Consider the following 72,089-nt stretch of genomic DNA (forward strand, 5'->3'; position numbering starts at 1 on the left):
TATTCAATGTGTCAATTGGATTTCAGAATTTGCAATGTGAGAACAGTAAGTCTAAGAACAAGGTCTTCTCTCTCTTGCTTGCTGACACAGTGATCATCAACAAAGACAAGGCAGATGTTGTGACTTCAATGAGCTCCAAAGCTTTAAAAGATGTGGCTTATTCTTTCAATGAGGATGAGGAAGAAGAAAAGCCCAAATCAAAGGCTGTTCACAGTGGTGCAGAACCCTTGATGTCTAAGACAACGCTAAGGTCAGACAATCATGAGATTTCAAAAGAGGAACTTCGTAGACAGCATCAGGCAGAACTTGCTCGTCAGAAAAATGAAGAAACTGCTAGGCGACTTGCTGGTGGTGGTAATGAGGCAGGAGACAACCGTTCTTCTTCCAGGTCTTCTGCAGAACTGGTTGCCTACAAGAACATAAACGACCTTCCTCCTTCCAGAGAGATGATGATTCAGATTGATCAAAAGAGTGAAGCAGTTCTCTTGCCAATTAATGGAAGTATGGTTCCTTTTCATGTGGCTTTCATTCGAACTGTTTCCAGCCAGCAGGACACCAATCGCAATTGCTATGTTAGAATTATTTTCAATGTTCCTGGGACCCCTTTCAGTCCTCATGATTCAAACTCAGTGAAGTTTCAAGGATCTATATATTTGAAGGAAGCTTCATTCCGCTCCAAGGATTCAAGGCATATAAGTGAGGTTGTGCAATCCATCAAAACACTCAGGCGACAAGTTGTAGCAAGGGAGTCTGAGAGAGCTGAGAGAGCAACTTTGGTCACCCAGGAGAAACTGCAGCTTGCCAGCAACAGATTTAAGCCTATAAGATTGCCTGACCTTTGGATTCGCCCTGCTTTTGGTGGGCGTGGAAGGAAGATACCGGGCACTCTTGAGGCTCATGTGAATGGATTTCGATATTCTACCACCAGATCTGATGAGCGTGTTGATGTGATGTTTGCTAATATTAAACATGCTTTCTTCCAGCCAGCAGAAAATGAAATGATTACCCTCCTGCACTTTCATCTGCACAACCATATTATGGTAGGAAATAAGAAGACCAAGGATGTTCAGTTTTATGTTGAGGTAATGGACATGGTCCAGAATGTTGGAGGTGGGAAAAGATCAGCTTATGATCCTGATGAGCTTGAAGAAGAGCAAAGAGAGAGGGAGAGAAAGAACAAGATTAATGTAGAATTTCAAAGCTTTGTGAATCGGGTAAATGATCTCTGGGGACAACCACAATTCAGTGGCCTTGACTTGGAGTTTGATCAACCTCTTAGAGAACTTGGCTTCCCTGGGGTACCTCATAAATCTTCAGTATTTATTGTCCCTACCTCAGCCTGCCTTGTTGAGCTGATAGAGACTCCTTTCCTTGTTGTCACCCTAGGTGAGATTGAGATTGTGAATCTGGAGAGGGTTGGTCTTGGGCAGAAGAACTTTGATATGACAATTGTATTTAAGGACTTCAAGCGGGATGTCCTCAGGATCGACTCTATCCCTTCTACATCACTTGATGGCATCAAGGAGTGGCTTGACACAACAGACATCAAATATTATGAAAGCAGGCTGAATCTGAACTGGCGTCAGATCCTAAAGACAATCACAGATGACCCTAAAAGTTTCATTGAAGGTGGTGGCTGGGAGTTTCTGAATTTGGAAGCTACTGATTCAGAATCTGATAACTCAGAGGAATCAGATAAAGGTTATGAACCATCTGACATGGAACCTGAATCAGATTCTGAAGAGGAGGCTTCTGACAGTGAATCACTTGTTGAGTCTGAGGAGGATGAGGAGGAAGAGGACTCAGATGAGGATTCAGAGGAAGAGAAGGGAAAAACATGGGAAGAGCTGGAGAGGGAAGCAAGCAATGCGGATAAGGAGAAAGGGAATGAGTCTGACAGTGAAGAAGACAGGAAAAGAAGGAAGGCTAAAGCATTTGGTAAGTCTCGAGGCAGTCTAAGTGGTAGTATGCCGAAGCGGCCCAAGTTAAGATAGATTATGGTTTTTGTTCTTGGTCATTTTGATGTTTAAGTATTGATATTACTGTGTCGTAGCTGCTGGTGCATCTTATGATTGTAACTTAGGTTCTCTATCACTTAATATAGTTTCAGCGACTCCAGGAATCCTTGATCCGTGGATCTAATGCATGTCCTTTAAATGTTTATGTGGTTATTATCACTATTAAGAACTGCTGCTATTTTTATTTCTATCATGTTAATCGATCTCTCTTTTGGTTGTGTTTTTTTGTTTATATTTTATTTTCCCGTTTCCTGTTGGCTGTGTTATCTCTACTAACAGAACAGTAGAATGATGGAGATTGAAGGGTGTAAATGTTAGAGCTCCTTGCTATTTTACATAAGTTTTAAAGATTTTAAAAAATGTTTATCATGGGTTCTATTTATAGATAGTTTAGTAGGTTTTTATCGGTTTGTGTCAAACTTCACTCTAGAATGAGGGTGCACTATTAGAATGGTTGTAACAATTCAAAAAATTGAATTGAACCGAACTGTTAATAATTTATTACTAACCAAAGTGAGTATTTTCATATCGGTTCAACGAATCTATTAGACAATAACACCATCTGATTAACTAGATTTAACTTATGCTTAATTTATGGTATCAGAACCATGTTATCCTAACTAATTCTTATAGTTGAGATAAAGTAGTTACAAGGCTAATTAACTCGAATAACTTGTATGAGCATAAAATATATCTAGTTAGTCTAGGTGGTATTGTTGTGATGTAATTGAATCAACTTGAATAACTTGTATGAGCATAAAATATATCTAGTTAGTCTAGGTGGCATTGTTGTGATGTAATTGAATCGATTCATTATTTTCAAACAGAACCAAGATAGAAAAAGATCTGTGAAAATATAATCTGTTTTGAAAACTAAGAGAGTTGAATATTTGTTTAAGGATGCAACAGAAAATTGAAAAAAAAAGATAGAAATGTAAAGGAAAAGTGGAAATAGAGAGAAGATTGAATGCAAGCGCCAAAGCAAGCACGCATGAAGGATAGAGATTTTAAGTGGTTTGGTTTGAGTTGGATTTTAAGCTACTACCTAGTAGTGATTTTCAAATGCCTGATAGAACTCTAATCAATTCGAAACTTGATGCATCATAAAGATGATTTTATAAACTTTGTGAATCTAAAGATTCTCGGTGTTCAGTTTCACTTCAGTTAATGACAGATCCAATAACTGTTTCTACGGGACAAAGCTACGACAATGTTCAATTCAGAAATAGCTTAAAAAAACAACAGGACATCGGTGGCGGTGCTGCTACCCATGACATATTGATGATGCAACTACTTCGACATTTGAGACAACAAGGGTAGCGATGGAGTTTTAGTTCTTTTTTTTAAAGGCCAGTAACTAAACATTAGAAGCAGGCTTCCTGACTGTTCTAGATGCGAAATACTGCCGTTGTGCGGAACTAAAGAAATATTTAACCAGCAACAAATATCATACCAGACCCCCGCAAAAACTTGGCATTCAAAAAATAAATGAGACGCCGACTCTTCATTTCCACCCCTCCACACATTGGATTGGATGGATCCCTTTCCAATAACTCCTCTCTAGAAAAGATTATCTCTAGTAGCTATCCTATTTGGAAATAACCTACGAACTAAGCACATGAATTTTGAAGGAATCACTCTGTGCCACGCCTTAGACCAAACCAAATTAGATGAATAACTAATTTAAGACAAAATCACTTTCTCTAATAGAATATGAACTCGAAGAATACCATTCTCCGTTATTGAGATGACCAGTGGTGTTCCACCAACTAGAGCTGCATGTATCTCCGATTCTAAAAGAATCACGAATCACCTCCCATCCCACCATATCTATTCACCAAAGTGCTATACTATAAGCCACTCCTCTCACAACTTATTTCCCACTTCTATTTTCTCAGAAGTGCAAGGTTAAACACCTTTAAATTTCTAATTCCTAATCCTTTTGAGGAGGTCTACACACCTTCTTTCAATGAACCTAATATATTTTTCTCTCGTTCTCATCCATCCCTAAAGAAATTGTTTAAAAAGAGATTCGAGTTTTGATATTATTCTCGTTGGAGCCCTGAAATAGGAGAGGAAGTAAAATGAAAGTGATTGCAAGATTGATTCTATTATCACCACTCAACCACCAATTGACAAATGCTTATTCATCCATCTTGTCAACCCTGATCTCACTGTCTCATTTATTGGATACTAAGTTTTGATTCTGTTTGGATTCACGTCAATTGGTAGTCCAAGGTACTCGAATGGACTGTTTCCCAACTTTTCCAACTTACAGTGTAAAATATTTTCCGCTTCCTCAAGCCACCTTTGAGATATGTTGACCCCACTTACAAGTCTGGTTAAAGTTAACCTTTAAATCAAACTTTAATTCAAATAATAATAAGTTTTCTTTGATTCTCTTAATATTTGACCACCCATTTTTTACCAGTGAAGAGGGTGTCGTTAGTATACTGAAGATGGATGAATCAGTCTTTATCATTGTCAAATTTAAATCCATTAAACTTTTCCAAGTCCACCGTTTTTTTCATCAGCATATTAAATCCTTCTGCTACTATAAGAAACAAGAACCGTGACAACGAGTCTCCTTGTCTTAATCCACACCTCCGAAAGTGTTAAAAAATGTCATCTTTTATTCCAACCACTCTATTCAACATCCTTTCATTCACTATCAAACTTATGATTTCATTATCCCTACTCATTTTATTGATATATCCATAAAAGTATTTTGAGTTGGCATCCCTATCCTTTAACCATTTAACTCTGAATCTTTGCCATTGATATTGTGCAATTTAACTTTGAGAGTTTGTGGAATTTTCCTAAGGATTCTCATCTCAGGTAAGGCTTGACTCTTCACATTTAATCTTCAATCTATTTAGTTAGTTTCTAATTGGCTTTAGTGTTTTTTATATTTAACTAACTTTAGAATTATTAAGGCTCATATCTGATAGGTCATGAGAAGAACATTTATATTGAATGAAGAACAACTCCATTTATATTGGACGAAGAGCAACTACATATGTGAGAAAAACTTCACATATTCACCTAAAAACTTATATTGTATTTGAATGAGTCATTTTAACGAGAGAATATAATGTTTTAAGAAAATTTAAAATTATTTGATCAAAATTTATTGTTTGAATATAAAAATAGATAGAATTATTAAAATGATGAAAATCTATCAAGTATTTTGTCAAAGTTAAATTTAATTATTTTGAAATGACGTTTAAAATCAAAGAATTTGAAATTTGTCTTCTATTCCATATAATGTGAATGACAAATTGGATTTCAAATTTTGTAAGTTGGTTTCAAATTTTGTAAGTTGGTCTCTATGTTTTCCAAATTTTACAATTTTACTCTTAACTTTTTCCAAAAATTACAAATTAGTCTTAATAATTTTTAAATATTCCAAATTGATTCTTTTATTTTGTTTAAATTGCAATTTAGTCTATTTTTCTATTTCAAAATTGACCCATAAATTTTAAATTTATAAAAATAACAAAAAAAATTTAACAATAAATTATTTTAATACTCTATCCAAACAAAAGAATTTTAAAATGAATGAATTTCAATTAAATCATTTAAATTGCTTAGAATTTTAAATCTTTTATACATTTTCGATTACCTCGTCCAAACAAACTCTTAGGTTTTGTTTGGGAGTTTGAATAGGAAGGGAGATGAGAACTTTGAAAAAAAAGAAAGGATTGAGTGAAAAGAGTAGAAGGATTTAGGTGGGAGAGTTTTGGGGAATTTATTTATATTCAAAAACCAAAATTCCCATAATTTGGAGAACTAAAAAATTGTATTGGAAGAGGATTTTAGAGAGTTTAGACAAATTGTTCAAATATAATTTATGTTATAATATTTTAAAAATTAAAAATATGTTAATGAAAATAATTCTTATTCTGTTGGTTTGGTGCAATGATTCTAAGGTATTGTTTGTTTTGTTTATGTGAGGTTCATATTCGACGCTGATATCGATAGACCAAGAAATCGAAAGGATAACACACACAATTCGCCGAGCTAAAAGAGAAGCACTGCAAGCCACAGAAGAACTAAAAGAAGAAAAATAAGATATATAAGCTCCCGTACGACAAACTTTGGGAGATTATTACAGGAGAACTGATACTCGATAGATTTTACTAGGATTTCAATCGACCAACCCTGTAAATTTTGATATTAAGAATTATGTACTTTCAGGTTTGAAGGATAACCCATTCAAAGGGTAAGAAATCATAGATCTTTGAGAGTATTTCGTTAAATTTTATGAGACATGCTCAACGTGCAAGCCAAATGCTGATATCATTGACATTTATTTGGTTTTTCCTTGATAGGCCGCGCAAAAGATTGGTTGCAATGCATCCCAAATGACACTATTCAAACCTGGAAAGAACTGGAGGAAAAGTTTTTAGAGAGGTATTATTCAAATGCTCAATTTATGCAGAGAAAAGCTTCAATTTCCAACTTTGATCAAGAAGAGTTTGAGTCATTATCTGATGCATGGGAAAAGTTCAAGTTGTTACTTCGTAAGTGTGTGAATCATAATATGAGTGCTATGGAATAGATGACACACTTTATCAGTGTGTTAAGAACTCAAACGAGGATTCTCCTGGATGTCTCACATGGAGGTACATTGAGAGCAAAGACAAATGAATAGTTAAAGACGCTGATGGAAAATATGTGCCAGAATGAGTATCACTCAAGTTAACGAGTAGTAAAATAAAATGGTATACATGCAGTTGATTCGAACACATCACTATCAGCTCAAATATAAGCACTTTCTAAATAGTTAGATGCAACCAAACTGTCCTAAGCCAATGTTAGCCCAGTTCAGACACTTCGTTGTAATTTTTATAGAGAGAGGCATGCAAATGGTAATTGTACAGTAGAGGTTGAGAGTGCGGAAGTTCAATATGATAAGTTTTAGAAGAATAATCCATATTTCAACACCTACAATCCTAGTTGGAAAGATCATCCAAATTTTAAGTGGAGCAACAATCAAACTTTGAATGCTAATCAAGGAGCTCAACAATTTCCTTAAGCACCTCAATGCAAACCATCACCTTTAGAGGAAACCTTGACCAACTTCATGAAATCAACTCAGTCAAGTTTTTAACAAGTTAGAAGGCCCGTGAAGATATTGAAGGTGAGAAAAACAAGAAAGGGGGGGGGGGGGGTTGAATTGTTTTGGAAAATAAGCGCTTTTTCAGAATCAGAACACACAGGATTTTATACTGGTTCGCTTATAACACAAAGCTACTCCAGTCCACCCGACCAAGGTGATTTCGCCTTTAAAAAGGACTTAATCCACTAATCTTGAAAGATTATTACAACCAACGTCTAAGAGAAAGATCTCTTAGTCCTCCCAAGTATACAGCCTGCGCAGAGTCACTTGAGGAATAAAAATCAATTTAGGTAAAAACAGAATTTGTAATCTAGAGTGTTTCTAGGATAAAGCAGATATTACAGAAATTTGAGCAAGTAAGAAGTTTCACGTTATGAGCAAAAGCTCGTGAAAGATTAAGAGAGAGAGTAAAGTGATTCTGTGCGTTCAGGTGTGTCTCTCAATGAGGTTTGCCGTCCTTTATATAGAGGTGAAAGGACCGTTGTAGTGATGGCAGATATTTTGTCTTGATGAGAGTTTAATGCCATAACTTCTGTTGTTTCTTGCCAAAACAAGTTTGTCTCCCTGAATAACTTCTTTCCAAATATAATTTCTTTCTATTTGAGGTTGTAGTTACCGTTACTCTTTCTGGATAAGGAAATTCTTCGTCAAAGTCTGAATTACTCTATTAATCTGAGATCTGAGAAATGACATTAGAGCTTCTAATAGTCCTGGTCTTTTAGATCATCAGTGTTGACTTCAGAGGAAGTTGAGAGCTTCTGGAATTCTGATATGCTGTTGCTCAGAGTCAGAACTTCTGGAGCGCTCTTCTTCTTCAGATGCTTCTGATATTCTGATATGTTGTTTTGCTCAGAGTCAGAGCTTCTAGGGAGCGTTTCCACTTCAGATGCTTCTGATCTTCTGGTACTTTGTATCTGATTTTATTCTGTATCTGATAAAGCGACCAGATTCCTTTGTTCTTGTTCAGAGTCCTGCACACTTAGAAACTTTTCGTTAGAGTGCCATTTTTGGTTTCATCCTTTGTTATCATCAAAATCCTGGAATCTGTTGTAGAACTATTTTTGTTCTTACAATCTCCCCCTTTTTGATGATGACAAAACAGACTTAATTGACAGATGAAACATTCAGATATAAGAGTTTATCAGATCAGATAGAAGTGAGCTCCCCCTGAGATGAGCTAGGGAGTTCAGAAGTTCTTACCAGAGCTTCCAAGCAATGAAGTTTTCTAGATACCTTTCTGCATCTTTCTAAGTCAAAGAGTGTTAGATGGATTTTAATTGAATAGTATGTTTGCAGAGTGCTTGAGGAATTAGACAATTTTTCATCAGAGCTGTTTGATTTCTCCCCCTTTTTGTCAGAATCAAAAAGACTTTAAAAAACTAATATGCAGGAAGAATATATATATATATATATATATATATATATATATATATATATATATATATATATATATATATATATATATATATATATATATATATATATATATATATATATATATATATATATATATATCCAGATACGAGCAAAAACATCAGAGACAAAACAAGAAAAGCAACAAGCAAGAAAAACATCCTAAGTGCCTAAGGGTTGGGAGGAGGAGGCATTCTCTGAAGCAGTTGAGTCAGCAGATTCTGGATGTTGGCGTTGACTGTGTCCTGTTGATCCAATCTGGCTCGGACTTCCTTCTGCTCTTTCTGAAGCTCCTCAAGGGTCTTGAGAACCAGAGGGGCAAAAGTAGAGGACTCCCCCTGAGTCAGAGCATTCTGTTCTTCAGCGGCTTTAGCTTCAGCTTCAGCAGCAGCTTTTGCTTCAGCTTCAGCAGCAGCAACATCATCAGCTAGAGCTTTGACTTCAGCTTCCCTTACCCTTTAAAGTTCTTCTTGTCTTGCTCTTTCTTCTACTTCCCTTCTGGCTTCTTCCTCAGCTTCTCTGGCTAAGAGCTCCTGTAGTCTTGCCTCAGCGTCTCTGATAAAGTCGTTTCTGACTTGCTCAGAGAGGTTCTTCAGCTTAAAGGCCTCAGAAGTCATCCAGCCAATGACTCTGTTCTAGTGTGTCCTAACAGAGGAAAGATCATCACTGAGGCCAGAGTTTGTGGATATGGACTTAACCTTTTCCACTGATGCTTCTGCAAACAACATAATTGCCTCTTCTAGGGTTGGCAGGGAGTGGTCAGGTTCAGATGGTAGAGGTGAGGAAGTAGGAGGGCTTAGGTTGAGAGTTTAAGGTTCAGCGGAAGTGTTTGGAGGGGTAAGGTCAGAGGTGTTGGGGTCAGAGGGTTGGATGTCAGAGGGAATGATGGTTGGTTATTCTATGGGTGGTGAGGTTACTTCAGGTTCAGGTGGAGGTGGTTGTGGTTGTTGGGAGGCAAGGTTTTGTGTCTGAAGTTGGGCTAGAGTGGGAGAAGCGGGGTCAGAGAATTCTGTGTCAGATGAGATGATACAGTAAGGGGGTGATTCTGGGGCTGAGGATGAGGAGGTGGTTTCATTCAATTGTTCAACTTCAGATATGGGCAATGAGGTAGTGGTGAGATTGAATTTTGGGAGTGGTTGAGATGTTCTAGTCGTTGAAGGAGGGGTTTCAGATGGGGTGTATAGAGGGGTTGGTGGAGGAAGAGAAGAGGCAAGTTGCTGTACAGAAGGAGCAAGAGAGGCAGACTTACCAAAAGACTCATGCAGAGGTGCTGGAGGTCTTGTTTCAGAGGATTCTCCTAGTTTCGCTTTCTTCGCCTGTGATGATTTCTCAGAGGGACCTCTTTTATGCCTCACGAAGTTGGGAGCTTTATCTGGCAGTTCGCTCAACCTGAATTCTGAGATGTCTACTCCTTCATCCTTCAGACGTTGGAGATAGTGGAGAATTGCCTCTTTGGGTTCTTCCTTGGAGAAGAGATACAGACCATGGGGAATTTTCCTATGATCTTTTAAGGCTTCCCAAGAGGTGTCCAGAGTAGGTCTAACGTTGACCTTCTCCAGAATTCCCATGCTCTTCAGATTTCTGGAGTTCAGAGGCCTTCCAGTGTCGATTGCCATGTCTTCCATAAGCCTGAGCTTTACCAGATGGTCCACGAGACCATTCTCTATCAGTACATCTGAGAGGAGTCTTCCCAAGGGAATGTAAGTTCTGGGCTTCATGTGATTTCTGGTTTCTCGTACAGAATCTCTGAGGTATTTGAAGAGGAGAGCTGGGAGGCATAGCTTCAGACCTTTATGAATACAGTACATAATACATTTCTGATATGTATTGATGTAATCTGATGAATTTGACGCTGGGCGATGATGGATTGTTCCCAGAATGATTTTGAGCCAGACCCGGAGGTCCTGATGCAGTTCCTTGTTCTTTGAGGGGTTACCTTCTGCGTTTAGTTTGAAGATTGTTGGGTTGATTTCTTGAGATATGTATTTCGCCCTGGGATTGATGTTGTAAATCCTTCTTCCTCCATCTTTCTGCATGTTCAGCAAGGCAGCGATGGACTTTTCAGTTATCACAATCTTTACTCCCAGAACGTATGAGACGATGAAATGATCGTCAGCATCAGCAAATCTCCAGAATTCCTTAATGAGATTTGGGTAAACTGGACCGCAGAGGCGTTGAAAGTAGTTTCCCCAACCTTGTTTGCGAAGTTCTTCAGTGAGGTCTACGCCATTTCTTCTCATGTTATCAAAATCCACCAGGGATTCACACAGCACGTCCAGTTTTTCAAAAGGTGTTGCAAGGTTAATATGGGGTTCACAGTCAAGAATGTGAGGCTCCTTGTAAACTGGTGTTGTAACTACACCTGTAACCGTTGGAGTAGGGTTGCTGGTGCTTTGAGCTGGGTTGCTGGAATCCATTTGCTGAGAGTAGTTGAACACAGATTGTTGTTGAGTATTCATGGTGTTGATGAAGAACTGAGATGAAGATGAACTGTTTGCAGAAATGCCTTGAGAGAACTGGGTTTAAAGAGTGAGTGAGAGTGAAATGTGTGCAAAGTGAGAAAATAGTGTTTAAATACCCAAACAAAAACGCATGCAAAACGACACACTAATCAGAGTTTTAACACGAAAACCAAGTTAACACGTTTAGAGGGAGAAATGATTATGGCTCATAAATGATGTCTAATCCCAACAGTTTGCACACTGCTCGAGGAGATCTCAAGAGTTTGTTCTTTGATTACTACTGGACAACTGTCTAGAAGTTCCAAAGTTAGACGCAAGTTACTCCACGTGTTTTAATTTATCTGATCTTCAGGAATACCAAACGATTGGTTCCTGGAGATTTCCAACTCAGATAACTTCTAACTGGGTAGAAGTATCAGAGTCAGAGGCAGAATCCATTTGTTCATGTCAGAGTCTCATTTGACAACTACAGAGGCACATTTTATTCAGGGCAGTTTTGAATGTTCAGATTTTCTAAGATAAAGCGGAATCTATCTTCAGCTAAGGGTTTAGTAAAGATATCTGCCCATTGATGATCTGTATCAATGAACTTCAACGTTACTATTCCTTTATGAACATACTCTCTAATAAAATGATGTTTTATTTCAATGTGCTTGGCTCTGGAGTGTAAAATGGGATTCTTACTTAGACAAATAGCAACAGTGTTGTCACAAAAGATAGGAATGTTACTCTCGAAGATTTGCAGATCTTCTAACTGATTCTTCATCCAGAGCATCTGAGTCGTGCACAGTGATGCTGAGATGTATTCTGCTTCTGCAGTGGACAGAGCGATAGTTGATTGCCTTTTGCTTGCCCAGGATATCAGATTGTTTCCCAGGAGCTGACAATTTCCAGATGTGTTTTTTCGTTCCAATCTATCTCCTGCGTAATCTGCATCACAGTAACCAGAAAGTCTATACTCTGATGTTTTCTCATACATCAGGCCCAGGTTAGGAGTTCCTTTCAGATATTTGAGAATTCTCTTAACTGCAATTAAGTGAGTTTCTCTAGGATCTGATTGGAATCTGGCACAGAGACAGACACTAAAGAGAATATCAGGTCGAGTAGTAGTCAGATAGAGAAGGGAGCCTATCATACCACGATAGAGCTTCTGACAAACCTTTTTACTGACTTCTTCCTTTTCAAGAATGCATGTTGGATGCATGAGAGTCTTTGCAGAGTTGCATTCAACCATGTCAAATTTCTTCAGAACATCTTTTATGTATTTGCTTTGATGAACGTACGTGACTTCTGAAGTTTGGTTAATTTGAATTCCCAGAAAGAACTTTAGTTCTTGCATTAAGCTCATTTCAAATTCTGCCTGCATTAACTCAGAGAATTCTTGACAAACAGAGGCGTTAGCTGAACCAAAAATAATATCATGAACGTATATCTGGCATATCATGAGATCATTGTTAAGGTTTTTACAGAAGAGTGTGGAGTCAACTTTTCCTATGATGAAATTATGTTCCAGAAGAAAGTTACTTAATCGTTCATACCAAGCTCTGGGATCTTGTTTAAGTCCATATAAAGTTTTTTTAAGTTTAAAAACATGTTCTGGATAATTTGGATTTTCAAAACCTGGAGGTTGGTTGACATACACTTCTTGTGATATATAACCATTAAGGAATGCGCTCTTGACATCCATTTGATACAGTTTGATAGAATGATTTATAGCGAAGGATACAAGAAGACGAATAGATTCTAACCTGGCGACTGGAGTGTCGCATTACGCGAAAAACCGGCGGGAAAAAGACACAGAGCCGCCATCGTGCGTTATTTATCCCAAAGGCGGGAAAGGAAACGCTCGAAGTAAACCTGGAAAGGAAATGGTCTCACGACCAGAGATGCAAGGATCGGGAGTCGGTTATGCGAAGGGAAGATATTAGCACCCCTACGCATCCGTCGTACTCGACGGGATCCACGCTCAGAAAGAATAGAAAGAAGGTTGCTAAAGAAACTGCTCAAAACTACACAAATTGGAACGAAACACAGATGAAAGACGGAAGAAGATAACTCGGCAGGATGTCGCATCCTGGGCCTACGTAGTTTGTCAGACACAAACATCAGAGTCAACGTAGTTCGGGGAAGCGGGAACGTGCTCGCTAGGATATCGCATCCTATGCATACGTATCTTCTCTAACCAGAGAAAGAATCAGAGCACTCGTAGCTCGGCTAACGCACGCCAAACAAAACGCTAAACGGAGACGCTAAGACGTCAAAGCAAACTGGAAATGGAATGCCAATCGCTGGTCTTACATCCAACTCCGAACAAACAAACGCAAACAGGAAACGGAATGCCAATCGCTGGTCTTACATCCAACTCCACAAAAGAAACAACAAACAAACGAACGGGAAATCGAATGCCAATCGCTGGACTTACATCAGACTCCAAACAAATAACCACACACAGGAAACCGAATGCCAATCGCTGGACTTACATCAGACTTCGCACAAACAAACACCAACACGGGAAACCGAATGCCAATCGCTGGACTTACATCAGACTCCAAACAAGCACAAACAAAACAAAAAGGTTGCCCAGAGAGATCAGCTCAATCTCCTGCCTACGTACCTCATCTGGTATGAGGATCAGGGCGACGTAGTTCCCCTTAACAGGGAAAAACTTCTATCCTAACCAGAGACTAGGGAGATAACAAGCTACTAGGGAGACTACGACTCGAGCCTAGAAGTTGTCATGTATACGATCCCTATGTTGAGGTCTCTAATCAGCACCTAACTCGCACAAGAAGCAAGCTAGCCTAAACAGCAAATAAGCAAACACAAGCACAAGAGAGCAAGCACACACACTATATGCAAACAAGTGGCTCACACAAGGCTGGACTTTAGTCAAGGGGTCATGTCAACCTCGACAAACAAGCCGACTGGAAGGGGTGTTTTGAGCTCTTAACCCTAACATTGAGAGTTAGGGTGAAGCAGATGAAATGGGAAATAAGGATCAGACCTCATAGCTCTTAACCCTGGCCTGGGTGAGCTTCAATCAATGAAAGGGTGGGAGTCCAGAATGAGGGACTCTACTCCACATGACTGACTCAATATACAATGATCTTGGGTGTTTATTCAAAATGCATCAGCACGTAGTGCGAGCAAGATGAATAACTCAACTGAATAGCAGGGGATGGATTGCACATCCCTTCTATCTGCCAATGCCTCTTCACTTAGGAGGTCTTTGAATGTACAAGGCACAAAGATAAACAACCACAAACATTGCCTCTTAAGGAGGGATTCAGACAGGTGCCTGCCAAAATAACATGACAGGTATTCCAGACTACATGAAGTCAGAGGTCATTACCTGGGTGGTATGCCAACCACAAGCAAAGCAAAGTTCAAATAATGAACTTAAAGCAGCTAATGTACCTGTGTGAACAACCAAACAATCAGTATAGTATTCAGACAAAACAATCAGAAAGTCCAACAGTGAGACAACCAATCATCAGACAACATCAATGCAAGGCATAAGATGCAAGCAAACTAAATTAATTCATCATCCACAAGACCTACAAAACAGCAAGGTTAGTCAACCAAAATAACTTGTATCTCAAGTGATGAGATCATATCAACCAATGTGGCTAATTGCTTGAAACCTGAAACACAAAGTCCAAAAGATGAGAACCAACCACTAGCTCAAAGGCTAGGGTCAAAGGTGGGGCAAAAAGTCAAAGCAGAAACTAAAACCCAACATGAATCACATTTAATCAAGTAAGAACAAGTCCTAAAAAGGACCAAATCAAAATCATCAAGCAAAGTCATTTCATGTGCAAGAGAAGGCAAAGGCAAATTCAAAGCTCACAATTGACCATTGAGAATCAAAATTCCACATTAAAACAGAAAAGACTCAAACAATTCTGGAAATGTTTATGAGCATACAACACATCAAACACAATCATCATACCAAAAATCAGCATCATCAAAGTTCAATTGATATGGAAATGAAAATGCATAAGCAAACCATCCAATTGTGTGACACAAATTGTCACACCTAAAGTACATGTGTCCTAAACAGTGAAGACAATAGCAAAAAATGCCAAATAAAATCACATAAATCCATCAACATGTTAACAATCATCATGCAAAATTTCATGGCATTTGGATCATGTATGAGCATTTTATGATAGAAAGAATGAAGCAAGGTCACAAAAGCATACATGTTCAATCAATCAACCACAATTCAAAATCCAGAGATGGTAAAATCATAAAATCAAAACCATAAAATTCTAGACATTTCAAGGATCATTTAGCAAAAAACCAGGAATTAATTGGATCATTTTTCAATTTGATATGCATTTTCAAAGTTGGATAAAAAAATTATGAAATAAAATGTGACATGTACATGAAAATGGGGGGAAAGATGAAATGAGGAATTAATTTGAAAAAAGTTGGAACCGGCCAAGATCGAACCGTGTATGGCCAAAACGTAGCGCTCAAGGCGCCATCAAAACGCACCGCATCATTAATTGATGTGGCGTCTTCGTCAGCGAGTCAAGGCCATGTGTCACGGTCAAAGAAACGCTGGCCAATGGAATAGCCAAATGGACGCACACGCAAGCATCCGAATGGGACAAAACCCTAGGCAACCTCATCAATTACAGACGGAGGCGCTAGCGGCGGGGCAAGGCAAAAACAACCGTCTTCTTCGCGAAGACGGTGACGGAACAGTGCACAACATCAATTTTTTTTCCAGAATTGGCCAAACTTCATATCAAATTAAAGCTCATGCAACGTACATCAAGAATCCAGTATTAATTCATGCTAAATCATCACAACAAATGCAAATCGAGCAAAATAAGTTTGATGCACAAAACTTCACTCAAGCATATCTCAGTGAATAAGCCACCAAATCACATGAAATTTATATCAGCATGCTCAACATTCAATGTTCTACAAGATTATCCACATAAACTCAGCAATTAAAAGGATCGAAAAACCTACCTCTTGAAGAGCAGTTCCTGAAAACGCACGATTCAAGGCTTCAAATGATCCAATTCAACTCCTGAGATGATAACTTGAAGCTTTGTGCAGTAATTAAGGCTTGACACGACCTAGATCCAGCTCAGATTTGAACTTCCATGTATGTGTTCTTGAGCTTGCACCACACGAATCTGGTCCAAATTCGATGATCCAAGGCTTGATCTATACCAAATCAGCACCAGAGAACAAGAATATGGAAGAAAATTGAAGGCTTATGCGGAAGAAATTTGAATTTTGGTTGAGAGAAAAAATTGGAGGGAAATTCAATCTAGATCTAGAAATGGTGTATATATAAAATCCCAAATTCTGTTATAATTATGTATATATACTCTGTGTTAATCCACTCTTAATCAAAATTAATCATGTTTAGTTGAGATTAAGTGAAAAATTAGGTGTATTGGCAAATTTGGAAAATTGGTGGTGCATGGAACAATCTCACGTGAACAGTGCTATATGGCTGATCAATTTCACTTAAAAACTTCCAATTAACACAATGGCAATGGTGATTTGTTCCCATGATGCACCAATTTCAAAATTAGCATTTTCCCTCCAAAATAAGCATGAATATACAAATGACCATATGATGAAATTTTGTGCAATGTGATGAATGATTTGGAAAGTTTATGTCATGAGAAGAATTATGCAAAAAGGAGCACTCAATTTGGAGTTATGAATCAAAAGTTATGGCCTTTTGAAGTTCCATGCACACTTGGAAATGATTGGATCATATCTCCTCAACCATTCATCAGATGCTCATGATCTTGGACTTTTTGGAAATGGGAGAGAAAGATCTTCAACTTTCATGTTGGACAAAATTTCATCTGAAGCTTCTTTGATGTTGGAAAGTTGAGTTGAAGTTGGTCCAAAAACTTGCCATTTTTGGAAACTTGAAATTACAGGTCACTTTCCATTTTGGGAAACTTTTGATCTGGCTTCAAAACCTTCAAGGCAGATGTTTGATATGATGAATAAACCTCTTCGGGACATGAATGAGGTGTCTCAAACCATTTCTCCACCTCTTAGCCCTCAGTTGACTTGCAGTTGACTTTTATGGGCCCCAGATGACCTGAAACTGCACTGTGGACTTTGAGCCTCTAACACTTGGTACAATTTGCTTCACAATGAACCTTGGCTCATATAAGCTCTCTAGAACCACCATAGGGCCTTTATCTCAAGGAAAACTTGGTCTCCTGCACAAATGAATTCTCCTGATGCCAGTCTGGATTGATAAGATGCAAGGTACTATGCAATGTTAATGCAACATTAATGTGATGTCAAATGACCTAAAAAAAATGAAATGAATGTACAAATGGGGGGTGCAAATTTGAGGTGCTACATGGAGCAAAGGTTTCATTGTAGTCAATACCTTCTTGTTGACTGTAACCTTGAGCTACCAGTCGAGCTTTGTTTCTGACGACTTCTCCTTTCTCATTCAGCTTGTTTCTGAATACCCATCTGGTTCCGATAACGTGAGTGCCTCTGGGCTTGGGAACAAGATCCCATACATCGTTCTTTGTGAATTGATCTAACTCTTCTTGCATGGCTAGAACCCAATCGTTATCTTGAAGTGCCTCATCACAGGACGTAGGCTCGATCAGAGACACTAGTCCCAGAGGATTCTCTTCAGAGGTCTTTAAGGTAGATCTGGTTCTGACAGGTTCGTCCTTGTTACCCAGAATCAATTCTTCAGATATGTTGAGGCGACTTTTAGCTTTCTTTGGGATTAATGGAAGATTAATTTCCTCAGGATTTTGAATGGCAGTTGCTTCTGGAGCTTTGTCAGATCCTGCAAGAGTGATTTCTAAATCTGCAAAATTCTCAACTAGCTTTGACTTTTCAGGGTCAAGCTTATCGTCAAATCTGACATGAATTGATTCTTCCACAATTTTGGTTTCTGTATTGTATACTCTGTAGCCTTTAGAGTGTTTTGAGTATCCTAACATAATACCTTTCTGTGCTTTGGAATCAAACTTGTTCAGATGTTCTTTAGTGTTTAAAATAAAACAGGAGCATCCAAAAGGATGAAAATATGAAATGTTTGGTTTTCTTCCTTTACACAGTTCATAGGGAGTCTTTTCCAGAATGGGTCTTATGGAGATTCTATTCTGAATATAACACGCTGTATTTACAGCTTCGGCCCAAAAGTGCTTAGCCACATTTGTTTCATTGATCATAGTTCTTGCCATCTCTTGGAGTGTCCTATTCTTCCTCTCTACAACTCCATTTTGTTGTGGAGTTCTAGGGCAGGAGAAATCATGGGATATTCCATTAGAGTCAAATAATTCCTCAAAAAACCCCACCATGATCACTTCTGACTCTTACAATTTTAGAGTCAAATTCTTTTTGCACTTTGGAACAGAAGCTAGTGAATACAGAGTGAGACTCGCTCTTGTGCTTTAGGAATTTTACCCATGTCCAGCGACTGAAATTATCAACAATGACTAGTCCATATTTCTTTCCATTGACTGATGCTGTTTTCACAGGACCAAATAAGTCAATGTGAAGAAGTTCCAGAGGCTTAGAGGTTGTAACACTAGTTTTCTTTTTGAAAGATGTTTTTGAAAATTTTCCTTTCTGACATGCTTCACACAGAGCATCTGAAGAGAACTTCAGTTTAGGCAGGCCTCTGACTAACTCGAGTTTATTTAGCTGAGATAATTTCCTCATGCTAATGTGGCCCAAGCGTCTATGCCATACCCATTGCTCTTCGTGAACGGACATCAGACACTTCACATTTTATTCTTTTAAATCAGACAGATTAATTTTATAAATATTGTTTTTCCTCTTGCTTGTGAATAGGACAGAACCATTGTTTTGATTTATGGCTTTACATGTTTTTTGATTAAAGATTACATCATAACCGTTATCACTTAATTGACTTATGGATAACAGGTTATGCATTAATCCTTCTACGTAAAGAACATCAAATATAGAGGGAAGAGTACCATTACCAATAGTTCCGGAGCCTCTGATCCTTCCTTTTTGATCTCCTCCGAAATCTACGAATCCAACGTCTTTAAGTTCCAGGCTTTGGAACATAGACTTTCTTCCCGTCATGTGTCGCGAGCATCCAGAGTCCAGGTACCATGACTGGTGTTTGAACTTTGCTGCCCAAGATATCTACAACATAAACAATCTTATCTTTTGGTACCCAGAGTCTCTTGGGTCCTTTATGATTAGTTTTCCCAGAGTTTCTGATTACCTTGGGTTTTCTAGCATTATCAAACTTTTGTTCTTGTGTGTGTGTATAGTGATATGAAAATGGGGATTTAGGTTGGTCACTAGTAGAGGTTTTATCTTCCTTAGGATCATACCCAATTCCTCTTCTATTGTTCTGACTGACTCCATAAATCATGGATGCCATTACACTTCTTCCTATCCCATTTTTCAGAAACTTTTGAAAGGCTTTTTCGTATTTATAAATTATCGTGTTTGAAGTTTGTGGAGCTTGAGATAACGCTTCTTCTAGTTTTAAATAATTTTTCTTTGCTGCATCTCTTAGTGATGTTAAAACTTTGTTTTCATCTTTTAGTTCTAGAATTGTCATCTCAAGTTTGCCACATTCTTCAAATTTTTCTTCAAGACAACCTTTTATTGCTTTAAATTTTTGTTTTAGTTTCTGATATGAGCTAAGAGTTTCAGACAAGCATGATTCTAGGTCAGATCGAGAGAGTTCAGAAAATACCTCTTCTGATTCAGATTCTTCATCTGAGGTGTTCCTGGATGTGGTAGCCATGAACGCCACATTGGCCTGTTCATCAGAGTCAGATTATGATGAGTCATATTCGCTCTCATCCCAGGTGGCCATTAATCCCTTCTTGGTTCTGAGGGAGTTTTTCTTGAAGCTCTCTTTTCTGGAGCTGTCTTTCTTTAACTTTGGGCATTCGTTCATGTAGTGACCTGTTTCTTTACATTCATAACAAGTAACATATTTGTTAGTTTTACCTTTTGAGGTTGATTCTGATCGATCCCCTCTGGGTCTTGGTCTCCTGAAGTTATTGCTCCTCTTTTTCCAGAGTTGTTTAACTCTTCTAGTTAGGAGGGACAATTCTTCATCATCAGAATCTTCCTGTTCAGAGTCATCAGCATCTTCTGTTTCGGCCTGGAATGCTTTGTTTCTGTCAGATTTGCGTCTTTCAGATCTGGACTTTAATGCTACAAACTTGTTCTTCTTCTGAGGCTCATCTTCCTCTAGTTCTATCTCATGACTTCTGAGTGAACTGACATGCTCTTCAAGGCTGATGTTGTTCAGATCCTTTGAAAGCTTTAAGGCAGTGACCATGGGTCTCCACTTCTTTGGAAAGCTTCTGACTATCTTTTTGACATGGTCTGCAGTTGTGTATCCTTTGTCTAGAACTTTGAGACCTGCAATAAGAGTTTGGAATCTAGAGAACATTACCTCTATGGCTTCGTCATCCTCCATTTTGAAGGCTTCATATTTCTGGATTAGAGCCAGAGCCTTTGTTTCTTTGACCTGAGAGTTTCCTTCATGAGTCATCCTCAGAGAGTCGAGTATGTCTTTAGCTGTTTCTCTGTTGGTAATTTTTTCATACTCGTTGTAGGATATGGCATTGAGAAGTATCATTTTGGCTTTGTGATGATTCTTGAATTCTCGCTTCTGATCGTCTGACATCTTACTTCTGGGAACTTCAACTCCAGCATCTGTTACAGGAGGTTTGTATCCATTTGTGACAATGTCCCAGAGGTCAGCGTCATAGCCTAGAAAGAAACTTTCAATTCTATCTTTCCAGTAATCGAATTTCTCTCCATCAAAGACAAGAGGCTTAGCATTGTAACTGTCTCTCTCATTTGTGTGGGCCATAGTTTTTCTCGTTCTGGATCTCTCTACACTATTAAGTGTTTGATTAAAAAATCAATAACAGAGCCGAATCTCTGATACCAATTGAAGGTGAGAAAAACAAGAAAGGGGGGGGGGGGTTGAATTGTTTTGGAAAATAAGCGCTTTTTCAGAATCAGAACACACAGGATTTTATACTGGTTCGCTTATAACACAAAGCTACTCCAGTCCATCCGGCCAAGGTGATTTCGCCTTTAAAAAGGACTTAATCCACTAATCTTGAAAGATTATTACAACCAACGTCTAAGAGAAAGATCTCTTAGTCCTCCCAAGTATACAGACTGCGCAGAGTCACTTGAGGAATAAAAATCAATTTAGGTAAAAACAGAATTTGTAATCTAGAGTGCTTCTAGGATAAAGCAGATATTATAGAAATTTGAGCAAGTAAGAAGTTTCACGTTATGAGCAAAAGCTCGTGAAAGATTAAGAGAGAGAGTAGAGTGATTCTGTGTGTTCAGGCGTGTCTCTCAATGAGGTTTGCCGTCCTTTATATAGAGGTGAAAGGACCGTTGTAGTGATGGCAGATATTTTGTCTTGATGAGAGTTTAATGCCATAACTTCTGTTGTTTCTTGCCAAAACAAGTTTGTCTCCCTGAATAACTTCTTTCCAAATATAATTTCTTTCTATTTGAGGTTGTAGTTACCGTTACTCTTTCTGGATAAGGAAATTCTTCGTCAGAGTCTGAATTACTCTATTAATCTGAGATCTGAGAAATGACATTAGAGCTTCTGATAGTCCTGGTCTTTTAGATCATCAGTGTTGACTTCAGAGGAAGTTGAGAGCTTCTGGAATTCTGATATGCTGTTGCTCAGAGTCAGAACTTCTGAAGCGCTCTTCTTCTTCAGATGCTTCTGATATTCTGATATGTTGTTTTGCTCAGAGTCAGAGCTTCTAGGGAGCGTTTCCACTTCAGATGCTTCTGATCTTCTGGTACTTTGTATCTGATTTTATTCTGTATCTGATAAAGCGATCAGATTCCTTTGTTCTTGTTCAGAGTCCTGCACACTTAGAAACTTTTCGTTAGAGTGCCATTTTTGGTTTCATCCTTTGTTATCATCAAAATCCTGGAATCTGTTGTAGAACTATTTTTGTTCTTACAGATATGTTTAAGACTTAAAGGGAAATTTCACAAATCAGATAACCATGAACAAGAATACTGAAGCTTCAATAAAAAGCTTAGAGATGCGAATTGGTCAGTTGTCTCAACAAATGGCAGCCCAAGCTAGTTCAAGTGGAGGATTTCATAGTAGTACAATGGATAATCCGAAGAATGAAACATGTATTTCCAATGAGTTGAGAAACCGAGTGGTACCTTATGAATCAAAGGTGAGTGAAGAAAAGAAAGAATCAAGCGAAGTTGGAAAAAGGAATGGAAAAGAAATGATAGTTGAAGAGGAGGTTGAGAAAAATTCCGAGGGAGAAAAAAGTGTGAATGATAGTAATGATGAAGTTAGAGGGTAAACCCTGACCAATTCATTGATAAAAAATCACCCTTCAGAAGAACTAAGAAACATTGCTTGAATAAACCAAATCCCGAGCTACCTGATTATATTAAACCACCCTATCTGATTGTGAAGGAGAAACCCAATAAGAAGATGGAAGTGAACACGTTTAAATTTTTTATTGAGATGTTGAACAAAATACATGTCAATATTCCATTATGTAAAGCTCTCAAATAAATACATGTATATGCTAAATTCATGAATAACTCTTATCAGGAAAGCGTAAGTTGAAGCATGATGAAAACATCGCTTTGGAGGAAGAGTGCAGTGCAATCATTAGAGAAATCTACTACCTAAAATCACTTATCCAAGATCACTTATCCAGGTAGATTTACTACCCCTTGTTCAATTGGTTCACTAACTATTAGCTATGCTTTATGTGATTTAAGAGCGAGCATCAATCTGATGCTACTATCTATGATGAAGAAGTTAAATTGTGGGGAACCAAAGCCAGCTCAAATGACCTTGACACTAGATGATTGCTTTATTAATTACCCATATGGGGTTCTTGAAGAAGTCCTTGTTAGGGTTGATGGGTTATTATTCTTAGCTGATTTTTTGATCTTAGATATGCTTGAATATTCTAAAACACCGCTCATTTTCAAAAGACTATTCCTAGCAACCGATAAGGCTCTTAGAGATGTTGAATTGGGCGAGTTAACCTTGAGGTTTAATAAGATAAAAGTTATCTTCAACGTGTTTGAAGCAATAAAGAAACAAAAAGACAACCATTAATGTTACCAAGTAAACCTAATGAAAATATATCTAAAAGGCATTAGGGAAAGAAGCTGGTATGGAAATTTTTTTTGGTCGGATAAATATTTTTACTGTATAAATCCCGCTCTAGAAGGTTACTTGGTAAGTGGAATTCTAGGGAGTCTGGTGCCTTTATTGTTAACAAAATTGAAGGGTCTCAAGTTAATAACTTTTTTAGTATGAAAGTCTAAATACGCCTTGTATTCTTTTCCGTTAATGTGGTAGTATCCAAACAAATCTCGATCTCCTTGGTGAAAAGCGACCTTGGCAAGAATTGGCTGAAGCCAAATTGCCTAGCCACCAAATTTGGATGTATCTAACAAGCTTAAGGCCAGCCTTCCCGATTGAAATTCTGATTGACAAAATAATGGGCTTGAAGAAATTTACCCCGACGTCGAGAGCTTCAGCTTAGTGACCAGATGACGAAGTCGGAAAGTCTCTTTTGAACCAATCTGGTCCATATCTTTGATTGGCGAATTGTGCCATAATAGAAATGAATTCAATGAAATTCATAAATATGAAGAAATATTTCTTGAAAGCGTCTTTAGTCGATAAATTGGCATCTTTTGGAGTTAACAAATCAAGTATAATACCTTCGACTTGCCTTTCTAAGTCAAGTGAAACAACAACATATAAAAAGGTCCAAAGGTGGCATTAAGCCAAAGTTGAAGGAGCCAAACGGGGCCAAAAACTAGGAAGTTTTCCTAGATACGGTTCGCATTATGAGGTTAAGGGAGGAAACTTATAAATATTCATAAAGACAACTCATAATTAGTTTTGTAAGACAAACATTTTTTGACTCATGAAGTTGGGTTGCTAGAGATATAAACCTTTGGCTATTTGAAGAGAACTAGAACAAATGATGTAGTGGGATAACCAAAGGGTGAGGAAAGCGATATGCTCATAGTCGAAAAATGATTTTGTTTGTTCATGGTGATCTTTGAATTAGTCGTTGAAACCATCATGATCGAAGGTGAAATTGTGCTTGGTTTTGTTCTTGATAGTAGGGTTGAAAGTATCTTCTGTTGGTAGAAGACCTATGATGGCAACAACATCGAAATAGGTAGGGTTTATCATTCCACATGGAAGCTGGAATGTGTTGGTTAAAGATTCCCCAAAACAAAGAGCAGTTATGAGCATGTTGGCATTATAACTTGGCTCAGTTCTAGATAGATGAATCAAGTCGAAGATGCCTTGATTTTTCTAGGTATTTTCTTTTTTCTTTTCTACTCTGTTTAGCCAATCGATGTAGGGTTTGTTGGTATAAGGAGACTAACAGAAAAAATGATTGGGTTGTTCTATGAACACTAACTCAAAACTCTTGTCTTCCAATACACGATGTTTGCATGAGGGTATACCAGGAAAAAACTTCTCCAGTTGATCCAGTTTCACAGATGATCTAGGCAAAAGACAAAAGCATGTGTATTACCTGCAATAGAAATGGAATCAATACTTGAGAAATCCAGATGACTGACTTTTTCGTCTTTATCAGTGGTTCTGGAACATAGGTGTGACTGCCAGAGAAGTTATGACTCTCAATCTAAGCAGCGGAAGGGACTTGGAAGTTCTTTTCAATGTTGAAGTTGGAAGAAGAAGTCATCTTTGGAGTTTGAGTTATAGAAAAAGGGAGAAGGAGCGTTGCATAAAGTGAATTGTTTTTAGGGTTATGGAAAAGGTAACGTTGTAAAGTGGAAATGAGTTATATATGTATTGTAATAAAACCTTTTCAGTTTTACCTCTTAAACTAAACACTAATGTTTTGATTATTGTTTTAAGTAATTAGTAATTAATGATTTTTTATTTATTTAATGAGGTTATTTTTGTGGCCCATGACGACCTTGGGAACGAGAGCCATGATAGAGGTTACATGCTCGTTGTAGACGTGATGGTTGAGTGGAGTAAGTTATGATGGTAGTGATGTATGCATGATGGTTTGAATAGTATTATGAGTTTGATTAAAAATGCCATCTTTCTCTCTTATTCTAAATATGATCGAAAAATAACATTTTTGGGGGTCATTTGTTAGCCTGAGAATTTTAGCTTGACATTATGATAGGAATGTGTGATATAAGATACTCCCTTCGGTCTCATATATAAGCAACTTTACAAAAAGCTCACCGTTTAAGAAAAGTGTATAAATGCATTTAAGTCTTACACTCTTTCTAATTTTATCCCTACTTCTTGCTTTGGAAATCGTTAAAAATATAGAAATGTGAAAAAAGTAGGGGGTATATTTGGAATAATGACGTTGAATGTAATAATTATAAGTAATTTTTGCTTATATTTAAGACTTTTGAATTTTTTTTGTTGCTTATATTTGAGACCCGAGGGAGCATATAAGTGTGCTAAGTGTAGATGACTGAGTCACATTTTCGACATCAAGTCACAAACTCGATACATTAACCTTTGCGAGAGATGTGGTGAGTTTGACTCTCCTATGAAATAAGGTGTTTAGGACTTAGTATATTTTTTCCCCACATATTGGATAACTTAAAGACATTTTCGACAGTAGTGGTGGGTTAAAGCGGTTGAAGTTCCGATGACACATGGAAATAAATCAGAAGACGAAAGCCCATGAAGTAGTATACATGTCAGGTTTTTAGGAGTTAGTCGTTACTCGCAGTTGATAATGTACTTAGTATATGAGCAAATTTCGACTCTATAGACAGGGTCACATTTCATTTTTTTCTCTTCAGAACTTACACATCTTATTCACTAAGATAACGAGTTTGTTAGAAATGTATGAACTTACACTCCATTTTCGATTCATGTATTTAAATTGCTTTATTGTTGTTTATTTATTTACTCGTTTTTGTTAATCTAAGTACTTTTATTGTGTTTCTTCTGTTATTCACATTAGAAATCCTTTCAGTACAATTACATTTTCTCAAACGTTTTGCATAAAGTGTCAAATATGATTTTTGAATTTGATTCTGCAAGTTAACTAAAACTCGTGATTGTTTACCAAAAACACCAGTAAACACCCGCATAGCTATATATCCTCTTGGCATGTTTTTTTTAGCCAATCTAGTGTTTAAAATGGTGTATACACTAACAAAGTCATAAAATGGGCATGTTTTTATATCTGTTACCAATGTGTCTAAGCTCAAATTTGGGTTGAGTTTCTTGATTTTAGATGTCTCAATAATAAAAGCATCCATAAATTAAATGAACGAATCTTCTTGGATTTTCATAAATCCAAGGAGGCAAGTTTAACTCTTTTTTGTTATGTGACTAGTGGTGATCCTAGAGACAAACATCCCAATCAATGGCTTCCACGACTTGATGAACTTATTTTGGAGGTAAGAGAACAACAAGAGAGCAACACTTTTTAGAATACATGGAAAAACAACACACTTCAAAGTGTGATATGTTTGTTGAAGTTTTATTTTGGATTTGAAAAAGGTTAGGTTCTCCTTCGAGTCCATCTTACCATGATACGCTTCCAAGACTGGAAAACATAACCTCTTGCTATGAAACCATTTTCCCTCTTCTGCATTGATGCATTTAGGGAGGATGCTTCACTTCTTCACTCCGAGATGGTGACATTGTCATAGTCATCATCTTGTGCATGTAATTCATTCTAACATTTTTGATTCCTCTCAATCAATTCCACCTATTTTTTAAGCTTCTTGATCTGGTATTCCTTTACATATAATGTCCACAACTATTAACTGTATTAAATGAATTGTGTCAACGAGACTCAAATTGGTTTAACTTATCTTCCTTTCCTTGTACCATTAGTAAATGACAATTAACAACCATCATCACATTTTTTTAATATCCATAAAATCAATTTATAATATAAAAAAAGGAAGGGAAGAAAAAGTTAATCAATCTTTACCAAAAAAATATTTAATGACACGATCATTCAACATTATGTGATATATTCTTTTTAAATTTGTTACTTATACAATATTTTTTATTTGAGAATGCGTCTAAGTAAGTACTTTTCCTAATCTCAAAGTCAACAAGAGAAAACCAAAATTACTTGTAGCGCAAGGAAGAGAAAAATTCAAACAGCAACAAATCTTTTGTTTTTTCCATTCACCATTCATTCCTTCACTGCCTTCAATACTTCAATAGTCTCTTTAGTGAGGTTTCTTGGAAAGCAAGATTCTTCTAATTTCTTTCAAACTTCCATTGGATCCACGACCCAATTTCTTACAAACCTTCCTTTTTCATTGGGTGGACCCACACAGAAAAATACACAAGTGCGCATTGAAAGCAGTAACTTGCGCGAGAAGAAAATAACGGTTGCGCCCCGACCCGACGAAGATCAGAAGAAGAAAAAGAGATTCAACAAACTTGCTCTAATTTTTGCTGATATTTCAGTAAGTTTTTCTTAATATTATCATTTTTAGGGTTTGTTTGCTTTTTTTTGTTTGGTTTTCAGTTTAGATGATAATTGGTTTTTGTTCTTTCACTTTTTCATTTAGTACTTATATAGTAGAAAAGATTCTGAAAATTAGGTTCAGATGGTTTGGAAATGCAGAAAAAAAAATCCGAAGATTTTATGGCAAAAATAGTAGATCAGATGAAGATGAAGTATAGTCGCAAGGTTGACCTAGAAAAACTATAAAAATAAAAATCTTGAAATTGATAAGTTGGATGGATGAAAAGACAGTTTTTGATAGAATATTACTACGTATGTGTTCGAAGTCAATTAACCAAATTCATGTATCTGTTCACAGCTCTTGAAAAAGTGGTGAAAACAACATTTGGAATCAAGAACATGGAGCAAGAGAATTCTCAAACTATTTCCGGTACTACTTCTCATGATAGCATAGTGGATCTTTCTTGCCACTATCAGTTTGAAAATGGGTCATCTCAGTTTCTGTTTTTAGATTTTGATCACAGTGAAAAAAATGGAACTTTCCTTAACCATTCCTTAAGCTTCTCTGTTGAGAGCTTTGTTCAAACACTTGCTTCATGCAATGGCTTAATCCTCTTATCTGGTTATGTCACTGATCAATCCTGTTACTATGTGGTAAATCCTCTTACAAAAGATTCGATCACGATCCCTCAACCTTGTATTCAAGAACATGTTATTAGAGTTGGTTTAGCTTCCAATGATTATAACCAATTTAAGATTGTTCTTCTTGAAGCAAAATCTTCCCAATTGATGGATGGAAATGGACTAGAGTTTCATATATTCTCTTCTGACACAAGCGAATGGAGTAAGGTAAACCATTTCGTCGATTTAACTTTCCCTCCTTTGCCAGAATTCGAGTTTAAGGAACTATCTACGCAACCTCTTTATTCAAATGGTTCTATCCATTGGGAGATTGATGGAAACTTATTGGTGTATCACGTCGAAGAAGACAACTGTGAACTAATTGAACTGCCGAATTTTTCCAAAGACTGGGCATGGCAATCGACGATGATGTATCGCCGATGTTTTTGCGAATCGAGCGGCTGTGTTTACTATTGTTACACTGATTTTGATGGTTTTCACGTTTGGGAACTTCTTAAGGAGGATTACGATCTCGGGCCATTCTCTGATTCCGAAACATTTAGGTGGAAATTAGTCCATACTGTCATGCATGAGAGTTTTGCCTCAACGCATCACGAATTTCGCGACACATTGTTCGAATGGGAGCCGCTTACACCGATTGCTTATTCCAAACAAGCACAGACTATATATTTGCAGATTCCAGGCGCTGTTGTTGGTTATAATTTTGATACAGAAAATTTGAGGTTAATCTGTAGATATTCATATCCAGATATGAACTTCAACTGTTGCACATTTCTGTGTTCAACTAGTTTTGTGACTCATAATGTGCCTAGAGAAAAAGACTTGGTGAGTGATGGAGAAACAATGGAGCTGATTTTACCAATAGCAGATGTTGAGATTTTGTTTGTTTAGATTAAGTTTTGGCTATTCTGTTGTGAATAGAATGCATTTTATGCTACTAGCTATTTTCACATTTTATTTGTTTAACAGTTGTGGAAACTTGTTTGGAACTTTGTCATTAGACAATATCATATTTTTGTTTTGAAATGTTGAAATATTGTCTCCTAAAGAAATATTCTTTACCTTCCATGAAGCTAATCTATTGCGAAACTTGCTAAGAATGAGATTCCAGGTAGATCTTCTTCTAAGGTTGGCCTCGATCGGAATTCTAAGGAAAGAGAAAGGAATGGAACTGAAATCACAAGCCTAGAAAGAAACAACTTCTTGGATAAAACAAAATCCTTCAAATTGAGACCAATGAGCTTGCTTTTACAAAAATTCACACATAAACCCTTAGACTATTTTAAAGCCACATAAAACTGCCTTAATGCTTCAATGGTTCTTTCAACTCTCTTCTCCCATGTTAATGTGTCAGTTGCAAATTGTACGAGCTCTAAAGTTGCATATCTCTAATACATTAAGGGGGAGAGTCCCAATACGATTATGTTACTTGTCTCTTAAACTTTCGTTTCGTTATTATCTTTTATTGAGTCTCCTCTTCTATTGCACGTCTTTGGATTTTTTTTTTAAATCCAATCGTTTTAGGATACATAATTAAAGTGTTTGTATTTGAGTATAATCATTGTGTTTTAAATCAATTGGTTGAATTCATAGAACAAGAACCGTATTTGACGTTGGTTAAAGTTATGTGTCAAGTGAAATCTCAAACTATTTTGAAAAACTTGAAAAATTGAGATTTCTTGTGTATGACTCGAATAATTCACAAACTATGACTCGAATCAAATCAAACAGAGAAAAACATGAAGAATTCTACATCTATGACTCGAATCACAATTTTAACTTGATTCGAATCATGCAACAATGTGACTCGAATCACAAGTTACACATGATTCGAATCACACAAATTCTGTTGAACTGCCCAGTTGATTCGAATCACACTGTTTTTCACATTTTCCTGTTTGACTCTATCCAAATTGATTCAAATCAGAGTTTCTACCTGAATCGAATCATGATCTTGTATGACTCGAATCATAGATATAACTTGACTCGAATCACAGGAAATTGGTCATTTATTATATGTTGATCTTGTTTCACTATACTTGTTCACTTGACTCAAATAAACAAATGTTCTTGACTCAAATAAAACAATCATTTTCACCTATTTTTGTGCTTAATCTCCAACACATACAAATTCTTTTGTAATCTCATTTCATAGCAACCAAGAACATAACAACAACAACTTCCATATTTCGAAAAACTCAAAATCTCTTGCAATCGAAATTTCTTTCATCTTCAACCTCTAGTTTGGATTCATATCCTAATTATGAAGATTTATAATTGTTGAGGGAGACGTGTCTTGAAACTAACATTTCTTGAAGAATTTGTAAAGATTTTCAGGAGGTTTTCAAGATTGGGATTGTTGTGATTGATGGTGACAAAATATAGTGAAAACATGAGGTTCTTCTTTTCAGGTTGACCTTGGTAGAGTTGTGTAGAAACCTACAGATAAGGTATGAGTTCTTTTTAATCTTTGAACAATTGATCGCTCAAGAAATCGGTGGGATCACTGGTGATTGCCAAACACGAAGACTTAAAGCAGATTGGTGAAACTGGAAGATTCAAGAAGTAAGAACCGAGTAAATATTTCACATAAAGTTTTGCATAAAAGTTGTATACAAGTCAAGATCCAGATAAAAGATTTATTTTCTCAGTACTATTATGGATTAGTGATTGTATGACCTCATATAATTTTTGTCAAATCATAGTGGAAGAACAAATTTCAATGGAAAATCATTAGAGAATGGAGTAGGAACCTGCAGGGACGATAGAGGCGAACCACTATACATCCCGGTGTACTCTCTCTCTCTCTCTCTCTCTCTCTCTCTCTTGCATTTTAAATTTTGTAGGTAATTGCATGTTTAGGTAATCATTTCTTAGTGTAGTTTATCGTTAATTCATGTTGGTAGCGATTTATTACATAAGTTTAGACTTTGTTAGAATAAGAACCTATTTATGTTTTAATGCTGATTAAATTATGCAAACTGTGATGTTAGAATCACATTACAATTGATCTTTGTAAATAACACATCTCATGTAATTTACAAATTGTCAATTCATCATAGCTTGTAACTCTTTGGATATAATCTCTAATCAATCTAAGACAATTGTGAATTGTGTAATTGTATTAGTGATTAATTTCCAATTCAAGCATAAAGTCTCTATTTTTCGCTATAAGAGTTCCGCATCGAAAACTGTGACTTTTCATTTTGAAAATCAATCAATTTTTGTTTGTTTAAAAGGGTCTATTCACCCCTCTAGACCGTTTCCCTACTCCATATTCTCACCCAACAATTGACTCCAAAGCTGGTCTTTTAATCAGGTCTAAACGATTGAAAAGTTTGGGAATATGGGTGACGACGATCCAAAATGAGTGTATAATAGAGCATCCATTTTTAAAGGAGAGAATTATACTTATTGGAAAGAATATATGAGTAGCAGTTACCGATGGTCATTTTATCCCAAAAGGTGATAATGACAATATTAAATACCCATATGGTTCGAAAGCAAGGAACATACTTATCTCATCTTTAAGCGTGAAAATATTCTACTAAATTTCACATTATAAGAGCAAAAAAGCCATGTGTGACGCTTTTCAAACCCTTTACGAGGGAATTGAAGACGTCAATTATTTTAAGATCAACATGTTAACAAAGAAGTTCGAACTTTTTTGTATGGAATTCGGAGAATCCATGGAATCCCTGCAGACTAGGTTCATCCATTTAATCAACAAACTAAACAACTTAGGAAAGTCTGTTTCTAAAAAAGATTGCGCTAACAAAATATTAAGGTCAATATGCAGGGAATGACAATCGAAAGTTACCGCAGTAAAAGAATTTAACGATCTTAATACTTTGGACATCATAAAGTTGTTTGGGAAACATGATGAACATGAAAATGAGATGAAATGACTCACGAATAGCGAAGTAAATTCGAAAAAGAAAGAGAAAGGTAGAGAAGAGAAAAGGTATTTTCTTTGAAAGTTTCAGCTAAGAAATCAAAGGAAGAAAGTGATAATTCTGACAAAGAATCTCGTAAAGAAGAGGAGATGTGGTTATTCGTTAGACGCTACAATCGATACTTGAAAAGAAACAAGCTCAAGCATTTAGACAAAGGTTTGATAAATTTCAAGAAAACTCATCCACCTAAAAGAGAACATAAGAAAAAGGATGATGGTGTCACATGTTATGATTGCGGAAAATCGAGACATTACAGAACTTCTTATCCAAGTTTCACTAAGCATCATAAAAATAAGGAATTCTACAAGACGAAAGGAAAAAGCGCCAAAGATCCAAGAACCTATATCGCGTGGGAAGAAGAGGATAAGAGCCCTTCCTCAGATTCCTACTCAAGGTCGAATGATAAATGTGTTAATCTATCTTTAATGGCACGGAAGAAAAGTGAAGACTCACAAATATATACTTCTAATCCTGAAAATGATCATTCATATAGAGAATTGTCGAAAGAGTTTGATGGTATGCATGCCGATTCTTTAAATGCTTTTAAATTTTTTTATCTCTAAAAGAGAATCATTTTAAAACTTGAAAAGGAGATTAATTATCTTAATAGCGCTTTGGGTTCCTTAAAAAAGGCGCATACATCTCTAGTTGATGAGCATTTTAATGTTTCTGACATTTTAGTTGAAAAGGTAGAAAAAGTAGAGTGCGTTACTTGTCCACTTTTAAAATCTAAAATTGAAAATCTCAAAGGAAAATTAACACATGCTATTTAACTATCTACTACTAGTTCTATTTTCTCAAGTGATATAAGTAACATTTTAAAGAAAAACCTCATGTTACTAGAAGAAATATAAAATTCATCTAAAGTTGTATGTCATTATTGTAGTGATAAGGGTCAAGTTAGGCCTCTTTGTCATATTAGGAATGTCCAAGTTCCTAGTGGTAAAATTACATGGATATCTAAGTGTTCCTTAACTAATCCCAAATGACCCATCAGTTGGGTACGTAAGTGGCCTATTTGATTGTCTGCAGGAAAGTCTTGTCTTCGTGAAAAGGTTATGGATCCTAGATAGTAGATTCTCAAGACACATGACGAGTTACACCTCAAAGTTCATCAAGTTTAATGAAAAATAAAGTGTTCACTTCACGTATGGGGACAATATAAGAGGTACAATTTTAGGAGAAGGTGTTGTGGGAAATCCCCCCACAATCACCATAGAATGTGTGATTTTAGTTAAAGGGCTTAAACACAACCTACTTAGCATTAGTGAATTATGCAAAAAAGGATACTCCATGATTTTTTATGCTTTAAGTTGCTTAATTGGGCATAAGGTAAGCAGAGACCTTGTGTTTAATGATTATATGATTGATAACACCTATATGCTTGATTTGGAAAAAGGCGTCTGCAATTGGGGTTAAAGGAATTAAATAAGAAAATTTTCATGTTGAAGAAGTTAGAAGTATAGAGAGGAGAGATCATGAAGGGAAGAAAAAAAGGGAAGCTAAAATCAAAATTGTTCAAAGAATATAGTATCGTATAACATTCACAGATGTGGTAATTCAATCAAGAAGAATTTATTTAAAAATCTAAAATAACAATCTTTTTCTCGAAGCCTTGCCTTTAAATTGTTTCACTAATCTAAAATTTTTCTTCCTCAAACTAAGTTTATTAAGTAAGTTTTTCGTTGAAGTAAATATAAATGTCAAAATAAAGGGGTTTAACTCTAACCCTTTTAAAATTTAGATTTAAGTTAATAAAAATAGGATCTCTCAAGGAATACTTGGGGAGTAAGGTTTAATGTAAATATGAGATAATAGTGTGTGTGTGTATGCGCGCACACACGTGTGCATGCGTGCGCGTGCGCGTGCGTGTGTTACTAGTTCACCAAAGTGGCTACTCCAATCCTCATAGTCTGTAAGATTTCTTTACCGATGCTTGAAAACATGCAAAGTAGGAAATTTAAGGTAAAAATCTCAAACTCGCTTTGTCTCAAAGCTCCGACTTTAAATTGTTTCACTAATCTAAAATGTTTCTTCCTCGACGTAAGTTTTTCAATTAAATTTTTAGTTTAAGTAAATATAAATGTCACGATAAAGGGGTTGAATTGTAATGCTATTAAAATTTAGCTTTAAGTTAATAAAATCAAGATCTCTCAAGGAATCTTTGGAGAAGAAAATTTAGTGTAATTATGAGATAATATTTAATTACTGTGTGTGTGTTTGTGATTGACAATAGTGTAAATAAAGATAATAGAGTTTAAGAGAGATCATAGAAGAAATTTATACTAATTCACTAAAGTGGATGCTCCAATCCTCATAGCCTGTAAGCTTTCTTTATTGATGTTTTAAATTTTTTTCTTCTTATGTGCATCTTTTCGACTGCGTATTTTCTTAGTATCACCACGCTTACAACACTAATTAATATAGCTTATATGAGCTTACACAATAATAAACAAGTTTTATATGAACTTTAAGATATATAGTTCTTTGAGATATCTTTGAGAGATAAAGAGTTTGTAAGTATTAATGCAAGACTAAAACTTCACTGTATGATAATTAGTTGTTTGTATTGAGTTCTTTGATACAGGATATTTATGATTCTTATTTCAGATGATTTTAAAAGAGAAAAGAGGTTTCTTGATGCTTTGATTTTTTTTATGTTTCTTTCTCTTTATGTTCAAAAACCACCCTTTGGATTGAGAGTATGTTATGTACTATATAGAAGTATTTGTCTTCTATGTAGCCTTTATAATGTTGAAATAATGTATTAAGCCGTGACAGAACAAGTATTTACAAAAATGTGATTATTGTATGATGGCTTGGTGTGAACATGTGTTAAAATAATTCCGACTCTTTGGGTTCAAGGATGAATTATTTTTACCTTCAAATTTGAACTTTAAGGACTAATTTTACTGTTGCTTTGTACTTTATGTCATAAAGTACATGGTGTATAGTCACATCACTATTTTATAACACTTTTCACTTTACTTGGTTCCCAAGTAATATTTGTATCTTTGGGTTTTGTATTCTCGAATTGGTGTCCTTGACTTTTATATCCTCGAATATACTTTCACGATTCTTCTATCCATTTGAGGAATACTATTCTTTTAGTGATCATTATACCATAGTATAATATTTTGAGTAAGAATGAATGAATTTGTCTTATTTATTTCCACTTAAGAGAACACACCAAATACCAAATAAAACCATAATCTTACTTATATTTACACAAGAGTTTATCATTTCCAAAACATCAAAAATGATTTACCTCAATAATATTCCCTTTTTAATGATGACATAATTCTTGTAATTAAGCTTTTGATTTTTTAAGTTGGATAAATTCAATGCCCCCCTCCCCCCCCTTTATTTGTGCATCAATAAAAAGTTTATACTCCCTCTCAATTTATGCATAAAATATTGATATTTGTTTTTTAAATTTTAAACTATTTCTTCCGTAGTCATTCTCTCTTTTTTGTCACCATTTAAAAAGAAATGAAAAGACATGCAATATCATGGAGAAGGAGATTAATCATCAAAAGATTTAAGATAAATGCACAAATAATAGAAATAACATGTAGCCCATTTAGCGACATTTCTTATTTTGAGTCTCAATGATGAAAACATCTTAGTAATGTGTTTTAGTATAAATCAATCGTGCCTTATTTTCTCTGTTTTGGTATAATGTGTTTTGATTAAACCACAAATTGTGTTGGTTTTATGTGTCAACTGATGTATACCAAATAATTAGTTTCAATTGATAAAATGTGTAATAAACCAATGATGCAATTAAGCCACTAATAACAATTATGTGTCTGATGTAAACCATTCAAACTGATAACCACAAATTATCTGATACACTTATGCCATTCAAACTAATGCAAATAGATGCAACCTAACACAATTATACTAACTGATATAAACATTAATTAATTCAAATTGTTGGTACACAAGAGGAAGAAGATGAAGATGATGAAGATATAAGTGAAGAGAGAGAAATTGAATCGTAACTAACTTTCAAAGACAAATTGATTGCAATGAAAATTCTGTTACACTACTCTAACTGAATAGAGGTTTATTGGATTGTAATCCACTATTTAGTTAACGTTTCATTTAAGTTTTAATTTTAGATGCATTTTGAAATTCTAGTTAACAAACTTTCGATGTCACACGGGTTGTTATGACATCCAATTCTGCGCAGACAAGGATTATGCAGAAAACAGTAAGTGCAGTAAATAACACGAGTAATTGTTTACCCAGTTCGGTCCAACATGACCTACGTCTGGGGGCTACCAAGCCAGGGAGGAAATCCACTATTAGTAGTATTAATTCAGACCTTAAACCAACTGTTTAACCCTATCACTTAATACCTACCCAATGCAAATTCAATCTTACACGAAGATCAGAGTTCCTACTCACTCCCCCTCAATCACCTCAGTGATTACTACCTTTAATCAATATTAAAGACAATGTTGAAGACACACTTCAAACATCTCTTGATTGTGCTTAACAACTTTAATCAAGATACACAGCACTCACGCTTAAAAGCTTAGAGTGACACAACACTTACAACTCAATGAACAACCTATACCAATGCAATCATCTATGTGATAATAGCTTGGCTTACAAGATATGTCTAATACAAGACTCACAAAAATACAGCAGTGAAGTATGATGGACACACTAAATCTTCACGCCTCAAAATCCCCAGTTCTGAATGAAGGAATGACTTCCTTTTATATTGCAGTACTTGGGCCTTGTACTTGTATTCTCCTGAATTTAAGGACACGCGAGTTCCCCTAAATTCCATATCTAGGTTACTAACAAATAGGCTATTTGTTAGGTTCATTAAATGTAGCTTGGTTGTTGATTTCCTGGATTTTCTCTCAGCTGTTGAATCCCTGAAGAATAGCCTGAGAAAAAGCTGAAACAGAAAAACTAAACAACCTACAATTTAGCATATGCTGTCAGGAATGAATGTCACAACATTCAGCTTGACATCAAGGTCCATATGCTAAGTCTGTTTTTCCTGAAAACAGACTGTACAAATTTGCTGAACTGTACAGGACCAATCTGTCCATTCTACAGTAACAGCTTACATTAATAAATGTCAAAGCATCCAATTTGACATTTACACATTTAGCCTTAAGTCAGTTCTGTTATCCTCTTGAAGAACAGACTGATAAACATACTGAAGGGTAGCAGAACACCACTCTGTCTATTGTTCAGTATATGCTGTCAATGATGAATGTCATAACATCCAGTTTGACATTCAGACAGTAGGCCTTATGCCAGATCTGGTATTTCCTTGATAACCAGACTGAAAATAAATACTGAGTTCTAACAGAACACCAACTGTTCTATTCCTCAGTATCTGCTGGCAGGGATGAATGTCACCACATCCACTTTGACATTCCATAAATCCTGTATTAGCTAATCCTGCAGTAAACTACTCAAGTGTGTCATGACATCAGTCAAGACATCCGAGTACAGCTAGATATTATAACCTACAATGCAGTCACACAAACACCTTCACAGCATGTCATGACATCAGTCAAGACATTAGAATCCAGCTAGTGTTTTAGCATACAATGCAACCAATTAAACACCTACAAACTCCCCCTTTGGCAAATTTTTGGCTAAAACACTTTGATCCTACAACAGAGTTCATAGCAGCGAAAATCACACATCTAGCAGGAAATAGACCTAGCTAATACACTCAGAGTGGCAGCACACTCACACACATCAGCACACAAACAGAAGTGGAACATCTGCTGCAGCACAACCTCTGGATAAGAGGATCTTGAATATCTGTCCTGAATATCTGTTTAGCAAAACAATCTGTTGTCCTGGGGTATCACCTGTTACTCCCCCTTTTTGGCAAAAATGTTGCCAAAGCAACACTCTAAACTACAGACCAACATAAGTTAAACAGAATTACACATAAATGACAGAATTACAGACTTGGTTTTACTTCACAGTTTCAACCAAGTTAACACCCACTTGATCTTGCTTCACAGCTTTGATCAAGTTGTCACACCCTTTTGCTTTACAGTAGGTACCGCCATATCAGATGCCATGACTTTGTGTCTGACATCCAGAACCACTCCTGCATGAACAGTGTCCTTGAACTCCTGCAGGTGCATAGGCCGCCTTAAGTTAGAATATCTCCTTAACCTCTTGTTGCCACACTTGTTGCAAGTGGCATAGCTATGATCTGTTGACCAGTCAGAGCATAGTTCCAATTGTTTAATAGGCAGATATATTAAACAATACATCCCAAACATCATTGGTTGCTATAAGTTCTCAGAGAGACATATCCCCAGTTTGCCCCTTAAGTTTTTAAACTGAGTAGCATCCAGAGCCTTTGTAAATATGTCAGCCAGTTGGAGTTCAGTGGCTACATGTTCCAAGGTAATCACCTTGTCTTCCACCAGATCTCTGATGAAGTGATGTCTAATGTCAATATGTTTGGTCCTGCTGTGTTGGATGGGATTCTTGGAAATATTGATGGCACTGAGATTATCACAGAATAATGTCATGACATTTTGAGTGACATTGTACTCAGTGAGCATCTGTTTCATCCAAACTAGTTGGGAACAACTGCTTCCAGCAGCTATGTATTCGGCCTCTGCAGTGGACAGAGATACAAAATTCTGCTTCTTGCTGAACCAAGATATGAGATTGTCTCCCAAGAAGAAACATCCTTCTGATGTGCTTTTTCTGTCATCAGCACTCCCAGCCCAGTCAGCATCACAGTACCCAGATAGGACAGGCTCAGAACCATGTGAGTACAGCATCCCATAGTCACAAGTCCCATTGATTTACTTGAGAATCCTTTTGACTTGATTCAAGTGGCTCACTTTGGGCTCTGCTTGGTATCTCGCACACACTCCAACTGCATAGGAAATGTCAGGTCTACTTGCAGTTAGGTATAGAAGACTGCCTATCATGCTTCTATACAAGCATTGATCAACACTAGGCCCTCCATCATCTTTGGTTAACTTTAGATGAGTAGGAGCAGGAGTTCTCTTGTGCCTAGCATTATCCATACCAAACTTCTTAACTATGTTTTTGGCATACTTGCTTTGGGAGAGAAACATAGAGTCCTCCATTTGGTTGACTTGCATTCCAAGAAAATAAGTCAGTTCCCCAACCAGACTCATTTCAAACTCAGATTGCATTTGGTGAACAAAATGTTTTACCATTAGCTCTGACATTCCACCAAAGACTATATCATCCACACAGATTTGAGCAATCATGATTTTGCCGTCTTCATCCTTCACAAACAAAGTTTTATCTATCCCACCTTTTCTGTATCCATTTGAGGTCAGAAATTCAGTCAACCTTTCATACCACGCTCTAGGTGCTTGTTTCAACCCATACAAGGCTTTCCTCAACTTGTACACATGCTTAGGTTGGTTAGGATCACAAAACCCTTTAGGTTGTTCCACATAGACTTCTTCATTCAAGTAGCCGTTCAAGAATGCACTCTTCACATCCGTTTGGAACAATTTAAACTTCAGAATGCATGCTACACCTAACAGCAATCTGATGGACTCAAGCCTAGCAACGGGTGCAAACGTCTCATCAAAATCAACCCCTTCAACTTGAGTATATCCTTGAGCTACTAGTCTTGCTTTATTCCTAGTAATTACTCCTTTCTCATCAGACTTGTTTTTGTAGATCCACTTGGTACCAATGATGTTGGTCCCTTCAGGTCTTGGAACTAGCTCCCATACTTCATTCCTTTTAAACTGCTCAAGTTCCTCTTGCATGGCATTGATCCAATATTCGTCAGTCAGGGCTTCTTTCACATTCTTTGGTTCAACCTTGGATACAAAACAGGAATTTGAGCTAATTCCCCTTGACCTGGTAGTCACACCACTATTGGGATCCCCTATGATAAGATCCTTAGGGTGGTCTTTCTGAATTCTGATAGATGGCATTTTGGTGGATGCATCTACTTCACATTCAGGAGAAGGTTCCTGTACTTCTTCAGACTTGACTGGAATGTCTGTTGAAATGTCAAGGAATGTTCCAACATCCTCTATGACATCGATTCCTTCCTCTTTATCATCCACAATAACATTTATGGATTCCATCAGGACATTGGTCCTGTAGTTGAACACTCTGTACGCTCTGCTGTTAGTTGAGTATCCTAGAAATATACCCTCATCACTTTCGGGATCCAGTTTCCTTCTCTGTTCACGATCTGTGAGAATGTAGCATTTACTTCCAAAGATATGAAAGTACTTCACAATGGGTTTTCTGCCTTTCCATATTTCATACAGAGTGGAGGAGGTTCCTTTTCTCAAGGTGACTCTGTTGTGAACATATCACGCGGTTTTCATAGCTTCAGCCCAAAAGTGCATAGGGAGCTTCTTTGCATGAATCATAGCTCTGGAAGATTCTTGAATAGTTCTATTTTTCCTTTCAACTATCCCATTCTGTTGAGGAGTTATAGGAGAGGAGAACTCATGACTTATTCCTTCAGACGAGTAAAACTCATCAAACTTGGAATTTTTGAACTCCGTATCATGATCACTCCTAATTCGGACAACACAACTGTCCTTTTCCCTTTGAAGTCTGATGCACAGGTCTTTGAAGACATCAAATGTATCTGACTTCTCTCTGATAAAGCTTATCCACGTGTATCTGGAATGGTCATCAACCACCACGTATGCATATCTCTTTCCACTCAGACTTTCAACCTGTATAGGTCCCATTAAGTCCATGTGCAACAGTTCCAGAACTCTGGAAGTTGTAGGATGTCCTAGCTTCGGATGTGACATCTTGGTTTGCTTGCCCACCTGGCATTCTCCACAAACTCTTCCTTCATCAATAAGCAGCTTTGGAATTCCTCTGACTGCTTCCTTGGATATGATCTTCTTCATTCCCCGTAAGTGGAGATGTCCAAGGCGTCTATGCCACAGCTTCACCTCCTGTTCTTCCTTGGCTGAGGAGCAGATTGTGGAGAAGTTTGAGACTTTAGGTTCCCACAGATAACAGTTATCTTTGGATCTGGATCCTCTCATAACTTCCTGATTGTCACCATTTGTCACAATACATAGCTCCTTAGTAAACTGAACATAGAACCCTTGATCACACAACTGACTTATGCTGATGAGGTTTGCGGTTAGTCCTCTTACTAACAACACATTATTCAGTTCTGGAACTCCAGAGCAGTCCAGCTTACCCACACCTTTTATTTTTCCTTTAGCACCATCACCAAAGGTCACATAGCTGGTAGTGTGAGGTTGAATATCCACCAATAGATTTTCGATACCAGTCATATGTCTTGAGCAGCCACTGTCAAAGTACCAGTCTTCTCTGGTAGAAGCCCTTAGAGCTGTGTGAGCTAACCTAGCATACCATTGTCGCTTCTTGGTGGGGACATTGTGCCTATATGTCTTATGCTTAGGTCTGTCATGAGGAGCTTGGTTAGGGTAACCATGAAGCCTGTAGCAGAAGGCTTTTATATGGCCAAGCCTACCATAGTGGTGACATCTCCATTGCTGGAATTTCCTCTTTTGATGATTACTCATCCTGGTTCCCTGATGTTGAGACATTGGGGGTGACCTTCGCTTGAATTTCTGAACTTTAGCCTTTGAGCGTTTGAGTTCAGCTGAGGATTTTTTCTCAAAGCCTAAACCAGTCATGGTTCCAGACTTATGTCCCACCTTTAGGATCTCTTCCAAGGTGTCAGTTCCTTTATTCAACATTCTGATGGATTTAGTCATATGCTCTAGCTTAGATGTCAGCACAGATATCTCACCATTCAGACCCTCTATGACTTTCAGCTGCTTTTTATTATGAGCTTCCAGCTCCTTGATGCGCTTCTTCTGCTTTTCACCTTGTACACGGACTTCTGCACTGGTGACACATAGCTCCTTATATGATGTAGCAAGTTCATCAAGGGTCAGATCATCTGCACTTGAATCATCATCAGTGACACAAACACTAGTTAGTGCAGTGACATGTTTAGCAGATTCTCCTTCAGATTCACTCTCAGAACCTCCCTCAGACCATGTGACAGCTAGCCCCTTCTTTTGCATCTTGAGGTAGGTAGGGCATTCAGCTCGAATGTGTCCATAGCCCTCACATCCATGACACTGGATTCCCTTGCCTTGGTTGAACTTTTCTTCAGAAGTTGATTTTTTTCTTATGTCAGACGGGATGTTCTTGACATTTGGTCTACCTCTTTGATCAATCTTCTTCACGAACTTGTTGAACTGTCTCCCAAGCATGGCTATGGCTTCTGATATGCTTTCATCACCTCTTGTATATCCTGATTCTGACTCTTCTTCAGAATTTGATACAAAAGCTACGCTTTTGCTCTTCTTTTCAACATTCTCGCACATCCCCATTTCAAAGGTTTGGAGAGAACCAATGAGCTCATCCACCTTCATGTTGCAGATATCTTGAGCCTCTTCTATTGCAGTGACCTTCATGGCAAATCTCTTAGGTAATGACCTGAGAATCTTTCTTACAAATTTCTCTTCAGCCATTTTCTCCCCCAAGCCACCAGAGGTGTTTGTAATCTCAAGGATATTCATGTGGAAGTCATGAATAGTCTCATCCTCTTTCATCCTCAGATTTTCGAACTTGGTGGTCAGCATCTGAAGTTTGGACATCTTCACTTTGGAGGTGCCTTCATGAGTTACCTTGAGGGTATCCCACACATCCTTGGCCAGCTCACAGTGGTGCACTAGTCTGAAGATGTTCTTACTTATTCCATTGAACAATGCATTCAAGGCCTTAGAATTTCCAAGGGCTAATGCCTCTTGCTCCTTGTCCCATTCTTCTTCAGGGATCTGCACACTGACTCCATCCTCACCTGTCTTCGTTGGATGTTCCCATCCTTTGTTGACAGCTCTCCAAAATTTGCTGTCTAGAGACCTTAAGAAGGCTATCATACGAGGCTTCCAATCATCATAGTTAGAACCATCCAACATGGGTGGTCTATTTGAGTGTCCTACATCCTTATCCACGGTACTAGAAAGTAACTTCCCTAGATCTCACCCAGAACTTAACAGGCAGGGTGCCCGCTCTGATGCCAATTGAAATTCTAGTTAACAGACTTTCGATGTCACACGGGTTGTTATGACATTCAATTCTGCGCAGACAAGGATTATGCAGAAAACAGTAAGTGCAGTAAATAACACGAGTAATTGTTTACCCAGTTCGGTCCAACATGACCTACGTCTGGGGGCTACCAAGCCAGGGAGGAAATCCACTATTAGTAGTATTAAATCAGACCTTAAATCAACTGTTTAACCCTATCACTTAATACCTACCCAATGCAAATTCAATCTTACACGAAGATCAGAGTTCCTACTCACTCCCCCTCAATCACCTCAGTGATTACTACCTTTAATCAATATTAAAGACAATGTTGAAGACACACTTCAAACATCTCTTGATTGTGCTTAACAACTTTAATCAAGATACACAGCACTCACGCTTAAAAGCTTAGAGTGACACAACACTTACAACTCAATGAACAACCTATACCAATGCAATCATCTATGTGATAATAGCTTGGCTTACAAGATATGTCTAATACAAGACTCACAAAAATACAGCAGTGAAGTATGATGGACACACTAAATCTTCACGCCTCAAAATCCCCAGTTCTGAATGAAGGAATGACTTCCTTTTATATTGCAGTACTTGGGCCTTGTACTTGTATTCTCCTGAATTTAAGGACACGCGAGTTCCCTTAAATTCCATATCTAGGTTACTAACAAATAGGCTATTTGTTAGGTTCATTAAATGTAGCTTGGTTGTTGATTTCCTGGATTTTCTCTCAGCTGTTGAATCCCTGAAGAATAGCCTGAGAAAAAGCTGAAACAGAAAAACTAAACAACCTACAATTTAGCATATGCTGTCAGGAATGAATGTCACAACATTCAGCTTGACATCAAGGTCCATATGCTAAGTCTGTTTTTCCTGAAAACAGACTGTACAAATTTGCTGAACTGTACAGGACCAATCTGTCCATTCTACAGTAACAACTTACATTAATAAATGTCAAAGCATCCAATTTGACATTTACACATTTAACCTTAAGTCAGTTCTGTTATCCTCTTGAAGAACAGACTGATAAACATACTGAAGGGTAGCAGAACACCACGCTGTCTATTGTTCAGTATATGCTGTCAATGATGAATGTCATAACATCCAGTTTGACATTCAGACAGTAGGCCTTATGCCAGATCTGGTATTTCCTTGATAACCAGACTGAAAATAAATACTGAGTTCTAACAAAACACCAACTGTTCTATTCCTCAGTATCTGCTGGCAGGGATGAATGTCACCATATCCACTTTGACATTCAATAAATCCTGTATTAGCTAATCTTGCAGTAAACTACTCAAGTGTGTCATGACATCAGTCAAGACATCCAAGTACAGCTAGATATTCTAACCTACAATGCAGTCACACAAACACCTTCACAGCATGTCATGACATCAGTCAAGACATTAGAATCCAGCTAGTGTTTTACCATACAATGCAGCCAATTAAACACCTACACATTTAATTTGACATCTAAGTCTTAGTGTGTATACAAATACTGAACCTTTGTTCAGTTAGAGTAGTGTAACAAAATTTTCGTTGTAATCAATTTCTTTTGAAAGTTAGTTATGATTTTGTTTCTCTCTCTTCTCTTCCATCTTCATCATCTTCATCTTCTTCCTCTTGTGCACCAAGAACTGGTATCTTTAGCTCTAGTTTGGATCTACAGGAAACATCAAGGGAAACACTGATTGAACGTTAGACGTATGTGATTGATTTCGTTTATTGAATTCATATTGAATTCATGATCAGAGTCATAACAAAGTCGCATTTCTTGATTATGCGGGATTGGGAAACACGAGTGTTTGGTCAGAACTGAGTGAATTCCTGCACAAGATCGAAGACAAGCGGTGAAAATAGTAGCTTGAACAAAAAACTTCAAGTATGTGATGGAAATAACTAGAATCAATGGATGATTCAAATGCATGTGTTATTTGGCACTCAAGATGTTCTTGATCTCAATAATGACGGTTATATAGCAGTAGCAGCAGATGCAACTAAAGCACAAAGGAACACATATAGAGAGTTGAGGAAGAAAGATCAGAAATCTCTATTCTACATCCATCAATGTATGAATGTGAATGTGTTTGAGGAGATCACTGATTTGATGACGGTGAAGGCTGCGTGTGACATACTGGTACATTGCTATGAAGGTGATGCATTATGGAAAAAGGTGAAGCTTCAGTCTCTTTGTAAGCAGTATGAGAATATCAACACGAGGAACAATGAGAAGATACCATATTACATCTTCAGAGTGATCCTGATCATAAATGAGATGAAATCTTGTGGAGAGGCTCTTTCTGAACAAGTAATCATAGAGAAACTATTGCGATGACTTACTTCTCAGTCTGATTACATTGTTGTAGCAATTGAACATTCTAAGGGTCTGAGCACCATGAGAATTGAAGAGCTACAAAGCATTCTAAAGGCACAAGAGTTGCGTCTGACTGAGAGAACCTCTGAGAGGTAGATCAGGCTCTGAAAGCGTCGGAAATCATAATAAGCAAACATAGCCAGAGGCGAATCTGAAGATGAACCTGTGTTATTAATGACTTCTGAATCTGATAGTGAGTATTTGGTAGACTAGTGGTATATTGACACTGGCTTTTCAAATTACCTAACTGGAAACAAACAATGGCTGATTAATTTTAACCCTAGAAAGAGGACAAAGATCAGATGTGCTGATGATAAGTATATGAATGCTGAAGGTATAGGAAATGTCAAGGTCATAGTGAAGAATGGAAAAAGTGTTATGATCAAGGATGTTTGGTATGTCCTGGCATGAAAAGCAATCTGATGAGTGTAGGTCAGTTAATTGAGAAAGATTTCTCAATTACAATAAAGTACAATCTCTTGAAGTTGTATGATTCTGATCAGAAGTTGATTATGAAGTATGAACAGGGAAACAACAAAACATTCAAGGTGAAAGTGGAAACATCTGAAACTAAATGCCTTAATGCAGAAGGTACTGAAAGTGACAGTAAACTATGGTTTAAGAGATTGAGGCATCTGAACTTCAGAAGCTTAGGGCATCTGAGTTCTAAGAAGTTGGTACATGGGATTCCTAAGATTGGGAAGCCTAAGAAGTCATGTGAGATATGAATGAAAGGTAAGCAATCTAGATTTCCATTTGCATCAGAAGTGGCAAAACAAGAGCAAAAGATGTTTTAAGAGTAGTGCATTCTGATGTATGTGGACCATTTGAAATACCTTAATTTAGAGGAAACAAGTACTTTGTGTAATTTGTGGATAAGTTCACAAGAATGACATGGGTAGAACTCATCAAGTTTAAGCATGAGATGTCTACCGAGTTTCAGAAGTTCAAGGTGAAGGCTGAAAAACAAAGTGGCCAGAAGGTGAAAATTCTCAAAACTGATGGTGGAGGTGAGTACAACTCTACAGGGTTCAGAAGGTTCTGTGAGGAGAATAGAATTGAGCATGAGGTGAATGCTCCATACACTCCTCAACATAATGGTCTCGTTGAAAGAAGAAATAAAATTTGCTTGGTATGACAAGGAGCATGCTGAAGGAGAAGAAGCTACCTCACACCTTGTAGGGAGAAGCTGTTGCCACTATAACATATGTGCTCAACAGATGTCCAACTAAGAAGTTACAGGAAATTGTTCCTTTTTAGAAGTGGGTTGGGATAAGAAAAGTGTGAGCCATCTGAAGGTTTTTTGTTCTGTTTGTTATAAACATGTACATGATGCTAAGAGAAGGAAATTGGATGACATTAGAAGAGTTATGTTTCTTGCAGGATATCACAATACATATGCCTATAAGCTATACTATCCTATTACTAACAAGTTGGATTCAACAAATATGTCATTGTGAAGGAATCAAAAATGTGAGATTGGAACAATTCTCAATCCAAATCTGGTGAAGTGTTAACATTTGAGTTAACTTCTGAAGACATTTCAGACTCTGAAGGAGAATCTGCCTATGAAGGAGATTCTGAGTCTGAAGATGAGTTAAAGTCTGAAGTTGACTTTGAGGATGAAGAAGAGTTTGAAGGAGAATCCAAATCTGAAGTTGAATTTGATTATGACCCAGATTCTTATGATGATCCAAAATTTGGTGGTAATCATGCCTCTGAAGGTAGTCCAATATCTGATATTGTTCCAGTATCTGAAGAACATTCTGAACAAGTTAAGAGACCATAAATAATAAGAAAAATACCAAGAAGATTTGCAGAGTTTGACATGTTGCTCATTCAGTGTGCCATGTTAGTAGACTATAAATCAGTAAGTACAAAAGAAGCTCTCAAGAAGAATGTGTGGCTGAGGGCCATGGAAGAAGAAATTGAGGTTATAGAAAGAAACAAGACTTGAGAGTTGACCGAGCTTCCAAAGAAAAGGAAATCCATTAGTATTAGATGGGTTTACAAAGTGAAGCTAAAGATATATGGATCAATTGGTAAACACAAAGCAAGGTTAATAGCTAGAGGATTTATACAAAGATCTGGATTAAATTACTTTGAGGTGTTTGCTCCTGTAGCTAGACATGAAACAATCAGACTGGTGATTGTTATAGTTGTGAACAAGAATTGAACAAGAATTGACATTTGATGCATTTAGATGTGAAATATGAATTTATGAACAATCCTTTACAAGAGGAAGTTTATGTATCACAACCTCCTAGATTTGTGAAAAAGAGTCAGGAAGGGATGGTATACAGGTTACATAAAGAATTGTATGGACTGAAACAAGCTTCTAGAGCCTGGAATCTGAAATTTGATTCATTTTTTAAGGTTCAAGGATTCAGGAAATGTGAGATAGAGTACGGTGTTTATGCTTAGCATACATCTGATAGAAATATGATTTTGGTGCGTCTCTATGTTGATGACATATTGCTAATTGGGAGTTGTTCAAATGATATAGCTACGTTCAAGAAGCTGTTGATGAATAAGTTTGAGATGATTGATCTAGAAAATATGACATATTTTCTAGGGATGAAGATTATGTACTATGACAAGGGTATAATCTTGCATCAACTGAAGTATGAACTTGAGCTTCTGAAGAGATTTGAGCCGATGAATTACAAATCTACAATCACACATGCTGAGACAAATCACAAGCTTGATTCTGATGTTGAGGGTGATGATGTAGATGCTACAATATTTAAACATTTGGTAGGTTTATTGAGGTACCTCTGCAATACCATACCTGTCATTTGTTATGTAGTTGGAATGGTGAGTAGGTTTATGAACAAACCAAAATGGTCAAATTACCAAGCTGCTTTGAGGATATTAAGGTATGTTAAGGGGACTCTGAAGTATGAAGTTTTGATCCTTTCTGGTGCTAAAACCGAGTCAGAGATGATGTGCTATTCAAAATCTGATTGGTGTGAAGATAGAGTTGTCATAAGAAGTACTTATGGATATCTTTTCAAGTATCTACGAGGTCCTATTTCTTGGTGCTCCAAGAAGTAACCCGTTGTTGCTTTGTCAGCCTGTGAAGCTGAGTACATTGCAAGTGCATTGTCTTCTTGTCAAGCTGTATAGATTCTGAACTTGCTGTAGGATCTGAAGATCAAGGTGAACAGGCATGTGAAACTGATGATTGACAACAAATAAGCTATAAGCCTTGCTAATAATCCAGTGCTGCATGGAAGAAGCAAGCACTTCGACACAAAGTTTCATTTTCTAAGGAACCAGGTTTCGAAAGGGGTGCTTGAAGTTGTGCACTGTAGCACTCAAAAGCAACTGACAGATGTTCTGACTAAGGCTATCAAGATTGAACACTTTATCCAGTTGAGAGATGTAATTGTTGTTGATTATAGTTCTGAATATGGATTAAGGGTGGTATTTAAGTGCAATCTAATATTCAATTAACGTTTGATTTAAGTGTTATTTAAGTTTAATTTGAGATGTATTTAGTTTGACAACTAAGTCTTAGTGTGTATATAAACACTGAACCTCTGTTCAGTTAGAGTGGTGTAACAAAATTTTCATTGCAATCAATTTCTCTTTGAAAGTTAGTTACGATTCAATTTCTCTCTCTTTTCTTCCATCTTCATCTTCTTCATCTTCTTCCTCTTGTGCACCAACATGGTTCCGAATTTATACACACACTAAGACTTAGAATTCAAACTAAATGCATCTCAAAATTAAACTTAAATGACACTTAAATGAAATGCTAACTCAATATTGGATTACACTCCAATACCATCCCTTAATCCATATTAAGAACTATAATCAACAACACCAATCCCATCCCTTAGCTGGATGAAGTGTTCAGTCTTGATAGACTTAGTCAAAACATCTACTAGTTTCTTTTGAGTGTTATAGTGCACAACTTCAAGCACCCCATTATGAACCTGGTTCCTCAGAAAATTAAACTTTGTGTCAATGTGCTTGCTGCTTCCATGCAACATAGGATTCTTGGCAAGGCTTATAGATGATTTGTTTTTAATCATCAGCTTCACATGCTTGTTCACCTTGATCTTCAGATCTCGCAGCAAGTTCAGAATCTATACAGCTTGACAAACAGACAATGCACCTGCAATACACTCAGCTTCACAGGTTGATAAAACAATAACTGGTTGCTTCTTGGAGCACCAAGAAATAATACCTCCTAGATAATTGAAAAGATATCCAAAAGTACTTCTTCTATCAACTCTGTCCCCACACCAATCAAAGTTGGAATAACACATCAGCTATGACTCAGTTTTGGCACCAGAAGGGAACAAAACTCCATAATTCAGAGTCCCCTTAACATACCATAGTATCCTTACAACAACTTGGTAATGTGATCACTTTGGTTTGTTCATAAACCTACTCACAACTCCAACTACATAGCAAATGTCAGGTTTGGTATTGTGATGGGTATCCCACAAGTGCACGAAAAAAATCAGTTATAGTATATAAAATGTCGAACCCATAAAGACCATTGTCAATCTACCGTTATCTATTTTCGCTTTGTAAATCTAAGGCTATCGATAAAGGTTTTGTTTGAAAATGGATTAAAATAGCTGGTATATGAATTAATTGAAACGAAGATCAGAATGTAATTTCTGAGTACCTTCGAGACTCGGATAAAATTCAGCACTTCACTTTGTTTAAAAATAATTTTTGAAAGAATTATTAGTTTACGAGCATCCCGTATTGGATTTCGGAACCGTAATCGCCTACTGTCGCACGTTACAAGTTACAGTTCCGAAAACCTTTTTGAAAATCAATAGTCCTTAATTAATTAACAAAGCATTTTCTATGTTTTTAAAAATTAAAAAATCCAAATTTCAACGATCGGATACCGCTTTCACATTGTCATGCTGAAATCAATATCTAAATATTTTTTTGCTTTCGCGCAAAAAGTTTAATTTTTTTGAAACAAAATTCAAAACCAAAAAATTATTTTAATACCAAAATACAGTGCCGATAATTTTATCAAATTCTTTCAAAACAACGGTGCTCACATGACGAACACTAAGAGCTTAGTCAAATATATTTAATATGATTATCATACTATTTTTGATTTGAAATCTAGATAAACTAAACATAATACTAAACTAATTAATTAATTAATTCATAATAATGCTATATATATATATACACACACACACACACGTAGTTACTGAAACAATTCTAAGGACTACTGCCCCCACTAAAAATCCATCCATCATTAATTGAAATACATAATAGTACATATCCTCCTTAATGTGGATAGAAATTCAAGTATTTAATATTGAATTGTAATTCCTTGTGTCGAAGCAGGTTGCTCGACAGAGTAAGGAAGTGTCAAACCACCTATGCCTATTTAGTAGTGTTAGTTATTTTAGGCTTTTATAATTTTGGGCTCTTACAGTTTTGGACCTTGGTTTGAGGTCCAAGTTAACCTAAATCTATAAATAGAGGGAGTAACCCTTATTTTGAAATAGAGGTGAATAGAGTATTCACAATATATTGTATTCACAGTATTTTTTAGTTGCAAAGTGAATAACAAGTTTTCCACAGTTTGTGGGCAGAGAGAAACTCTGCAGAATTTAATTCTTCTTCTCCTTCATCGTTCTATACACTCTTTATTTCTCCATTGTTCTTCTCTTTTCATTGCTATTGTGTGGGTAATAACAATCTTGTTCATCGAGATTGATTGAAATTCTCCATAGGTTTTGGGGGATTTCCAACATATGGTTCAAGAGCTCCGGTTTAATCGAGTCGTGGGAAAAAATCACCATGGCAACGAATCATCCAAATGGGCATTTACCAGCAAATCTTTCGATTCTCAAGAACAACAATTATGAGAATTGGTGCAAGCAGATAAAGGTTGTGTTCTGTTATCAAGATCTTTGGGATCTTGTGAAGGAAGGAGTAACAACGCTTGCAGAAGCCGCGACAGATCAAGAAAAGGCTGCACATAAAGAATTGAAGAAGAAAGATTAAAAAGCTCTCTTTATAATCCATCAATATGTTGATGCAGATAACTTTGAAAAGGTTAGTGATGTAGAGTCAGCGAAAGAAGCATGAGAAATTCTGGAGTAATCGTTTGGAGGCGCAGAGAAGGTGAAAGAGGTGAGGTTACAAACTCACAAAAGAACGTATGAATTGCTTCAGATGGAAGACAATGAAAGCATAATTGATTTCTTCACCAAGGTTACGAAACTGGTGAATAAAATCAAGGTATGTGGAGAAGTATTGACATCAAGATCTGTTGTTGAAAAGATCTTGAGGTCGTTGGCTCCAAAGTTTGATCACGTGGTAGTAGCCATAGAAGAGTCGAAAGTTTTGTCAAAATTGAACAAAGAATGGCTGAAAGAGCTGCAGGAAAGTCGAAGAGTGATATAACTTTACAAGCTCAATCAGCAAAAGAAAGAAAAGGCAAAGGAAGCTGGAATGGCAACAAAGGCAGAGGAGGCTACAACAATTCGACTGGTCGAAATCAGCAACAAGGAAATTGGTCGAATCAGAGAAAACCCTGGAACCAAGGCAACCAAAGAGGTGGTGTTGCAGGTAGAGGAAGAGGTGGTGGTCAAAAGCCAGACAAGAGTCACATTCAGTGTTACAATTGCCAAAGGTATGGTCACTATTCTAGTGATTGTCCAGAAAAGCAGAAGAATCAAGAAACTTATGCAAAGCTGGAGAAACATGAAGAAGAAGAGACGTTGCTGATGGTTACAACAAGAGAAGAAGAGAGATTCAAGGACCAGTGGTACTTGGACTCAGGATGCTCATCACACATGTCTGGAAGAAAAGATTGGTTTGTCAACATAAAGCCCTCAATGAAGAACATGGTGAAATTTGAAAATGACAACACTCTAGCAGCTGAAGATGTTGGTGATGTTCTGCTTATGAGGAAAGATGGCAAGAGGTCAGTAATTTCAAATGTGTTATACGTGCCAGGCATGAAGAGTAATTTGCTCAGCATAGGGCAGTTGGTCGAAAAGAACTACAAGGTGTTGATCAAATACAAGATGATGAGAGTTCTCGACTCAAATGGAAGGTTGATCTTGATGGCTCAAATGTCTCAGAATAGGACCTTCAAGATTGAACTAAATGTGATGGAGCATAAGTGCCTTGCAACAGCAGCCAGTAGAGATGAATGGATATGGCATTATAGACTTGATCATCTCAATTTCAAAGACATCATAGATTTGAAGAGAAGAAATATGGTTTCAGGATTACCAAAAATCGACATTCCAAACAAAGTGTGTGAAGAATGTGTGTAGGTAAAGCAGCATAAGAATAACTTCAGTAAGGATGCAGGAAGCAAGTTGAAGGCAATTCTTGAAGTCATATACTTTGATGTATGTGGTCCTCTCCAGGTGGATTCGATTGGAGGTAACAAATACTTTGTTACATTCATAGATGATTTCAGTCGAAAACCGTGGTCTTACCTGATCCAGAAGAAAAGTGAGGTGATCGAGGTATTTGCCAAGTTTAAATCAATGGTCGAAAGACAAAGCGGTCGAAAGATTAAGATTTTGAGAACTGATGGTGGTGGAGAATATGTGTCGAAAGATTTTGATGCATTATGTATGAAAGAAGGGATTGTACATGAGGTGGTACCACCCTACACTCCACATCAGAATGGAGTCGCGGAAAGGAAGAATAGAACCATCATGAATATGGTTAGAAGTATGTTGAAAGGCAAGCATCTACCCAAAGAATTATGGGGAGAAGCTGTGTCGACTGCGACATATATCCTGAACAGATGTCCGACGAAGAAACTAGAAGGAATCACGCCAGAAGAATGTTGGTCTGGTGTCAAGCCTAGCTTAAGTCATCTGAGGGTGTTTGAATCTATAGCATATAGACATGTGCCAGATCAGTTGAGAAGAAAACTTAATGAAAAGTCCAGTCAGATGATCCTGATAGGATATCATTCGACTGGAGGATACAAGTTGTTCGACCCAGTGAATAAGCAAGTAGTGATCAGCAGGGACATGATCATAGATGAGCTTAAGGAGTGGGATTGAACTGAGAATGTAAAGAAAGATTCAGTGAGAATATTTTGTGATGAACCAGCTAGTGAAGTCGAAAGAGAAGTTCGACAGGAAGAAGTCAGAGGTGAAGCGAGCACAAGCATACCTCAAAGAACAAGACACATGCCTGCAAGGTTGCAAGAATGTGTGATTACATCAGATGATGTGGTCAATGATGAAGGTGAGCTGGTACATTATGCTTTCTATGCAGATGTCGAACCTGTCAATGTAGCCGAGGCATTGAAAGATTCAAAGTGGATGAAAGCAATGGACGAAGAGTTGAAGTCAATCGAAGTCAACAACACTTGGTCACTTGTCGAATTTCCCCAAAACAAAAAGGCAATCGATGTAAAGTGGGTATACAAGGTAAAGTTGAATCCCAGAGGAGAAGTGACTCAACACAAGGCGAGACTTGTGGCGAAAGGATTTCTTCAGAAATAAGGAATCAACTTCGATGAAGTTTTTGCACCTGTTGCTAGGATCGAAACAATCAGGTTGGTTGTTGGTCTAGCAAACATGAACAACTGGAAGATGTGTTAGATGTATGTAAAATGTGCATTCCTTAATGGCCCCTTATAAGAAGAAGTTTATGTTGCACAACCAGCTGGGTTTATGAAACATGGCGAAGAAAGAAAAGTGTACAGGCTGCATAAAGCCCTGTATGGACTTAAACAAGCTCCAAGAGCTTGGAACAAGAAGATATATGGTTTTCTAAGGGAGAAGGAATTCATGAAGTGCAAATCTGAACATGGAGTATATGTAAGAAGAAGCAAGAGTGAATTGCTTATACTATGCCTTTATGTCGATGACCTGTTGATAACAGGTAGCTGCAAGAAGGAGATCGAAGAATTCAAAGGTGATCTCAACAAGGAATTCGAAATGTCAGATTTGGGTGACATTTCATATTTCCTTGGCATCAAATTCTACCAGAGCGGTAAAGGTTTGATGATGCATCAAAGAAGGTATGCATGCGAAATTCTTAAGAGATTTGAGATGCAAGATTGCAACCCAACTTCGACTCCAACTGAGCCCAAATTACAACTGTCGAAGGATTCAGATGAAGATGATGTCGACCTAACCCAATATAGAAGACTTATTGGGTCACTTCGATACCTTTGTCACACAAGGCCTAACTTAGCATACAGTGTAGGTATGCTGAGTAGGTTTATGCAGAAGCCAAAGGTATCACATCTAGCACCAGCGAAGAGGATACTAAGGTATCTAAAAGGAACTCTAGACTATGGAATTTTGTTTCCTGTAGCTGATGAAGGAAAATAATGCAAATTAGTGGGATACACCGACTCAAGTTGGTGTAGTGATGTTGAGGATCGAAAATCCACAGCTGGCTATGTGTTTATGCTAGGTGGTGCACCAGTTGCTTGGAGTTTGAGAAAAAAATCCAGTAGTGGCATTATCATTGTGCGAAGCAGAATACATAACTGCTTTTCTTTGTGCATGTCAAGCAACGTGGATGGTGAATCTGGTCGAAGAGATAACATCGAAGAGTCATGAAGCAATTACCATGAAGATCGACAACATGTCAGCTATCAATCTGGCGAAGAATCCGATTGCACATGGTCGAAGCAAGCACATCGAGATGAGGTTCCATTATCTTCAGAGCAGGTAGCAGATAGGAAGATGAACGTGGAACACTGCAGAACTGAGAATTAGATTGCAGTCATCATGACGAAGGGAGTGCAAGTCGAAGTGTTCAAAAGACTAAGAGCTATGATGAATGTATATAGCTTAGACACAATGGATTAAGTGGTGTATTGAATTGTAATTCCTTGTGTCGAAGCAGGTTGCTCGATAGAGTAAGGAAGTGTCAAACCACCTATGCCTATTTAGTAGTGTTAGCTATTTTGGGCTTTTATAGTTTTGGGCTCTTACAGTTTTGGGTCTTGCCTCGATGTCCAAGTTAACCTAAATCTATAAATAGAGGGAGTAACCCTTATTTTGAAATAGAGGTGAATAGAGTATTCACAATACATTGTATTCACTGTATTTTGCAGTTGCAAAGTGAATAACACGTTTTCCACAGTTTGTGGGTAGAGAGAAACTCTGCAGAATTTAATTCTTCTTCTCTTTCATCGTTCTATACACTCTTTCTTTCTCCATTGTTCTTCTCTTTTCATTGCTATTGTGTGGATAATAACAATCTTGTTCATCAAGATTGATTGAAAATCTCCATAGGTTTTGGGGATTTCCAACATTTAATAATATCATTAATAGAAGAAGATTCCTACTTGAGAGATTAATACTGAAGAATTAATTAAAAAAGCATTGTTAAAGATATTAGTTTATATATCTATTATTATGCAATTTTTTATTATTTAAAGATTTAGTTGATAATATATATTTTTTATTAAATGTTTTTATAATATAATTCTTTTGAAAATAATAATTTAAAGTTTTTATACTTCCAATTTTAGAAATTGATATCTTTTACCAGAAGTAATTTATATTCAAATTTTTAACTATAATAATTATTTCCCCATATATAATTTTTTTTCCTCCGTCCATATATATATATATATATATATATATATATATATATATATATATATATATATATATATATATATATATATATATATATATAATACTGTAAGACTCACTTTTCTCTCACTTCAATATATATATTTTTTCCACTCCTCCAACACGAATTCCAAATGTTTGTTTTACCAGTTTTTGCCTCTATAAATAGGTTTAAGTTTAAGTTTTTCATTATCCAATTTTTTCTAGAGTAATTGTTAGACAAAAAAGAACTTTTGTAAAGCAACTATTTCTCACAGTTAGAAATTGTTGCACTTTTGATCATTCCTATTATAACCTTGCCGAAATATTTTTCTTGAAATTTATTTTAGAATTTTGCAATACTAGTTCTTTTGTTTACTTATTTATTTATTTACCAGTTTTTTTCTCATTGTCTGCATTATAAGTTATTTTGTTGTTTACTGCACGATTATATAATGTTGCTGTTACTGTTCTGTTATTTATATGTTAAATTGATGCAATTGATGTACAATATATATATACATATATATATATATATATATATATATTTTTTTTTTGTGAGTGCAACTTCCATTAGATGTGTTTTGTATGATATCAAAACTAGGATATTTTAGCGTAAATGTATATTGAACGATATCCTCTAGATCTCTATGTGCATCTTAGCATTAGGAAGCATACAAGTATTTGGAAACAATGTGGGAAAGGTCTCATGCATCAAACATGCATGAAAAAGCAATTTTTGTGAAAAATAGCAGTACAAGTCGACCTACGATTTTTTTTCTGGCTATAGTTCGACACATAGAACTATAGGTCGACCTATAGGAATATTTTCTTGGCTATAGGTCGACACATGAAGTCCATAGGTCGACACACATGCTGCTGTATTAAAGTCTGTGGTCTCTGTTTCATGTACCGAGTCTTCAGGTCGACACATAGGGAGCACATAACTGTCATAGGTCGACACATGACCTTGGATAGGTCGACGTATGCATTGAACATGTCAAGACATAACCTGTATAGGTCGACCTATCCGATATTTTTCTTCAAAAATCCCCATTTTTCTATCCTCCTTTGCATTTCCTTTTGCCCAAAATCACTAATGCATATAAATACTTCATACTTGCATCATTCTCTAGTAAGATTTCTAGAGTGAGTAAAACCTACATGAATCCATGATTTCAAAGCATCTCATCATCTTCAATTCAATCTATGTATACATGTAATCAAACTACACATAATCATTTTTTGACTGGGTGTCATCTAGATTAGGATTGATAATGTCCAATTAGGTTTGTTGTACTGAGAATATTGGGTTGCGATCTTTGAGGGATTCAAATAAGAAAACCAGTTTGGGGGTTTCCTTCAAGATATTTAGGGTTTGAAGGATTTTGACAAAATTGTGCAATTCGGATCTGATCGAGTGAAAGCCTTGAGGCTAGGTGTATCGGCAAGGGAGTAGAGTGAAACAGTGGATCGTGTTGACAAATCTTGGGTTCAACAAGTGTGCGCTTGGGATTAATTCAACCGGGGGAAAGCCTTGAGTCAAAGAGATCATGCAAGGAAGTAGAAACAATAGGTGAATTGAAGCGGCATTGTTGGTTACTTGATCAATATTTGATTAAGGTTTTTGGAGGTGCTAGAGTCAAGAACAAACTTATGGGTTGTGAGATTTGATTTCTCACCTCTTGTATTCATATATTTGCAAAGTAAGATTTATTATATTAATATCTCAATTCGAATTCAAATTGAGGGCAGACGTACCCATAACAAGGTCGATTGGGGAACTACCTAAACAAATCCTTGCTCTCTCTCTCTCTCTCTCTCTCTCTCTCTTATTTTTTGATTTGCAAATTGTCGATCGCTTTGATCACCGGATCAACATAGTTTGGATCATAATTTTGATTACATTTTGAATCTTGTATTTTTTGTATTGATCATTAACCATTTGGCTGTGATTGGGTTTCTTAGAACAATAAACACCATATAAAATTCCAAACTTTATTTTTCGCACGACAAGTGCTCGACAAATTGTTTGACTTAGATTTTTGTGTGTAGATATCTTTGGAGATAAACTTTTACTATTGTAGAGTATTCAATTAGTTTTGCTTAATATTTATTGATTTACTTGTGGATTATTATCATTTTATTGGTACTATTACGCATATTTGGGCTTTTCAATAGTAGGTTCGGTTAGATGATTTTGGATCCCAGAAATATTTGAAACGCGCTTCCACGCCAAAAATGTTTTGAATCAAAGTTTCAAGTAAAATTTTAACTTGGGATCTATTCACCCCCTCTAGATCTAGACCTATCGTATAACAAGTGATATTATGAGCTCCGATTGTTTCTGATCTTAAGATTTTCTTATTAGATGATGGCTACCAAACCTAAAGGTGCGTATAATACAATACCTATTTTCACCGGAGAAAATTATGGCTATTGGAAAGCTTGTATGTTTATCCATATCAACTCCGTTGATAAGGGTGTATGGGACATCATCGCCAATGGTCCTAATCAAATTACAATGACCAATGGTGAAGGTGTCATCATACCTGTAGCGGTAAATTCATGATCATCAAACTATGGATAAGCTAGAGATCAAATAACAAGAGTCGCCACCGCGCTTTTATTGTTTCCAAGGGAAAAGGGAAAAAGTACGAAGAAAAACCAAAAGTAAGAAGTTTTCAAATCAAAACTAATAAAATGTCAGAGATTACAGGTAAGGGGGTTGGTTACACAGAGGGAAGGTGTTAGCATCCAAAGTGTCCTAGGTATTCCTAGGGAGCCCTTTTTGTGTGCATATGTATTTGGTACAAAAATGATGTTTACAAAGAAATAGAATGGGGGGATGAGAGAAGAATTCATTAATTATATTTTTGTGTTTGGCAAGACCTTCGGTCTTGTGCCTACGTACCAACATAAAAATGAGGGATCAAAACCTCGTAGTTCGTGAGTTAGTTTTTTTTGGCTTTTTGAAAGTTTAAGTCAAGTATAGTTAAGTTTATTTACAAGTTTGATTTAAGAAAAGAAGTTTGAAAATACAATGGCATAAGGCCAAAGTTTCTATCTTTTTTGCAAAATGGTCAAAGTTTAGAACAAAATAAGTTCAAACAAAGAAGATTTTGAAAAGGGAGGGAGAGATTTTGAAATTAAAAAAATGGGGAGAAGATGGAGGGACTAATCCTATGCACAAAATTAAAAGTTGAGAGTTGAAAAGATCTGACAAAATGGGTAGCAATCCAATAGACAAGAATGTCAATAGAAACCCAGAATTCCCTTGGACTTTTAGAACCAAGCAACACACAAATGCACAATTATATTATCTTGAAGAGCAAAGGAATCAAATAAAGATAGCCACATCCAAGCTTTATCCATTCCATGATCTTCTTCAAAGATAGCCCATATAACAGATGAATTCCACAAGTCACAGGTTCAAAATAACAGCTACACAATGATCATGTTGCAGATAAACTTAGAAGGATCTTGAATTATGTATCAGATGAAGTTTCAAATTGCAAGCACTTGGTTTCACAATAAGTTGGAATTGGCCAAGTCCTTTAGCATAGGAATGTTGCCTAAGTTCTAAGTCCATTTGTCCAAGATCAAGCCAACAGTCCACACAATTTTTTTTTAGGGTTTTTGTTGTTATTATGTACATTAATGGTCAAAGACCACACAAACAGGCAAAGTATATACAAACAAGATATATCACACAATATGGTCCAAGTGGACAAAGTGAAAATTGCATTAACATAAACAATTAGAATGATATGAACAATGGCAAATGTATAAAAGCTAGAATTAAATGACATTAAAGTAAATGGCTTGAAATTAAAAGTTAGTTGTTAATAGGTTAGAAGTTAGTATTGTTTTGCTTTTGCTTTTCATTTTTTAGACATTCTTTGGAGAATACTCAACCCACTTATCACAAGCATGGATCCTTGAACCAAGACATCTTCCAAAGGAAGGAAAAAAGGCCAAGTTTCCACACAATATCATGAAAGAGGGGAGACTTACAATCTCACTAACTAGAATGCTATGCTTTTTATGTCACAAATTTAGCGCTATGTTAAGCAATCGTAATTGGACTTAGGTAGAAGTCACAACTATTTGAGGCCGGACAATAGAATTTTGGTGTTAATTCATGTTAGAGACATAGTATTATGGACTATGATCATGAAACATACCACACACAAAAACAATATGCAAAAGGTGTGGCCTAATCTCATCCATACTCATGTCAATTTTTCAATTAACTAGTTTTAGGACTTTGAGATATCATAGGCCAAATGAGATGAATGCATTAAGAAGGGGAATGAGATGAAGAGGGAGGGGAATGGATCAAAACTCAAATTGGTCAAAGGAGGACTTTTACCAAGTTAATATCATTCATTCATTTTGGGAGATGGAATATACATTCCATCAATCCCCTAAATCCAATGATATTAACTTGACAAAGTCAAATCAACATTGACCAAGGCCCAACAACAAGAGTCAAACTCAAACAAGTCATCACAACTGGTCAACAAAATTAATTAGCATTTATTCAAATTAAAAATACTAAAATAATACATTTAAATTAAATATGGTTTATCAAATTCCTAAAACCTCTTCAAAATACCAAATAAATGGCCATGAGATTCATCATAGGTCAAACAAGGTCAAAGGACCTTGGAGAAAAATTTTCAGAGCTTTTGAAGACTTAAAAGTATTTTTAAACAATTAAAAACAAATGAAAAATAAATTAAATCATGAAAAATATTAATAATGATCCAAAAAATAATTCTAATTCAGAATATGAAAGAGGAAATTATTTGAATTTTTTTGGTGAAACTCTCTTATTTTTTGGATCAATATTAAAATTAATATGAATTAGTGAAAATAAAAGGAATAAAAGAAAATCAGAAAATAACAAAAAAACGTGGACCACTTGATCTCCCTCATTAATTGAAGTGGCAGATCAAGTGGCCACCAGCGCGCGTTCCATGGTGGACTTGAGTCAACGCGACATAGGCTTGGTATTTAAAAGCAACACACGAGATTAAAACAATTTGAAAAGGATCAATGGCTCTGAACCATGCCAACACATCATCAACGTCCAAAGGCCGGTCATCTTCTCCGGTGACCCTGGCCGGACTGGTTCACTCATCACCATCAAGAAAATGAAAAAGAATGACATGATCTGAAAGAAAAAAATGGCGTATAGCACGAATCTGACCTCAATTTTAACTAACTCCACATATATATAAAGATATGAGGAGTTGAATTTTGAGGTGTGTCAACCGAGTTGCTTCGATTTGACCTCTAAGCAACTCAATCTTCTTGCCTATATTGGTAGGACTTCAGACAACCAAGAATCCAAGAGAATTGAGTGGAATTAAGAGAGAATCGAAGAGATGAAATTTTCTAGAAAGTACCTTCAATGTAGGTCTGGATTCAACTGTTCTTGCTTTGGCTTGTGCTTGATCTTGCTCAGTATGCTTGCAGAAGTGGATTAGAATGCACAAAAGGTCTTGGATCCCTGGAGTTTTGAATCTCAAAACAGCGAGAATTCAACTCAATTTCCAATGGAAATTCTCAGGATTATCCTCTCAAATGGAAGGGTTAGGGGTTTAGGATCAAAGCTGACGCGAATGTGTGTTGAATTCGGAGCATATGTAGCTCTATTTATAGCTGGATCATGTGATATTTGCACCTTCCAAATGACTTTCCGAAATTGGAAATGGGTGATGCATGTGTATATGGGCGTGTACAGGCCCATGAAATCATTCCATTTGATCCATAATTGAGTGTGAGTAAGTATCAAATCAACTTGGAATGCAAGGCAATGTATATGAAGACTTGAAGTTTGATCTTTGCCAAATGATGATGCAATGTTCATGCCATGCGCAGACTTAGCCATTCTTGTCCAAAATGGATGAAATTGGACTTTTTTGGAAAGGTTAGTTCAAGAGGAACAACTTTCATGTTCAACACTTTTTCATTTGGAGCTTGGAACATGATGAATTTTGAGGTGGAAGTTTGGAAATTTCGACATATTAAAATTTTTTCTAAGTGTCAAACCATATATCTCAATATTCCACCTTGCTTAACTTTTTATGTGAGCTTCAAATGAGAAAAGTGTATTCATCAAAGTTGTATCTCTTTCAAAGACCTTAATAATGGTCACCAATTTCATGTCATTTGGATTTGGAATGATAGAGTTATGCATTTTGGAAGTTTGGAAATATCACTTGTTCAATGGTATAGGTCAAAAGTGACCTATAATGTAACCTCATATCACATGCTCATAAAAGTTGAATTAGCTCTCAATCCAAACATAAAAGTAGATATAGACATATTGAATTTGATTGTGCAACTTGGAAATATTTCATCTCATAAAACTTGAGCAAGTTATGGTCTTGGGAAGTTGACATTCAAATTAGGGTTTAGACAGAATGACCTATAATGTTTCAACATAGAAAATGATTTTCCAAGAAAAATAGCTCTAGGTCTCAACATGAAAGTTGTTTGGAATGTAATTTAGAGTAACGTTTCTATTGCAATCATTTTCATATGGTGAAAATTGTAGGAGATAGGGTCTAGGGAGACCCAGTTTTGATCAGATGAAGTCATCTGGCCAACCACCATCAACCAACTTGCTAACCTTCAATTCTTTGGACTTTCTTGGATCATGGTAGATCATATATGCATAATATGATGAATTTTGAAGTGTCCCTTGAGAAATTTGATCAAATGGTAATATATCTTGTTGGAGAAGTTACTCAAGATACCTAGTCAAACTAGGGTTTCTAAGGCAAATCACTCCCAAACTCTTGAAGAAAACTTGATCAATATAACATGTAGGAATAAATGGAACTCATATATGATGCTTATAACCATTCTTGGATCAATTTATGGTTGTGCTATTTGTCATGAGGGTCTCAAACTCTAGATAGGAACTTGATGAATCAATGTGATCATGCCCTACCTATAAAAGAGTTAGGCAAATGCAAAGACACATTTTTGGTATTTTGATTAGTAAAATGATAATATACAAGTACGATACAATCACAAAGTTCTTGGTGATCTCTCCCAAAACAAACCCAATGAAAGAGGGGTAAGGAGGATGCCAAGGTATGATCCCAATGCTAATGCTTATGACGAAATTGCATGAGGGATCTTAGGGTCAAAATTGGGGTCTTACAGCTGCCATATTTAAGGACATTCTAACTGAGGAGGCAAAGGTTAAAATCTTCATGTCGACTCAGTAGAATGGGATTAAATAACAACATATAGAAACAAATTTTGGTCCCTAAGAGACCTCATGATGCGTATGGTATGAATGTAAACGTTAATGCTCTATGGGGAAATATTGCCACAAAGGAAAAGAAATCAGAGAGAGCGAAAGTCCACAAGAGTATAACATATTCCGTAAGGAAAATGATGCGGTTTTTCGCAAGTATACGAACGCGTCAGAGTAATATAAAAGATTGTCGAATCCACAGAGACCAAGTGTCAATCTATCGTTATCTATTGTTATGGTGTTTATAAAAGGCAATCAAAATAGGTGTTTTTAGAGTGTGCAATGAAAAGTAAAGTATTGAATAAATTTCAATTAATAAAGACAGGGTCGAATGTAATTCACGTGATCAATTAATAATCCAAGTACTTGCTAATAGAGCTACTTATGGGCAATGTTTCCTACTTTGAAAAGAACTAATTTAACAGGAACTGTCGCTTTCGCGTATTCAGAACCGAGTTATACTCCCTAATCAAACCCTCTTATTGTCACTTATAAAAAGGCGCGCATTGCGTTAGAGTAGTAAACCTATTTTTAAGAAATATAGTATCTTGACTAAGTTGAAAAGTATTATAACCTGGATTTCTTAACCAAAAAAGGTTCTCACGAACCAGACTCTAAACTTATAAACGCGTCCGAAAATAGTTTTAAAATCTCTTTTCTTCTTAAGTTAAAAACTCCTAATGAACTAAACAAAGCGCTTTCCCTGTTTTTGAAATAGTTAAAAAAAATTAAGTTTAGATAGACGTTGGACGACTTTCGATCTTACTCAACGGAATTGAAGTGCGGGAAAACTTAAGTTGAAAGTTAAAATAGCCCTTAAGTGATTCCACTAACAATCGTACGGATTATCGGTTCAATTACGATCCTTACATTCTAACCTTATAAATTTAGTTAGACATGGTAAAGTAAAAGTGCATTAATTTAAATAAAAGTAGTGCGAGTGCGGGAAGTAAATAAAAGTAGTGCGAGTGCGAGGAAATAAATAATTTAAAGCGAGTGCGAGGAAATAAATAAAGTAAAGCGAGTGCGAGAAATAAATAAAGTAAAGCGAGTGCGAGAAATAAATAAAGTAAAGCGAGTGCGAGGAAATAAATAAAGTAAAGCGAGTGCGAGAAATAAATAAAGTAAAGCGAGTGCGAGAAATAAATAAAGTAAAGCGAGTGCGGGAAAATAAATAAGATAAAGACAAGTAATAAAAACCTGCTCCAATCGGAGGGTTGAATAAATTGCAAAGCGGAAATGAAAATGGCGGCAGGATTAACTTCCTTCCAAAGTGCTCCAAACTCGATTACAGACTCTATCACAGACTCGATTACACAATTGTGGTAACACTCCAATGCGAAGCGATTACCACTTTAAAATACTGAATATATGCCTAAGTGAAACAAAGTTGCTCTGATTTTGCCTCTGTTCTAAGTTTGGATGATTGTAAAAGTGATTTCGAGTTTCTATTTATAAGCAAGTAAATAGATGGAAAAGATAAGGATGCCCTTCAACTTGAAAATGGGAGGGAAAACTTTTCCTCTTGTGGCGCCCGCCACAAGGCCAATCTGAGGCGCCTTAGTGGAAGTAGTGGGGAACGTGGAAGTTGAGGGAAGTTGAGCTTGGACACGTCATGGCAGGGTCTATGGCGCCAGCCATGGGGTAGGCCACAAGTACAAAATGCTGAATTTTAGGGTTTTTAGTTCTTTTTCACTCCTTTTCTCGATCGGGGCTCCGATTAAAGTAAAAACCTGAAAATAAAGGAAAACATAGCAATAACACAACAAAATAACAATAAAACAACTAGAATGCATGTGAAATCGGAGTCGAAAATACGGTAAATTTCAGTGTTATCAGAAAACTTACTGGGGAGACAAAGACTCTGGGGGATAAAAGGAGTTATGAGTAGGCCAGGCTACGACTTAAAACTGCTGGGGGACTCGAGGAATTCCATACAAACATGGAAAGACTCAGCCAGGGAACCACAACATCTGTAGGGGATACGAGTAAGTCAGGATAAAATTGAAGTACTTGAATGATGCAGGAAAAACGATTTCACTAAGGAAATGCACACTCAACTCGACTGGGGAAGAAATAAACTTCAACACTGGAGGAGCAGAAATCTATTATCTACTACCTGTTACTGGGTGAGGAGATAATAAAGATCTGACAGAGAGGACATCCGTCATCGGTTAGGATGAACATATCAAGGATGGCTCGCTGGGAAATGCCAGGAGGAATATTCATTATCGGTTACTGGGTAAGAATAGCCTTGTTGGGGAGAACTACAGAAAAATAGGATTTACAACTACCAGTTACTGGGCAGAAGACCAAAGATGAGAGTATCCGTCATCGGTTAGGATGAGCATATCAAGGATAAACTCAACAGGGAAGAAAATCCATCATCTGTTAAGATGAACATATCAAGGATAGAATTTCCTGGGAAATGTCAAAGAGGACACCCGTCATCGGTTAAGATGAACATATCAAGGATAAACCAACTGAACAAAAAGTAGGAATTACATATATCGAGTGCTGGATAGAAGACCATTCAAAGAGAAAATCCGTCACCGATTAGGATGAACATATCAAGGATAGACTCTGAGAGGGAAAAAAAGGAATTATATCTATCGGTTACTGGATAAATACCAAGAGAGAGAATTCGTCACTGGTTAAAGTGAACATATCAAGGATAAACTCTGTGAAGGGGACAAAAAGAAGGATTTGCAACTACCGGTTATTGGGTAGAAGACCGCAAAGAGAAGGAAACCCGTCATCAATTAAGATGAACATATCAAGGATTAACTCTCTAGGGAACAAGAATAGGGATTACAACTACCTTTTTACTAGGTAGAATACCAAAGGTGAGAATATCCGTCATTGGTTAGGATGAACATATCAAGGATAAACTCAACAGGGGATGGAAAGATATCTGTCATTGGTTAGAGTGAACATATCAAGGATATACTTTTGGAGGAATAGATCCATTGGGGACTCTACTGAGGAGAAAACATGGATACTTTTGCCGGGTTTTGGGCAAGAAGTAATAAACTGCAAACTAAGAAGAATATTACCAGTTACTGGGCAATAAACTCTTAGGAGACTCAAAGCATCTATCTAGGTAAGAACTAGAAAGAAACAATCAATCAAGACTCAACCCTAATGAGGATATAGCTCAAGGGGAGTGATTCCATCCAGATAAGCAACTGGAAAGGAAACTGAAATAGTAATCATCCACGAGGAAACAAACTCAGTGGGGAAGAGGAGAAATGTTAAAGTCTTTCCGCCTAAGGGGCTGACGCTCTATAATTGAGGGAGGACAGACATTGAAATTTGTATGGGGATAAAGTACCGCCATACAGAGAATGAGAATCTCAAACCAACAAGTTAATCAAATATGCAAATATGCAATTATGAAATTATATGAATGTATATGTATATGATGATTATGCTGACAAAACGATCACAAAGGATACAAAGGTGACGTAAAGAATTTGAATCATCGGTATAATCCCCGGTCAATCCACAAAAAGAGGGAGACAACTGCTGGAGAACAGAGAAATCACAAACCAAGTGCTCAAACCTAGCCGAGGGAGGAGATCTGCTGAGGGGAGGCGGAGTTATCGAGCTTGCAGGGAATTTTAGGTCAACACCATATTAAATGGGAGACAACCATGTAGACGATAATCACAAAATAGTTGCTCAGAAAACAGGAGGGCACTCTGACTGGGAGCGAGACGGATGGTGACTGGTGGGGAAACCAATGCGATCTACTGGGGAAACGATCTTACTCTGTTGAAGATCCACCCCGTTGAGGAATACAGAAACATTGCCGGGAAATAACACACCGCAAGGTACTGAATCAACCAACTTAGTTGGGAAAAAGAATCAGAACTCTGCTAGGGAACAAACACTTCACAGGGGAACCAGATCAACACAAACAACTAGGGACACCCAAAGGGTCAACTGCTTGGGGAACCTCTGATGCTTAGCACTTAAGGACTTGTTGCTCTTTTGAAGTGCTGTTGATACTTCTTTTTAATTGCTTTGAAAAATTCTTATTTTTATATGTTTTAAGAAAAAGATTTTGATTATTTTAAATTTTTTCAAAATGATCATAATAAAAATTTAAACTATTGGCTGAAGTAAATAACAGTAGAAACAATTGGATAAAAGCTCAACTTTATTTAATGGGATGGTAGTCTGTAAATGACAAGATTCCATAGATTTTTACAAAGTTGAAAATGGTAATTTACATGGAAAAGGGTTACATTGAATACAAATGATCCTTAATCCTTCTACCAACTTTTGATATCCACTATGCTCTTGACCGCTGCTGGGATGATGAATCAACATCTACCTTTGTGCTCAACGGAATCTCTCCAAAACTGGACGATCAACAGAATGCAGTTACTTTCCATAATCCCTAATTTTTGCATAAGTTGCCCTAAGGTGGGGTACTCAACTTATCGGAAGATTTTTTCTGTTTTTTATGTCTCTAATTTTTTCCTGGATCGCCCTTTCGGGTTTTCAATCCACCGAGACGCTCTTTTTTGCCTAAGTCGCCCTTTCGGGTTTTCAACTTAGCGAGCTGTTCTTTTCTTTTTTAGGCGAGGTATTTATTGATTGCATCTGCGTTCACGGGACGAGTGAACTCTTCACCATCCATAGTTGTAAGAATCAAAGCACCGCCTGAAAAGGCTCTCTTAACAACATATGTGCCTTCATAATTGGGAGTCCATAACCCAAGCAGTGTAAGACTCCATAGCAACATAATTCTTAGGACCCAACTCTTTCCTTCCTTTCTTATAGATCTTGCGCCAAGCGCGGACCATTCTGCCCTTTAAGCCTTGGGGATCTTTACCCTCCTGAAAGAACACACCCTCTAACAAAATATTATTGGGTTTATCCTTCAGGGGGAACCCAAGCTTTACGACGTGCCAAAACAGGGTTGTAGTTAATCCCACCACATGTACCAAGAAGAGGTACATTGGAGAATTCACCACAAGAGTCGATAATCTGCACACCATCATACACACGGTTGTACCAAGAGATATCATCATTAGTGAGAGACATAAGTCTCGTGGACCACCGTAGACATCCTTTGTTCTCCTTGAAAGCGACCGTCTGAGGTAAGTGAGAAATAAACCACTTATACAATAGAGGAAAACAACACACAATGGCACCACCACCCTTTGCATTCCTCATATGCAAAGAGAAAAAGGTATCACCCCAACAGAGTCGGAACGGGATTAAGAGTAGAGAAAATCCTAATAACGTTCACATCCACAAACTTGTCAATGTTGGGGAATAACACTAGCCCATAGATGAGAAGTACAAATATGGCCTCAAAAGCATCATCACTCATGGCCTTCCCATATATAATAGCTTGAGCGATGAGGAACTCAGAAGGGAGACCTTGAATCCCACCTTTGGTAGTCATATGAGCACCAACCAGAGATTCATCTATGTGTAACATGTCTGCTATCTCTTGAGAAGTAGGAATACTCTCCAAGCCACTGAACGACAACTGGTCTAGAATAGGTATACCCACAAGGTAGGCATACTCCTCAAGTGTAGGAAAAAGCTGGAAATCCGGAAACGTGAAGCAACGATATAGAGGGTCATAAAACTGCACCAATACACTCATCAATCCTTCATCCACCTGAGTAGTCAGAAGAGGAAGAAGCTTCCCAAAACGAGCCTTGAAACCCAAGGGATCCAATACATAAGATGTCAAATTCCTTAACCCTTTCAAATATGGGTGTCTGAAACTGTACTTCTTGGTATTCCTTCTTTGTCTTTCCATGTCTGAAAATGTGCAAATAGACCTCATAAGTTCCTTGCAAATTTTCTTCATTATTTTGATGATATGGATGCAAATGAGTGCATGAATGCATGAATGCAACAATCACACTTAAGGATCAACCAAAGCACACCAAACAAAGGTTATGGGATGGATCATATTATCCTTAATATCAATCATCCATTTTGGTGGATTATGGTTTACACCTTATCAACACCCAAGTTCCATTGATATTAAGGATACATGAACGGATCAACCATGAATCAAGGGTTTGTTGCAAGTCACGAGCATGGAGTCTTGGTTAAGAACCACCCAAAGGGAATGTACTAGGGTTTAAACCTGCCAAACATGTTCTACAAGAGGTTCCCATAGTCATCATCCCATCTTTCGGATATTATCGGATAAACGACTACTCGTTTTCCAAAAATATTCTCAAGAGAGACTCTTATGAGTGTAGTATCGCGTAACAATCATATCAAATCATACATTTGAACGACTTTCGCACTACATCCTAAAAATAGGCCAAGATGGGCTTGGTAAACTAAGGTCCTTGGCTTCTAAGGTCTATATTGGAAAGAGTAATGTCTAACCACAACTTACTTGTGTGACATTATTGATCCCAACATGACCTCCACCAAGTGAATGGACTTGCAAGTCAACTTGCTAAGGAATAACTCCACACAAGTCAACAAGACTACACCATTCTCCTATCCTAAGTGCGCTCGAGTTCGGGTATAAAACTCATCTCACAAAGATCACCAAGCATTCAAGGAATTAGTATTCAAGCAATTCAATCATTACATACAATACAGTAATCCCAAATTGCACAAAAATATGTCACAAAACAATACAACACAATACAACAACATATGAAAAGTAGGCAAAACCCACTAGGGACGTCCCCAGCAGAGTCGCCACTTTTCTATAGCGGGGTATTCGTTACCATTAAAGATATTGACTAAATCCAAGGTAAATCATACAAGTCGAGTCGCCACCGCACTTCTATTTATCAAAAGGAATGGTTAGAAAGCGAACAAAAACCTAAAAGTTTTAACAAAAACTAGTAAAAGAGAAACAAAGATCTGGGTAAGGGGGTTATAACTCAAACCTAATAGCTAAAGGTTATGAAAAAGTTTGATTAAGGAAGTGGCCATTGAAACCACAAAAGACATTTGAATGGGTTATATTTACCAATTAGAAGCATATACAAAAATGGTCAAAGTTGGCTTAAAGATTCAATTCAAAATAAGTGTTATGAAAAGAAGGTTTGAAAATCAAAAGCATAATGCTTAGGTTTCTAATGTTTGAAAACAATAGTTAAATGTTTGCACAAAAAGTTTTGGCTTGGGTTAGAGTGGAGAGAAGAAGAAGAAGGGCTAAAGTCCTAAGCATACAAGAGGTAAGGAATAAGAAACAAAACCACAAATGGAGTTCCTCTCTTGAGATCATATTGATGATCCAAGTAGCTCCCATCCTTTGGAATAAGCAATCACATAAGCATAAACTCAAGCAATCAACAGTCAAATGAACTCTTGGAAAGACTCCTCAATGCATCTTGGATCTCTCTCTCTTAGGAGCTCATGGTAATGGTTCCTCAATTAGGCTCAATTTTGAAATCCTAGCACAAGAAAACACACATCAAAAAGTTCTATGATCAATCAAAGAATGGACAAGAGGGAGTTTAGAATATGGTCCTTTCAAAGTTCATCCTTAAGCTTTAAGCATTCTAAAGGCAGGAGGCCTAGTTGCTCTTTGACATTTAAGCACTCTAAAGGCATGAGGCCTAGTTGCTCTTCAAATTCCATTTGCTTGGGTAAGGTCCTAAAGTCTAAGTCCATTTTGTCCAATTCTTTGCATTTGGTTCACAACAATCAAAATAAAACACAGGCACAATAGTATATACACAATTATGTGCTCAAGTGAGCAAAAGGCAAATGGCATTAACATAAACATGTGCTCAAGTGAGCAAAAGGAAAATCAAATGGATAATATGTGCAAGAATAGTAAATTGCATTAAAAGTAAAGAGCAAAAAGTAAATGTTAATTGTTAATGGTTAGTGTTAGTGGTTAGTGTGCCATAAGGCAAATTTAGCGCTATGTTAAGCAATCGTAATTGGACTTATATAGAAGTCACAACTATCTGAGGCCGGTCAATAATAATGTAGGCAACAACACAAGTTAGAAGTCTTGATTAGTGAACCAAGTTCCAACAACTTGCCATGCCAAAAAGAAGAAGAGAATTGATCTTGTATTGGTTTAAGTCTTTTGCATAATTTAGGAAACAACCTATCCTTAATGCAAAGCCATTCACTTGATCAATTGATCAAGATGAATTAGATTTGGATTAAGGAAGATTAAGTCTCCCTAATCAATGCTAACTTATCAACCTTCAACTCATTGATCAAAAAGAAAGAAAAAAAAGAAGAAGAAGAAGGAGATGAATAATGGAAATAAAAATGGCAAAAATACAAATGCATTAAATGAAGTACAATGTACCAATCATCATATGTTGACCAATAACATTGAAAGTCAAAGTCAAACAATCAAAAACAGAAGTGGGATGAAGATTGGAAGTCAAGAAATGAACAAAATATTTTTTGGCATTTTTAAATATTTAAAATCAAACTTGAATTAAAAATAAAAGAAAGGTCAAACTTCAAAATTACTTCAAATCAACCTTGAAAGGTCCAAGTAATTTATCCCAAGTTCAACAAGGTCAAACAAAGTTTGACAAAAAATCAGCATTTTTAAAAGTCAGAAACTATTTTTAATCAATTAAAAATGAATAAAAATAACCTAATTGAACTAAAATCTCAAATAAATCTCAAATCAATTAAAAAATTGATGAGAATATTTTTCATAGATCCATCATCATTCAAATAGGTTAGGAGAATATTTTTGTAT

The 72,089-nt window shown here is 36.7% G+C and overlaps 3 protein-coding genes across 3 annotated transcripts in view; all 3 read left to right on the plus strand.

The window, feature by feature from the left end:
- The window catches only part of LOC127084290 (FACT complex subunit SPT16), a 5,032-nt gene extending 2,796 nt beyond the window's left edge, over positions 1 to 2,236 (plus strand). Inside the window, exon 2 of the mRNA XM_051024710.1 lies at positions 1 to 2,236. This exon is cut by the window's left edge and continues 1,249 nt beyond it. Within this exon, the coding sequence (XP_050880667.1) occupies positions 1 to 1,994 (1,994 nt within the window). The 3' untranslated portion in view covers positions 1,995 to 2,236.
- A 24,899-nt stretch (positions 2,237 to 27,135) lies between these two features.
- Positions 27,136 to 29,175, plus strand: LOC127088292 (uncharacterized). Its single transcript, XM_051029220.1, has 2 exons — positions 27,136 to 27,497; positions 27,858 to 29,175. Exon 2 carries the CDS (start codon positions 27,899 to 27,901, stop codon positions 29,030 to 29,032), a length of 1,134 nt encoding a protein of 377 aa, XP_050885177.1. The 5' UTR covers positions 27,136 to 27,497; positions 27,858 to 27,898; the 3' UTR covers positions 29,033 to 29,175.
- Positions 29,176 to 47,992: 18,817 nt separating this feature from the next.
- Positions 47,993 to 48,607, plus strand: LOC127080408 (uncharacterized mitochondrial protein AtMg00810-like). The gene has a single exon (XM_051020728.1). It carries the CDS (start codon positions 47,993 to 47,995, stop codon positions 48,605 to 48,607), a length of 615 nt encoding a protein of 204 aa, XP_050876685.1.
- The last annotated feature ends 23,482 nt before the right edge of the window (positions 48,608 to 72,089 follow it).

The sequence above is a fragment of the Lathyrus oleraceus genome, chromosome 5 (genome assembly GCF_024323335.1).
Source record: "Lathyrus oleraceus cultivar Zhongwan6 chromosome 5, CAAS_Psat_ZW6_1.0, whole genome shotgun sequence".
Taxonomy (NCBI): domain Eukaryota; kingdom Viridiplantae; phylum Streptophyta; class Magnoliopsida; order Fabales; family Fabaceae; genus Lathyrus; species Lathyrus oleraceus.

Bases quoted from the DNA above. Each gene is read 5' to 3' on its own strand.
- LOC127088292 (XM_051029220.1), top strand. From the start codon at position 27,899: ATGGAGCAAGAGAATTCTCAAACTATTTCCGGTACTACTTCTCATGAT.
- LOC127080408 (XM_051020728.1), top strand. From the start codon at position 47,993: ATGATTTTGGTGCGTCTCTATGTTGATGACATATTGCTAATTGGGAGT.